Source organism: Lactuca virosa, chromosome 8 (genome assembly GCF_052849685.1).
Source record: "Lactuca virosa cultivar CGN04683 chromosome 8, Lactuca_virosa_CGN04683_v6, whole genome shotgun sequence".
Taxonomy (NCBI): Eukaryota; Viridiplantae; Streptophyta; class Magnoliopsida; order Asterales; family Asteraceae; genus Lactuca; species Lactuca virosa.
Window position 1 is genome coordinate 29,289,098 of NC_136433.1, and position 72,089 is coordinate 29,361,186.

Here is a 72,089-nt window from a genome sequence, read left to right on the forward strand (position 1 = left end):
CATAGTGAAAATACTAATCAAAATAAAGAGTTGTATGTTAGGGGATTATTAGTTAATAAGTCTCATAAAATGACTTGTGAGCATTATACATGTGAACTTAAAAAAAAATTATATATATATATATATATATATATATATATATATATATATATATATACACACACACACCTAACAATGACAAGAACGACAAGAAGTTTGAGCTCTATGATAGAGTTGTGGTGATAACGTGTTATAAAATATGATCAAATTACAAGATAAATTATAGAGTAAAGAAAGGCATGAGAGTGAATAGAACTTTTTTTCCAATACTTGTGATGAAATCATCAACTTTTTAATATATATGGCTCACTATTTATACTATCAAAATAAGATGAAAGATGAGTTATAATATGAATGCACATTAATGTGGTGCATTATTACATTCATAAAACACATTGAAATGGTTGTTACTAATGCTAAATAATGATGGGGAGTTATGGAAGAAATGGAGAATCTAATGGTCATTCACAAACTAATATTTCAAAACAATATATATATATATATATATATATATATATATATATATATATATATATAGAGAGAGAGAGAGAGAGAGAGAGAAAGAGAAAGAGAGAGAGAGGTAGGTTCAAATGTTTCTGACATCTATTGTGTGCTATAATACACCAATAATAGATATTAAATGATTTCCATAATTATATGTATATTGAATGATATCCATAATTATAATTCTTTTTGATTGAAACTAACTAAATATGTCATTAATGTCAGCAATAATATTCTTTCAGAATGAATTCGCATGTAGGTTTTCATGTATAGGTTTGTATTTTGTTTTATGACCAACTCACTCAAAATACAACAAAGTTGTCTGAAACATGGAGAACGGGAGTGGTTTCTAGCAGAATGAGAGTTTATTCTAGAAGAATGAGAGTGTATTCTAACAGAATGAGAGTATATTCTAGTAGAATACACTCTCGTTCTTCATATTTCATGCAACTTTGTTGTATTTTAAATGAGTGGGTCCAGAAACAAAACACGAACTCATACATGAAAACCTAGATGTGAATTCATTCTGAAAAAATGTTATTGCTGACATTAATGACGGATTTATTTTGTTTCCATAAAAAGAGAATTATAATTATGGATATCATTTAATATACATACAATTACGGAAATCATTTAATATCTATCTTTATTTAACTAAATAATTATTTAATTTTACAAAATTCCTATTGGTCCATTCTAGCACACAATAAATGTGAGAAACACATGAACCTAGCCTTATATATATATATATATATATATATATATATATATATATATATATATATATATATATATATTAGTTATATTAGTTATATGTTGGTTAGACCCGAGTTACTTTTCATCATGGAGTGCAGGTGTTGATTTGAAACGATGGAAGTAAAAAAAAATATGTATGCTCTATGTTTATATTTAAGTTGTTGTTTTGACAATATTTTGTGGGTTTGGGGATTTCTTTTTCTATTTAGTGGTTGTTTCAATGTTTTGTGGGTTTGTGAAACAGATGGCTTCAAATTTGAAGGTCTCTCATTCATTGGATTGTTGTGATAATTCTGTAACAACCCCTCTGAACTTCCCAAATCAAAGTTGCAGCTAAAGATTTGTACTTTAATAAAGATAGATCAACCATAAAAAAGCTTCGGTTTGTCGAAAATAAGCCTTAAACTTCAAAAAATGGAACATCTTGTGAGGATGTCAATGTTGTGGGCCACTGATGTTGTGTATGAGAAAATCATAAAAAAAACATTTAGGAACTTGATTTCTTGATCCTCAACTGTTGTTTTCATATAATAATCATAGATGATATGAGCTATATGATTTAATTCACTTAGAATTCAACTAAACATGTCAATCCCTTAGCTAACTTCACCTTCAAGAAACTGTTAACTATAAGAAGAATTAAATTAGATGTGAAAAAATAACTATATTCCTATTGCATACTTCTTTATGAACTTTTCCTCTTAATTTACTTTTCCAAATGAATCACAAATTAGTTCTTGTTAATTCTAGGTTCTTAATCGTTATATTAATGAAGGTCATTCTTACATGTCTTACCTGTTATTGCAGCTTCCAATTATGTTTTCATTGCAACATATTGAAATTACCATCCAATTGTGTTAAATTACATCGATATATATACACACATGACATGACATATTTACATTTAAAGTATTCTGTTTCTTTTAGGGTTTATCTATGCGTATTTTGGGTTCAAATGTTCGAATCACTAATAAACATTACTTGTGAATTTATCTTTGAAACAATTTTAACTCCATATATATGTTTGATTTATCCTTACATCATGATTTTACCATTTAAATGAGATACTCTCAAGTGAAAACCTAACTAAGATAACAGTTATATCTATGCGGGGGATCCATTCCTGTTTAATGACTACTACCCATAATCCTATGACTATCAACTGTGTGTCCCTATGAGAACTGGTTTTGGATGGTGTGCACATAAGTCAATAGATACTTGATGGCATATTGTCGTCTTGTAGCTTGCTTGAGAAGATAGAGCTTTGACTTTGTTCCCAATATCTGATCAACACCAATATCAAGGTCAAAAACCTTCCTTATCTTTACGAATTGAGAATTTATCCAGAAGATGAAGTCTCTATTGGTGTGGAAATCAGTGATCTCCCAAATCTTCGCCTTTTTGGCTGCGATATAAATTTTTGGTGGATTGGATGGAAGCTAGCTTGTCTATTCAAGGCCAAATCATTAATATCATTAGGAAGCAATGTGATGAAATTATCATTAGGTTGTTATCTGATCAAGGATCGCGTATCTTTGTACATGATGATCGAATTCAGATTTCCTTTGCTCGAGAGTTTTACCCTTGGGATGACATATTGGATGTTGGGAAGCTTCCGTTTCAGATGTGCTTCCATCAAGAGATTATCCTTGATGTTCTTCCCACATAGCCTTATCGGTTCGATGGTGACACGTTGCCTAGTCTCTTGTTTCCAATCTCTACTCTCAAGAAAATCATTCTTCGGCTGAATGTGGATATGCCTGTTGATACATCTTTTTTTCTTATGATGAGGGAAGCATTATAGTTATCATAAAAATGCAACCTTCATATTAAAGCAACTAAGTTGCCTTTGGACATCAACATCGATGATCTACGAGCAAGGCTCATGTTTCCTCCTGCTAGGAACGTGCAACAACTCTCGTTTCAGGCGTTTGGGGGATGAATTCATGTGGGAACAATCCCTGTTTTTTGATGCATTCTTTGAGATTTGACAACCCAAGCACATATTTGCAAAGTTGGACTACCAATTCAGTCACAACAATCACTTTTGCAGGCTCATGCTAAGGGAGGTCTTGGTCGTGGACAAGAAGAAAACCAAGATTGGAACCGTGTATTGGCCTCGTTACCTGAAACATGTTCAAACAAGACTCGTGCCTCTAATCTTTCTGCCTTCTCCTCAACTTGCCTCTTTATCAAATCTATTTTCCGAGTCAGTCGAAATAGGCTCCGTCCGCCGTAGCTCGAGTCATCTTTCTTTCTCGCTGCTATTCTCTGGACTCCTCTGTCGCCGAATCGATGATCGTCGTCGTCGTTGGCCCTCTCTTCTTATACAAAGGAACTACCGTTGGCCGCTATTTCTTCTTTCTCCTTCTCCGACAAGCAGTTGTTGTTAGCCGTCATCGTTAGAGCTCTGCCACCTATGGTCGTTGTCTTCATTTATGTTATGTTTTATGTTTTTATTTTTTCCAGTTTAATCGTCCCCTCTCCTCCCGATCAAACTGCGGGGGGGATGTTAGTGATTAGGGTTTAGGCCCAAGCCCTTTAGGCTTTATATTATGTCTCTTATGTATCCCTATTTATATGAGGTTTAACATCACTATTTACCAATCAAGCAATCTATTATATTACACATCATATCACATGTTTGATTTGAAATAGCAACAAACATTCTATCTTTTAATAGTATCAATCGTATTTTGAATATATTTGAATGTGGAATCAAATACGTGGGTATGAGTTATAACAACTAATTAGAAATCACAAGTAATTACAATTTCAACGTCCTAAATTTCTTGAAATCGGAAATCAAAGAGACAAGGACTCTAACTGATGGGGATAATTTTTGAAGTTAGGAGCAATATATTCGTGATTTTGAATTCGGGACAACGCACACCTCTTTGGCTCTTTCCTTGTCTTCGGTTATGTTCAGATTTTGGGCCCAAAGAAATTATATACCCATAAGAGTCAGACCAATGATATGCCCCATAACATGTGGATGCCTTGGTCCATGGCCCAGGTCGTCGTATGTCTGGCCGATCCTGTTCATCCCCCAACCCTCTAAAAGTGAAATCGAGCAGAATAAGCTTATGCTTATTAATGGGGTTCCTTTCAATAGTAAACGGTGCTTGGCAGTTTGGTGTTGATGCGAGTGCGTGAGTTTTGGCTACCATACCCAATAGCCTTAGGGCTTTTTGGGATTGAATTTGAAATAAAAAGTAATTATTTGTGAAAACGCTTATTAATTTATATGTACTGAAATGAAATTTTATAAAAGGTTAGCATTGTTTTTGGTAAAAAGTTCTATTAAGATTGTTTTCATGTTTTTAAATGCCAGAATCCATTTTATAGGGAAGTAATTTGTACACAATAATTTTTCTCTATACACAACAATTTATATTTTATAGAGTTGTACAATATAAAATTTTAAAACACAAATTGTTGTGTATGGAAAAAAACTTTTGTATAAGAATCGGCTTTCATTTTTAAAACATAAATTTTTCAACTTTATATTTTTGGCCTAGTTTTAAGTTTGTTACAAATTTGGTCCGTATTTTTTTATAAATTTCCTAAAAAAGAAAGTTTTTCCTTTTTAAACTTTTTAAACTTTTTTAAACTAACATTACACTTTTTAAGGCTTTTTTTATAATTTTATATGACTTTTACATATTCTTTTTATAGTTTTCTATAATATTTTTACGGTTTTTAAACTTGTGTTACAACTTTTAAAACATTATTTTATACTTTTATATAATTTTTATGATTTTTATGATGTTTTTCACTTACGTATTTTCACGTACAATATTTTCTAAAGCTTTATTAATTTTTATATTAAAAAAATAATGTTAAAAAATACATTAAACGTGAAAAACATAATAAGAAGTCGTAAAATGTTTTTATGACAACATAAAATAATTGTAATACATGTTTAAAAAAACAAAAAGTTTTAAATTTTTGTAAACAATTTTATCAAATTTTTTTACTATAAGATATAAAAACGTTATAAAAATATTGTAAAAAAGTTGTAATACAAGTATAAAAATGTTGTGAAAAGTACAAAATAGCTAAAAAAATCTATAGTTTTTTCAAAGAAAAACTTCAAATATTTTGAAAAAAAATATAAAATAAAGTTAATTGTAAACAAAAAAATTAATCTCAGATCAAATTTGTAAAAAAAAAATTCAACTAAATTCTTAACAAAATTTGAAATACCGACCAATTTTGTAACACATATATAATTGAAAAGTGGCTTGATATATTTGCTATAGTAGGTAATATAATAATAATAAGAGTTCTTTACCTTTTTATCTTATAAATCTATGTATTATCCCTTGTTACTTATAACATCTCATTTCAAGACTTACATGCCTTGCTCAACATTGAGTCTTACATACACTTTCAGGGCTATACAAAACCTAAAACATGTTATCCTAAAACTAATAGACTGCAAATAAATAAGTTATGTTTTTGGACCAAATTTCTTTACATGAGACATCATGCACATTAAGCCTTCACACGGGTCATGTGTCATTAAATGTGGTATTTTTTGAAGTAAAGGTTACACGAGTCATTTGGACTAAGCTAAATCTATATAGTCTAAGTGTAACGACTGAAAAATCGTTACTTTTTAAGAAAAATGATTAACAAAAAATGTATAAGTTATTAGCAAATGATTATTAAAAGAAATTCGTAGTTCGGCCCGTGACGGTTTCATGGATATAAAGACCGTCAAAATCTAAGTTCATACAAGAAAGTTATGGTCGTCGGAAGTTGAGATAGGTAGTACATTATCATTAAAGAAAAGTTAACCAAAGTCAAAAAATATTGGGGCACTACATGACTCGTAGGATGGACTTACACTGTGCATAGGACTAACCGAGTCATTGGCAAGAAGCATGTATGTTTGATTATTTGCTATATTGGCAAGCAACTTATATGTGTATACATTTATTATGAGCTTTGCGGGAAAAGTTGTATGATAAATGTTTTGAGTGTGAATTTGTGCTAAAAGCTTAATGAAATGCTAGATGACATAGATGTCGTAATACGCCTCTATATATAGTAGAGAATGAGAAAAAGAATAAACTATATAAAGAAAGTTTGAAGCTCTATAGAGAGCGTTTGTGAAAGGCATAGATTGCCTTACAAGTTTATAGTGTCAGGCTTTCATGTAGTGGCATGGGTCGGGTGAGGTTCATAGTTGCAGGATTTCATGTAGCGGCATGGATCTGATGAGATTCCAGTTCCAGGATTTCACGTAATGACATGCGTCTGATGAGATTCATAGTTGCAGGTTTTCATGTAGCGGCATGGATTTGATGAGATTTATGGTGTCAGTCTTATGTATAACAACATGGGCTTAATGAGGAAGTAGGGTGTCAGGCAACAAAGAAGGTTCAGTAATACTTTCCACTTACACTATATTTGTTGATATTGTTTGTAACACCGAAAAGTTATAAACTTTGATACTCGTTGAAAAGCTTTTGTAGAAACACATTTTTATCAATATAGAATGGTGTTTAAAAAGTATAGTGTTACACTGAGTAACTACCAACATACATGAAATAACATCAAACTTTGGATGTTGAGTCCAATTTAAGCATTCTACTATACAAAGTCTACCAATCAACCCACACTTGCATTACATCATTTTTAATTAACTTTAATGACCATACATCTAACATGAACTACATATTAGGGTTTCTTGATTAGTTCCACAACGATCCATAACTCATGTTCTAAACACATAATGAAGTTAAATTCTTTGATAACAATGTTTAATATTTATTTATTTCAATTTATATTCGTGTAGCACCCGAGTCGCCATGTATGAAGTTAATGATTCATTCTATTTTAAATCAAGTAAAAAGGTGGTGGAGGACTCGTGAGTACGATGGGCGTACATTTGGTACGCACGGCGTACTCCTTGCATGCGCATCATCAGGTGATCCCCGGCGTATGCTGGGCGTACCCATATGTACGCTGGGTGTACTCAAGTCAGGGGCAAACACTAATTTTTACAGTTTGCACCCTATTTAAAGAACTTATGTCCCTCAAGCCCGTTACCCGCTCAGCCTCCACTGCCCTTTTAGTGTCAATATGGAACCCTAGCCTTCTTGAGTGCATCTTTGAGCTTACCTTGAGTATTTTGATGTTCTTTGGTGGTTTTGAAGAGGAATGAGGTTTGGGAAGAAGCAAATAAGAAGAAGGAGCTTGTAAATCCAGAGGTTATGCACCATTACTAGCCCATTGAAGGTATAAAGTTTGAACCCTGATCATTACAAGCTTAGATATAGGTTTAGGGTAGAATATGGCATCTTTTGGTCCCATATCTTGGTTTCTTGGAGTATGAGAAACTCCAGGCCATTTGAGTTGTCCTTTTGGACCCTTGTAAGTGTTTTGAATCATAAAAATTGGATCTTGGTGTTTAAGACTCAACCATGCAAGTGTTAGTAACCATCCAAGTGAGTTAATGGACTTAATTCATGGTTTGAGCCCCATCCATGCATGCAAAAGCATAAAGTTTGCAACTTTATGGCTTAAGACGTTATTTTGAACTTGGATCTAAGTTTTGGACATAAAGCCTGAATGGATTAAGTCATGGGAATGAGTTTGGTCTGACTGACCAGTACGTTACACGTACTAGGTCAGTGTCCTGACTCTGGACGGTCATCAGCGTACGCTGGGCGTACGAGCCGTGTACGCCACATGTACACAGTCTGTGGGCTTAGATGATTTTTGGGCTCGATTAGTGTTGGGCTTTGGAGTTGTTTATGTTGGGCCTCGAGCCCACCTGTTTTTAGTTGGTTGTTTTTGAGCTTAAGGTCATGTTGGGGGTTCTTGGGCCATATTGGGCATTAGAGACCTTGTAGTTAGGCTTGGATGCCTTTTTGGGCTTTTATGGATTTGGGCCTTAGGGGGAGGGATGCCCATTGAGGCAAGGGTAAAGAAGCCCTTTTTGCCTCAAGTCAAGAATTAGGGTTTGGACCTTTGAATTAGAGTGTGGCCTAATTTCTAATTAGGGTTTTATGCTTGTGCGTTAGGAATAGGTTTTTGCGAGTCATCTACCGAGTGCGATTTGATATCTTCAGTATGAGGTGAGTCTTCCTTTGCAATATCCATGGGTCGAAGGTACCAATGTCGGCCCACTAGTTTATGATGTAGTGTGATGATTGTCTTTGTGACAATTGTCAGTTATGCATGTATTTGCTTGATGACTCTGTGTTTCCTGTTATGATATTATGTGGTAGTAGTAGGGGTGAAATAGACTCGGTATCCGGCCGAAATAGACCAAAGCGAATTGCAAGCACCCATATATTCTTGATAGTATCCGGTTGAAATAGACCGAAGGGTTAGTCAAGCACTCGTATATGCTTGGTAGTATCCGGTTGAAATAGACCGAAGGGGTAGGCAAGCTCCCATAAATGTTTGGTCATATGTTTGTTTAGTATGTGGTATTTTGGGGGAACTCACTAAGCTTCGTGATTACAGTTTCAGTTTATGTTTCAGGTACCTCTAGTTCGAAGGAGAAGGGCCCGTCATGATCGCACCGCATCACCCTATGGTTTCTGCATTTAGAGATTTTGGGAATTTGTACTCTGATAATATGTTACTATGATACTCTTTTGGCTCCTTGATATTAGTGCCGTGTGATTTGAATGAAATTAAAAACAAAATTTTATCTGTATTTTTGGGATGTTACAAGTTGGTATCAGAGCCCTGTATTTTATATGTATTTTTTGGATGTTACAAGGGGTGTGATGTGTGTAATCAGCTGAGCTCAAGTAAGTCTTCCCAAAATACCCATACAAGTTATATGTTTTATGTTATGATATGAGAATTGCATGCTAGATTAGGGGCTAAGGATATGCTCAGAATTGCATGATAGAATGTTAGGAAAGATGCCTTTATGTGCCTATCTGTATGAGCTTTTAGATATGCATGCTAGTATCAGATCAGTTATTTGTTAGAATGGCCTGTATAGGGTATGTTTTGAGTTGAATTGTCTGATGCTCGAATGCTGCATGCTTTGTGCTTTAGGAAATTTTGTTGGCACTAGCTAACTAGTGGATGGATGGTTTGTGATACATATTATTGTGATTGGAAAATTTTAGAAGAATAGGTTTAACTCTATTTCGCAGCTCTTGTTTGAGTCCAACTGTTGTAGTGTGGGACCTGTCATTTGAAGAATTACCTAGTACTAGTAGTATGTAATTGTGTCCATGCAGTAGTTAGGTAGTATTTGTATAAGTTCCTTCTGCGGGTGATAGCAGAGAGGGGTGAGGAAGGGAGTCTTAGGAGTCCATATGAGATGCTTTGGTGTGTAGGACGCCTTATAGTTTGAGGAATGTATCATTTAGGAAGAATGGCTTGGAAGAGTCGGGTAGTCCTTGAGGAGGGTATAAATAGGTGTGGAAGGTAGTATTCGGTCCGTACTACTGAAAGCACAGGGTTTATACCCAAGACCAGGAAGACCACGATGAATCTAGGGAACTCGAGGGTGTGAACCTTTCGTGTGTTTTCTAATCATTTATATGGTTATGTTTCAGTATGGTGGTGATACGTCACGGAGCAGGGGGTTCAGGATCAGGATCTGGTTCGGGCACGGGCACCGAACCGATTGATGAGGGATTACACGAGTTCATTACGTCAGAGATTACTAAAGGCATCCTTGATGCGACCCCGGTGATGTTCGGGTCGATCAAGGAGGGTATCATGGAGCTGATGGAGGATCGCCTTCGGATCTTCAGGGCCGCTTTGGCTGCTAGCCAGTTGAGCGCCCACACACTCTCCTCAAGGATTTAAGGGGATGTAGGGAACCGGATTTCTTCGGGGTGAAGGACCCCATCGCAGCCAGGCGTTAGATAACCGACATTGAGTGTGCTCAGATGAAGAGCTTCTACCCCGAGTGGTCGAAAGTCAGGTTCGCTGCAGGATGTTTGAGGGAGCGAGCCCAAGATTGGTGGGAGGAGGTTGACTATGCTTTCGGAGCCCCGACCATTGAGGCCATGACCTGGACAAATTTTGTGACCCGATTTTGAGCAGAGTTTGCACCGGCTGTTGAGGTGCAGTAGTTACCCAGGGAGTTTCTTGACATGAGGCAGACGACTGAGACTGTGGCGGAGATCACCGCCAAGTTCAGAGAGAGGGCATTGTTGGTACCCCAGTATACAACTGATAAGGAGATGATGAAGACCCGATACCATGATATGTTGAGATCTAACATCACAGAGTTCGTTAGTTTTTCCGCCTGCCCGACTCTGAATGATATGATATCCAGGGCGCGGGAGCGAGAGATTGATCTGGACCACATAGGGAAGAGGAAGGCAGAGCCTGGGAAGACAGTTGGGGTTTCAGCGAAGAAACCCAAGGGTTTCGACTCTAAGTCGAAGGGCCAGCATGGCCAGAGCCGTTGTGGCAAATGCGGCAGGTCGCATGATGGGGTTTGCAGAGCGGGTGGTTCGGGCTGCTACAAGTGCCGCAAGACAGGGCACTTTAGCAAGGATTGTACTTCTGTTATCACCACCACCCAGACATCAGATCTGATTTGCTTTCATTGCAATCAGAAGGGCCACAAGAAGACCAACCGACCGAGTTTAGCGTCAGGAGGACTAGTGGTAGCACCTGCCCCAACGACTCTACGGATTTCTGATGGCCGCCAGGGCAAGGCAGATGCACCTGTTGTGAGGATCTGGGCCTTTCAGCTGACTGCCGAGGAGGCGCGTGCTGCACCAGATGTGGTGACGGGTATGTATTTTATCCTTAACTCTTTATTTATGCTGACTTCTCTGCTAATATTTGTGTGTTTTGTTTTAGGATCGTTCCTTGTGAATGACATCTCTGCATTGATATTATTTGATTCGGGGGCTACCCGATCTTTCGTGTCCCTTGCGCTCAGCAAGAGGTTTGTTGGAGCTCCGAGCGAGCTAGATCATCCATTAGATGTTGAGATTGCGGATGATCGATCTGTCCGAGTATCGAGGGTTCATCGGGATTGCGTTTTAGAGATGTTTAGAGAACGGTATCCGATCGACTTGGTTCCCATTCCTTTGTGCGGGAACAAGGTTATAGTAGGGATAGATTGGCTGAGCCCTAATGGGGCGGTGATTGATTGTGAGCGCCAGATGATACGTGTTCGGACCCTAAGTGTGGGAGAGTTAGTGGTCCATGGAAAGGGCGCTCCGCTATCTTCATCAGGGTAGTTCCGGTTTCGTTGCCTATGTTATGGATACCCGGGAGAAGGGTAAGGCGTCGATTGATGATGTGTCGATTGTGTGGGACTACCCGGATGTGTTTCCAGAGGATTTGCCTGGGATGCCTCCGGAGAGGCAAGTGGAGTTCCGGATTGACTTGGTTCCTGGTGCAGCTCGATAGCCAAAGCACCATATCGGTTAGCTCCACCAGAGATGCAGGAGTTATCTACACAGCTGCAGGAGCTGTTAGACAAGGGATTCATCCAACCGAGTAGCTCGCCGTGGGGTACACCGATCCTGTTTATGAAGAAGAAGGACGGGTCGCATCGGATGTGTATTGACTACCGGGAGCTGAATAAGCTAACGGTGAATAACCATTATCCACTCCCGAGGATTGATGACTTGTTTGACTAGCTTCAGGGTGGGTCTTGGTTTTCCATGATTGATCTACGTTCGGGTTATCATCAGATGGGGGTCAGATAGGATGATGTGTAGAAGACGGCCTTTCGGACTCGTTATGGTCATTACGAGTTCGTGGTGATGCCCTTCGGGCTCACCAATGCTCCGGTCGCGTTCATGGACCTCATGAACCGCGTGTGCCAACCGATGTTGGATCAGTCTATGATTGTATTCATCGATGACATCCTCGTCTATTCCAAGACCCAAAGCAGCATTAGGAGCACTTGCGAGAGGTGATAGAGACCCTGAGGAGGGAGAGATTGTATGTAAAGTTCTCCATGTGTGAGTTCTGGTTGCGCGAGGTGTAGTTTCTGGGGCACCTTGTCAACCATAATGGTATTTTGTTCGATCTGGCCAAGGTGGAGGCTGTGAGGAGGTGGGAGGTTCCGAGGTCTCCATCTGAGATTCGGAGTTTTGTTGGGTTGGCAGGATATTACAAAAGATTCATTTTGGATTTCTCCAAGATAGCGGTTCCCCTGACCCGACTAACGAAGAAGACTGCCACTTTTCGTTGGGGGCCTGAGCAGCAGGCAGCGTTTGAGTGCTTGAGACAGAGATTGTGCGATGCACCGATTCTGACCCTACCAGAGGCTGTTGATGATTTTTTGGTTTATTGTTACGCGTCTATCACGGGATTAGGCGCGATCGTGATGCAGAGGGGTCATGTTATTGCATACGCTTCGAGACAGATGAAGCCTCATGAGGCGAACTATCCGACGCATGATTTGGAGCCGGGGGCTGTGGTTTTCGCTCTCAAGATTTGGCGACATTACCTCTATGAGGTCCGCTGTACTATTTACACTGATCACAAGAGCCTGAGGTACTTGATGGATCAGTCGAATTTGAATATGAGGCAACGTTGGTGGTTGGATGTGGTGAAGGATTATGACTACGAGATCATTTGTCATCCGCGAAAGGCCAATGTGGTGGCCGATGCTCTTAGTCGCAAGGCGGTCGCGACTCCGATCATGGATATTTGTCTGAGGATGACAATGATTACTCTGCTTTTGGAGCAGATTCGAGAGGCACAGATTGAGGCTATGAAGGAAGAGCACCGAAAGAGTGAGGGCATAGTGGGTCAGGTGGATTCCTTTGATTATGATAGCCGAGGGTTATTGACTCTCCATCAGAGAGTATGGGTTCTGTATTGGGGTGGTGTGTGTCAGATTCTGATGGAGTAGGCGCACAAATAGAGATTCTCCGTTCACCCTGGGGCGACGAAGATGTATAGAGATTTTCGTCCTGATTATTGGTGGCCCTACATGAAGCGGGATGTAGCTTGGTACATGGAGAGGTGCTTGACTTGCAGGAAAGTCAAGGGCGAGCATCAACGACCTCACGGCAAGATGCAACCGTTAGATATTCGCGTTCAGAAATGGGGGGAGATTACCATGGACTTCATTTCGAAGTTTCCTAGGACTGCACGTAGAATGGATTCGATTTGGGTCATCGTGGATCGATTGACCTAGAGCGCACATTTTATCTCGATTCGGGAGAGTATCTCTGCGGAGAAGTTGGTTGAGGTATACACCAGGGAGGTCGTAGCACGGCATGGGGTGCCATTTTCTGTGGTTTCTGACAGGGATGTCCGGTTTACTTCCAGATTTTGGAAGTGGTTCCACGACGAGTTGGGTACTCGTCTTCATTTCAGTACGGTTCCACCCGCAGACCAACGGTCAGAGCGAGAGGACTATTCAGACCTTGGAGGATATGCTTCGAGCGTGTGTTTTGGATTTCGGCGGGAGTTGGGATACGTATCTCCCTTTGGCGGAGTTTTCGTATAACAACAGTTATCACACCATCATTGATCGACCTCCTTTTGAAATGCTCTATGGGAGGAAATGCAGGACCCCGATATGCTGGGGCGAGGTCGGTCAGCGAGTCATGGGGAGCACCGAGGTGGTACTCAAGACCACCGAGTTGATTCAGCAGGTTCGTAGCATACTTCAGACAGCTCAGAGTCGGTAGAAAAGCTATGCCGACAAGCGCCGATCAGACCTAGAGTTTAGGGTTGGGGTATGGTTCTCCTGAAGGTGTCACCTTGGAAAGGTGTCATTCGATTCAGGAAGTGGGGCAAGCTGGGCCCCAGGTACATCGGTCCTTTCAGGGTTATAGCCCGGGTGGGCATGGTAGCGTATCCATTGGATCTTCCGGAGGAGCTCAGTCACATTCACGGTACTTTTCATGTCTCCCAGCTGCGGAAATGTTTGGCTGATGATTCCGCAGTGGTTCCATTAGAGGACATTCAGGTGGATGACCACCTGAACTACATTGAGAGACCTGAAGCGATCCTCGACAGGTAGACGAAGACCTTGAGGAACAAGGTAGCTGAGTTGGTTAAGGTGCAGTGGCAGCACCGCAAGGGTTTAGATAGACGTGGGAGCCAGAGGACGAGACGAGGGAGCATTACCCAGAGTTATTTCCGACAGTGGACTTCGAGGACGAAGTCTGATTCAAGTGGGGAAGATTTGTAGCACCCGAGTCGCCAGGTATGAAGTTAATGATTTATTTTATTTTAAATCAAGTAAAAAGGTGGTGGAAGACTCGTGAGTATGTTGGGCAAACATTTGGTACGCACAGCGTACTCCTTGCATACGCATCATCAGGTGATCCCCAGCGTACGCTGGGCGTAATCAAGTAAGGGAAAAACCTAATTTTTAGGGTTTGCACCCTATTTAAATAACTTATGTCCCTTAAGCTCGTTACCCTCTCAGCCTCCACTGCCCTTTTAGTGTCAGTCTTGAACCCTAGCCTTCATGAATGCATCTTTGAGCTTACCTCGAGTATTTTGGTGTTCTTTGGTGGTTTTGAAGAAAAAGGAGGGTTGGGAAGACGCAAAGAAGAAGAAAGAGCTTGTAGATCCAGAGGTTGTGCACCATTTCTAGCCCATTGAAGGTATAAAGTTTGAACCTTGACCATTACAAGCTTAAATTTAGGTTTAGGGTAGAATATGGCATCTTTTGGTCCCATAGCTTGGTTTCTTGGAGTATGAGCAACTCCAGGCCATTTGAAATGTCCTTTTGGACCCTTGGAAGTGTTTTGAGTCATAAAAATCGGATCTTGGTAGTTAAGACTCAACCATGCAAGTGTTAGTAACCATCAAAATGAGTTAATGAACTTAATTCATGGTTTGAGCCCCATCCATGCATGCAAAAGCATAAAGTTTGCAACTTTATGGGTTAAAACGTTATTTTGAACTTGGATCTAAGTTTAGGACGTAAAGGCTGAATGGATTAAGACATGGGAATGAGTTTGGGTTGACTGGCCAGTGTCCCGACTCCGTATGGTCATCAGCGTACCTTGGGCATACGAGCCGTGTACGTCACGCGTACACAGTCTGTGGGCTTAGATGATTTTTGGGATCGATTAGTGTTGGGCTTTGGACTTGTTTAAGTTGGGCCTCGAGCCCACCAGTTTGTACCAGGTCATTTTTGGGCTTAAGGCCATGTTGGGGGTTCTTGGGCCATATTGGGCCTTAGAGGCCTTGTAGTTGGGCTTGGATGCCTTTTTGGGCTTTTATGGATTTGGGCCTTAGGGGGAGGGAGGCCCATTGAGGTAAGGGTAAAGAAACCCTTTTTTCCTAACTTCAAGAATTAGGGTTTGGACCTTTGAACTAGAGTGTGGCCTAATTTCTAATTAGGGTTTTATGTTTGTGCGTTAGGAAGAGGTTTTCGAGAGTCATCCGCCGAGTGCGATTTGATATCTTCAGTCTGAGGTGAGTCTTCCTTTGCAGTATCCATGGTTCGAGGGCACCAATGCCAACCCACTAGTTTATGATGTAGTGTAATGATTGTCTTTGTGACAATTGTCAGTTATGACTGTATTTGCTTGACGACTATGTGTTTCATGTTATGATACTATGTGGTAGTAGTAGGGGTGAAATAGACTGGTATACGGTTGAAATAGACCGAAGGGGATTGCAAGCACCCATATATTCTTGATAGTATCCGGTTGAAAGAGACCGAATGGGTAGGCAAACACCAATATATGCTTGATAGTATCCGGTTGAAATATACCGAAGGGGTAGGCAAGCACCCATATATGCTTGGTAGTATGTTTGTTTAGTATGTGGTATTTTGGGGGAACCCACTAAGCTTCATGCTTACAATTTTAGTTTATGTTTCAGGTACCTCCAGTTCGAAGGGGAAATGCCCGACATGATCACACCGTATCACCCTATGGTTTCCGCATTTAGAGATTTTGGGAATTTGTACTCTGATAATATGTTACTATGATTCTCTTTTGACTACTTGATATTAGTGTCGTGTGATTTGAAAGAAATTATAAACAAAATTTTATCTGTATTTTTGGGTTGTTACAACTTGGGTTAAGCAAAACCAAAAACGAAAAATCGAAATCAAACACAAACTGTCACTTTTGGGTTATGATTTTTTAAATCCGTAAAATTCAGTTTGGGTTCGGTTTGTGTATTAGAAACCGATCCACTAAAACTGAATCGAACCAATTTGAATAAAGTTTTAAAAAATATTATATATATATATATATATATATATATATACATATATATATATATATATATATATATATTATAAATTAAATTTATGTTTTTCATCATAAGTTGTAGCTTGTTCAGGTGGTTAAAACGTTAAGCCTTTATTAGTAATGTCTACAGTTTGAGTCTTCTTCTTGACGTTTTCCTTTTAGTTTACCCGATGGGGGACACATCCCACATTGATGCCCAGATGAAAGCTCCGCCATATTCATCATCTGTAGAACAGGTTACACGTTTCCTTTTCCTCTTAGCTTTTGAGGAGTCCCGCGTCGGCTAATACAACAAACATTTACCCCCTCATCTTATATTTCTCAAGTGGTTGTGAGCAAGTTCAAGGTTTGAGTTTGGATTCGGTTTAAAATAGGAAAAAAAATGTGAAAACTAAGAAACCGAACCGATAGGTTTCGATATGGGTTTAGGTTCGGTCAGGGCCGACCTTACTATGGTTTTAATTAAGCTAGGGCTTAGGGCCCCACTTCTAAAGGTTTAACCCAAGAATTTTATACGTATGCTCCTAGTCCGCTACTCCTTTTGCGGTACGCTACCCACGCCACATTACAAAAATTATATTCATCAGCCAAAACTGATTAATTGAAAGTATCGATTCTTGAATCTTGTTACAAGTGAGCGTCATTTCCTGTTCTTCTTCCTTCTCTTCTCTGAATCTCGATTCTTTAAAATGAAAACTGAACCCTGAAAAATACATTTTATTCTTCATGTCTTCTTCTTTTCCTACTTCCTTCTTTGTTCTTTGATTGAATATTGATTGTCCATCCTCTGAAAAATACCTTCCGATTCTCCATTATTGATTGTTCAAAAGACTCAAAACTTCAAGTCTTCAAGGCTGTCAAGAAGACAATTAGACAAGAAGTCAAGTACTGAATTACTGAAATGGTATATGCAGGTTTCCACTTTCCAGTTTGGAGTAATTGAATTTTCCATTATCTTATTATGTATTAGGGTTAAATAATAGTCTATTTTAGGGTTAATTTTTTTTAAAAAAAAATTATCTACTGTCTAATTATGATTCTCCATTTTTGAGTAATTGAATTTTCCATTACGTGATTATGTATTGTCCTGATTCAGGGTTGTAACGAATTTGGTTGGAATTTGAGTTTTCCATTATCTTCTATTTTCAAGACTGTCAAGAACTAATTGTGTCAAGCAAGAAAAGAAGGTACTTTTGTTTATCTGTAGTTGTCTACTTGTTTTGGTTTTTTACAAATGTATATGTTATGTTAACTATTGTTACATTGTCCGTGTAAAAAGAAGTTTTTTATAAATTAAACTTGTTACAAATTTATTTAAGAACTACAGTGTCATAAGAAATATTAAATGGATTAGTTATTTTGTCAATTAAAAAACATTTAGCAAAAGAAATTTATTATGAAAATTTTATTAACGAATTTGCATTTAAGAATGCTAGAAATATTAACTTTATATCCTAAATATTTTCACAAAAAACATATATATAATAAAAAAAATTTAACCGCAAATAATAAACTTTTTAGTTCATTATTACTGATCCCAAAAGTGGATAAAAGATGAGAATTTATAATAGGGAAAATACCGGGTATAGACATTATTTGGGGTTGAATTTCAAAATATAGACACAAAAAATTGAATTTCCGGGTATAGACATGGATTCCGCGGAGGTAGCTCCGCGTAATCCACTGTAGCTCCGTGGAATGGCAAAATCGTAAATAAATGAGGAAAAAAAACTCAAGATCCATTCCGCGGAGCTACAGTGGATTCCGCGGAGCTCCGCAGAGGTAGCTCCAAGGAATGGATATTCAGAAAGAAAAAAAAAATCTCCTCAAATGATTCTTTTATGTAATGATCTCTAATTAAAAGACCAATTTTTTTCCACCTCACATTCATTCCAAACATTGTAAGGAAAATTCATACTATCATAATCTTTTCTTGAAAATAATTAGTTGGGGGAATGAATATAAACCTCAAAGAATCGATTTGAAAAAAAAAAAAAAACCCTGAAGATCCATTCCTCGGAGCTACCTCCGCGGAGCTCCGCGGAATGGATCTTGAGTTTTTTTTAATGCACTAATTTATTTACGATTTTGCCATTCCGCGGAGCTACAACAGATTCCGCGGAGCTACCTCCGCGGAATGCATGTCTATACTCGAAAATGTCCATTTTCATGTCTAAATTTTGAAAATACCTTCCATTTTTTTTTTTACTATTGTCGGTATTTTCCCTTTATAATATGGGATAATGACTTGATAGGGTAAGATACTTTTTGAAATGTACACATTTAGTCCTTATTAATTTTTTTTTTGTAAAATAAATCCTTATACTTTATTAATATGTACACATTAGGTTCTTTTCACCGGATTCTACATGTTTTGCTGACGTGGAAGGGTTTATTTTACAAAAAAAAAAGAATAAGGACTAAATGTGTACATTTCAAAAAATATCTTACCCTATCAAGTCATTTTCCTTTTCTTTTATTTTGTTGAAATGAAATACCCAGGTGGCATCCACATATCCACAACGAGATTTTTCTAACTTTTATTCATCATGAAAAAGAGGGAGAACCCCGATCTCCGGCGACTCCTTTGTGTGTTCCTACACATCACTGGTAGCAAGGAGGAATGATGACAAAAACAACAAGGTCGAAGGGGGAGGCAGGAGGAAGTAGAGACGGTAGTTGGCGGCGAGGAGCTGCTCTGGTAGCCCCCTCGTCGATTCTTTCTTCTTTTTCTGGCAACATATCTCAAAGATGGAGGCAAAGAGAGACAGATCGGAGAAACACAACAGGTAAAGGGTGTTTGGCTGTTGTTGTTCGACCGGAAGGAAGAGAGACAAGAAAGAGAAGGGTCGCCGCCCTTTTCTTGTTGCTGGAGGATCACCCACCGGTGACTAAGCTAATTAATTGTTATTTAGTGCCACTTGTGCTTCCACATCAGCAAAACCTATAGAGTCCGGTGAAAATGACATAATGTGTACATATTAATAAAGTATAAGAGTTTATTTTACAAAAAAAATAAAATAAAGAATAAATGTGTACAATTCAAAAAATATCTTACTCTATCAAATCATTTTCCCTTGTAATATTAACTATAAATAAATGTGAAAGACCCAAATTTTTTATTCATCCCTACGTTATATGACACATGCAACTTGCTACTGAAACATGTTTAAACTGATAAAATTTTGAAGAAGAAAGAAAATGTGTGTTCCAAAGTTTCAGTTCATTCAAACAAAGGGCCACATCACGGTGGTCGACACTAGCAATTCAAGTTAAAGGTAGTGACAACGGTGGCGTGTCATGACCATGGCCGATGATGGCCACCATGGTGGACGGTGGTGGGTTACATTTACGATTCCAAAAGTCAATAAAGTTAACCAAAACGGTAAAAAGTAAAAACAAATCACGCGGGAATTCATTTACTGCTGGTAGTTGTCGTGCTCAGTTCAGCTTCAGAAGTAGCCGACACTCCTCCGCCTTCTACATCCGTCTTGCTACCATCACCACCACCACCCTTTGATGCATCATACGAAGCATGCAATCCAACAAGAAAGTAGTACACCAGCAACAAACCAGTCCACGCCAAGAACCTCAAAAACGATGCTCCATCAATCGACCCCATGATGAACAAATTAACACCAATACTAGCCGCCGGCAACCATGGAACCATCGGAACTCCCCACAGCTTCGGCTTCCTCGCCTGCTTCATCGTCACCTGCAGTCCCGCCGTCGCCAAAAACCAAACCCCACCCACAATCACATATCCAACCCAACTATTCACATTCAAGAACCACAGAGTCCCGCCACCCACAGCCGAAGCGATAATCAAACTCAAAAACACAATCAGCTTGTTTCTATCGGAATTTGACGTCACTCCGGTGGAATAATATCTTCTCACAATCAACGCGATAGCCACCAGAGAGAAGATAAACAGAGTCGCGATCGAAAGAAGGTTTGCGAGAATATCAAGGCTTGTGAAGAACGCTACTAAACAATTCGCCGCTGTCATGATGATGGTGGCGTTCATCGGCGTTCCACGTTTCTTATGAATCACCGCCAGAATAGGTGGCGCTAGGTGGGTCCGAGCAATATGTGTGAAATACCGAGCTTGCCCTATAAGATTCGACAAAAGAACAGTTGTCATCCCTTTTAAAGCGCCTAAAGCAACTATATATTTCGCCCAATTCATTCCCACAGCCTGAAAAGCCACCGTGAAAGGAGCATCCCTGTCGATTTGATTGTACGGCTGCGCCAGGCATAAAACGGTGGCGAGAAGTGAGTAAATAGTGATGACGATCGTCATAGATCCGACTAACCCGATCGGAATATCCGTACCCGGATTCTTCGTTTCTTCTCCGAGCGTCGCAACACCGTCAAACCCGACGTATGCGAAGAAAAGCACCGATGAAGCTTTTAAAATCCCCCGGACACCGAACGGAGTGAAAGGTTGGAAGTTTGATGTGTTGACTTTTGTGCTCAACGCTACAAGCATGAACAACATTAGAGACATGTAGATTATGGTTGCGATGGAGTTGAATCTCGATGAGCCTTTGATGCTGAATGATGCAAGGAGACAAATGAGAATTGAAACGCCGACTGCTATTGGATCTAAGTGGTTGAATCCCTCTGTTAATGTTGTGACGTTCAAACGGAAATCATTAGGATGATGATTGCATAAAGTTGCAAAATATGAAGTCCAGGAACGTGCGACACTGGCGCCGGAAACTACGTATTCGAATAAGATGTTTCCGGCAGCAATGTAGGCGATGAAGTCACCGAGTTCAACTCTTAGGTAAGCGAATGAACCACCGGCTACCGGAAGTTCGACTGCGAATTCGGTGTAGCAGAGGACAGAGAGTAAAGCGGCGAAACCGGAAATGAGATAAGATAAGAGAAGAGCAGGTCCGGCGAGATCTCTGGCGGCTTCACCACTGAGAACGAAAACTCCGGCGCCCATGACTGCTCCGATGCCGAACCAAATTAGGTCAAACCAGTTTAATGTCTTTCTCATTTCGTTCTGGCTTCGAGCTCGCATGTCATGGAGTTCAAGCTGGTCTGAAGATCGGGAGAGAATACGATCTTTGAGACGTATTTTGGTTTCCAGTAAAGCTTTCCCGTAGTTTGACCAGCTTTGGAATGATTCTTCCGGGAGGAAATCATCTTTCACGCATCCACATGATCGTTTTTTCAGGTTAGTGGTGTTGTTTCGTTGTCCACCATTGCCATCGTCGTTTGCGCTCACCATGTTTGTTCTGAAAAACGAAAATTAGATCTTCATCAAATCAAACGGTTTTCATATCAGATAAACATTACAAACGGAGCAACTTTCACATCTACAATTGACAAATACCAAATTGATACAAAAAGTAAATCGAACATATATTCAACCTAACAACGAAGAGATTGTGCTAAATTGTGTAAGATACCTATTGTTGCAGATTTAACTTATTATTATTATATATATTAAAGTTTGTTCCTACAACTTATTACAACATTGATCCTTCATCTTTATGTTTTTGTTCACAAACAATCATTTTATTTTGGTTTGAATTTTTCATGCCCTCGTCTTTTATTACATATTATTAGTATTTTGTCTTTTGGCAGAAATGGTCCCTCATCATTTTTATTATATATAATAAATTATTATATATATTAAAATTACACGATTGGTCCCTGTGGTTTACCAGATTTAACATTTTTTTTTGGTTTTAAATTAATGTTTTATTTATTAGAAAATACCCACCAAATACCATAAACCCACCCACCATCTGCCATCACCACCACCGCCAAAATTACATAAATGGTCCATATGGTTTAGTCATGGTGACAAATTCAGTCCCTACTACCTGAAAAGACCAAATTACCCTCACATTAACGGACAAAAAACAACCAACATGGTACTTTACTTTACAAAACAATACCTTCCTACCCCGGCAAGGTCGGAGAATCTTTTCTAGTTATTATTATTATTTTTTGAATAAAACTGTTCTTACCAACTGATAATATCGTAGAATCAAAGCGAGAAATTGCATCAAACATTTATGCATTAACAAGTTGTACCAGACAAATCTACACATATCAAATCTCGAAACAGGGTGCAACTTAATTGGTAATCAAAAGTACAGTTGGACATTAATTATTCTGCTATAACAGTTCTTACTTTACTGATATAAGACAATATCAAGGAATTGATTACAGAATATGCATGCGTTAATACACCAAGGAATTAATTACAGAAAAAAGCGCATTAAATATGCATGCATTATACACCTAGGGTTTAAGAACACACTACGAACGAACTCCCTGATTTACCATAAACCCTTACCCATTCTCCCTAAATGCCTTTAAACTGAATAAATCGATCATATAACTGATATATGTACGTTTTCATGATTAATTAATCTGCTTGAAACCAATCGGTTTTCTGCACATGTCGTTCATGCATATGAAACAAAATCGGAACGATGGATTTATAATTTAGATCCGTGTTAAATTACTCAAAATCGAACTTTTACCTGTTTACTGAATCGAGGAGGCTTTAGTCGGCAGCGAATTTGAATGACTGAAAGGATATGAAGTAGAAACTACAAATATAATCATGAAAAGCGTGAAACGAAGTCACCGGAGATGAATCTTTGAGAAACAATGCGTATTAAATAAGAGGCGCATATTGTAGTGCGGCGGAGTAATAAAAAGTAAAATAAAGTTTCGCAGTTTTGTGTTATTTCATTCTTTTCCCCTTAATTCCTTTAATTTTTGAGAGAAGAGAATGTCGTAGACTTCTTTTACATTACTTTGGATTTTTCAATTTGAACTTTCAATAAAGTTAGGCCATAAAATAGGGGAATTTGTTAATACATAATAATAACGTTTATCACCTTAACGATTAAGATTGATTCGGTCAACAGAATGTAAAATTGTAGATTAAGTTCAATTTAAAAATTTATGATATTTATTGTTTCTAACTTGGTTTATCAAAATCTATCCTTAGATTTTTTTTTTAGATTTTTTTTTTGAACAGCCAATTCTATAAAAGGAGGCCCCACTAGCAAGTAGCTAGAAGCAAAACTAGAGCAAATCACTTACACAAATTTAAAGTCTAAAGAAACAAAAACCAAGACAAAATGTAAATAGAACTTAGACCGGAGGGAGTGGTGCCACAAAAACCGCACTCCCTCCTATGCCATGTAGACTCCAACTCATAATTTTTCTCATTTTAACACTTTGAAACCGCATGGTGGGAGTGGGAAAAAGGTAAGGAGAGAGAGAGAGAGAGAGAGAGAGAGAGAGAGAGAGAGAGTGGAGAGTGCAACAAATTTCTACCACACTGTGGCCCAGACCGCACCCAAGGGGCGGTGTTCCGCTGCCACGGTGGAGAGACTGCATTCCCCGCACCACTCCCCCAAGCCTTAGAAACAACTGAATGGGAAGATCAACCACTTGTTCCACCCACAACAACCATCTTTACCTCTGCTTCTAATCCAGAAATGAACTACTAATTTAACATATTCAACACACTTGAGGGGACATGAATTTTTGGGAAAAGATGTGATCATTTCGAAACTTCCACAGTCACCACATTAGTTCATAACTGATTATTCCAAGCCGTTTTTTCGCCTAGAAGTATAGCCAAAAAAGTGAGCCACTCACCCATATTACTGAACATCTGATCTGTTATTCCACACCAGTTTAAGATCTTGTCTGTCACCAATCGAGCAAACGGACAACGAGTAAGAATATGGTCAGCATACTCATATTCATTTATACAAGCGCCACAATATATTGTTTCTACTTCAACACCTCTTGATCTAAGGGCCTGCAGTGATGGAATTTTTGTTTGCGCTGCCCTCCAAAGAAAACAATTTACTTTCAATGGTAGTTCTTTGCATCAAGGAATATACAGTTATCAGATTATTAGTTGTTTTATGAACTATTAGGCTAGTCGTTGTGGTCTCGAAATTGAACTCGGCAACCTCGGCGAACACCAGGCCGAAACCTCGGCATGCCGAGCTCGGCTCGGCAACTCGGCTAGTTCTTACCGATGAGAGAGATTGTTTGGTTTAAAAAATTGAGTCGTTGTCCACCTTTTTCTTACCTTTTTTTTTAATTTTCAAAAAACCCTACACTTTTACCATATATAAACACAACTATTTCTCATATTTTAAACCACTTCATTTTTTCACTCAAACACATCATTTTTGGTCAAAAAATGGCTTCCCCTTCCAACCCAAGACCTCAAAAAAAAAAAAACACCCAAAACCCAAACATCTCACATTCTTCTCCAAACTTTGTTCAAAATCAACGAGATCGGCCTATTTATTCTCCACCAAATTTACACTTTGGTGGTGTATACAACCCATTTCAAGGTCAAACCCAATACAAAAACTGTTGGATTAGGTGTCTAAGCCCATAACTATAATTGATGTGAACTTGATTTGATAGTAGCGTGGTCCTTTTGGGTTGCCTTCACTTTAGCAACTTGACAGGATGACTTATGGAGAGAGAGGTTAATAAATGATTTATTAATATATTACGAGAATAATATATTAATCAGAAATCATATTATTCATTAGTATTTGATCAGAAATTAATTTAGAATTAATTTTGTGATTAAAGTAACTGATTAAAAGAACGGGGACTGTTTTGCAAATCATTGATAGTTGCAAAACTAGGCTGTTAGACTCCTTTAGAATAGAGTGGACGAAAACTATAGGGAGGCCCTATAAAATTCGTCCAAGGCTTCTAGAAGATGAGGTCCATGGACTGCTTAAGGCCTAAGCATGAAATTAGGGTTTCCACCTGAAAACCCTAGTAGCCTCAGCTATTTAAAGACCCCTTCACATAGGGTTTTCGGCCAATGCTTAGAGCATAGAAACCCTAGGTGATTTTCTGCATATTCCGTCCTCTCTCCTCTCATCCTCTTGCTACAAGTGTTTGTGAGCCATTAGAGGTGCAACATTTGAGGCACTATGCTTTCAAGAGTCAAGATCAATCAAGGAATCCTTGTTATTGCTACATAACAAGCAAGGTAATCTTCTTAACCCTTTTATATATAAATTTCGAATTATATATGCTAGATCTAAGGTTATTACTTTGGATTTTCATTTGCATGTTCAATTAGTGAAAAACATAGATCCAAAGTAATTAGGGTTGCATGATCACATAGGATGTTGTTATGCTTAAAAGCCATCAGTGGTATCAAGGCTAGGATGTTTTTCTATTGAATTTGATGTATTTGTGGACTGTCCAAAGCAGAAGCAAAACAGATTCACAATCTGTTTGCAGAACTCGACGAGTTCTATGAGGAACTCGACGAGTTGGGTCGACTCGACGAGTTCATAGCCTGACTCGACGAGTTGACTCGTCAGATGCCTGATTTTTCGATTTTCAGATCTTGTTTGGATTAGGATAATTACCATAATTCGTTTTTAATACCTTAAATTGAATTTTCTGAATGGTAATCTGATTTCCTTATCAAATAAGATTGATTTGGTGAAATTTTAAGATAATGATAAAATTATTTTATTAATTTAATTATTTAAAATTTGATCTAGTAATTTTGAAAAGTTTCAAATTACACCATTTGGTTTCGGAATTTAAAATTTAAATTAAAAGTTTAATTTTTGAAATCTTAAATTCCAGAACCCTATTATTTTAAAAGTTTAAAATACACCCTTATATTATTATAAGATTAAAAGTTTAATTTATATATATGTTTAAGAAAAGTCAGTCTTACCGTTAGTAGGCATCATTCATGAAGCTGGTCTATAAGGGGTGTTTAAGGAAGCGGCCTGTAAAATGACCGCCATTGGGTATCCATTCTTACCCACCGCACTCTTGACTAGTGGAGGGTCGTTAGCCGAACGGGTAGGATATGACATTAATCTCTCATTGATAAGTATAATGATAAATATATAGTAACTAAATGTCTTATAAATTCTCAATCTTAGTCACTTTAGGAAAATGTGAATTTGATGCTAATACATGAAATTGCACATTGCACTTTGTCAAGTCGTTAGTGGAGCGTGTGTGGTTAACTTGGACTAACAAAGGGTGGCAATGGGTAGCTCGTAAATTATCATTGATCAATGGAGCGTGTGTGGTTAACCGGCACATTGATTAAGTGGTAAATGACATCGAGAATACCAAGCTAATTTGCATTGTTATTCACACCTTGTTTGTGATCCTCGGTATCCCAGTCACAAACTTGAAGGGCATAATCGAGATTAAACATGTCATTGAATAGTTCAATGAATCTCAAAGAATCTAGGAATTTCATTTCATTCAAAACCTAATTCATTTAAAATTTCGTTTTCATCGTGGAATCGGTAAATCGTCATTTACCTACTTTCAAATAATTTACAATTAGATTACGGCACCCCTTTTCTGAATTGTGAATTATTGTGTTGGGTCCTAACCTTAATATTTCATTTGGGTGTTATATTAAGGATTTTTCATATCTAATCAAAACTTGTCTTTCTTCTTTTTCAGATGTCTACCTCAAACAACGCTTCCGGTTCCTCCAACAACAACAACAACTCCAACTCTTTCTCGCTCTTGAGCATCTGTGCCAAGGTGACATTCGATGGATCCAATTTTAATGATTGGATTCACAACATCAGAATGGCCTTGCGTTTCGAGGATAAGGAATACGTCCTCGACAAACAGCTGAACGAGATAGACGAAACTAAAGCTACTCCTGCAGAAATAGCTGGGTATAGGTCCCAATGCAAAGATGCTACTAAGGTGTCATGCATTATGGTGGCAACTATGACTCCTGAGCTACAACGGTTTTATGAAGACTATTGGCCTTATGAGATGTGCCAAGACTTGATGGAGAAGTACCATCAAAGAGTGCGTCAAGAAAGGTGTGAGATAGTCAGGTCGTTTATAAGTGCCAAGATGAAGGATGGAGAGTCCATCACGACCCACCTGCAACGCATGTAGAGATATGTGGATCGTTTGCTCAAGCTGAATGTGAACTTCGATGAAGAGCTGGCTATTGACATAGTCCTGCACTCATTACCTCCTTGCTATGATAAGTTCAAAATGACTTATCATCTGAGCACAGAGGAATTCACCTTGAGCAAACTTCAAGGCTTGCTGAGAACTGCTGAAAGTGGATTGAAAGGAAAAGCTGTTGAATCCACTCCTGCTGTTGTTGCTCCAATCCTGGCTATTGGACAAGGAAAAGGGAAAAAGAGGAAAGCTTCATCTAAGCAAAATTGGAAGGGAAAGTCTCATGATGCGTCTTCTAGTAGTGGACCCAAAGGAAAAACCAATTCTGCTCCTCCTGCCTCAGATCCAAAGGATGCAACGTGTTTCTACTGCCAAGACAAGGGGCATTGGAAACGAAGCTGCCCCAAGTACCTGCAGGACATTAAGGATGGCAAGATCAAGCCTTCCTCAGCAAGTATTTACACTATTATGTCTAAAAGTTCATCGCATTCTAATTCTTGGGCCCTTGATACATGATGTGGTTTTCACATTTGCTCTGACTTGTATGGGCTAAGAGAAAGTAGGAATGTGGAGATTGGGAAGATGAATCTGATAATGGGCAATAAGAGATCGTCACCTTTACCAAGATCGACGTTTATTATTTAAAGCTTAGTAGTGGATTATGTTTAGACTTGAATAATTGTTGCTACTCATCAGAATTGACGAGGAATATTATTTCCTTTCATGGTTTGTACAGACAAGGTTTCAGATATTCTTTTGATAATGACAATGGATCTATTAATGCTTATTATAATGGTGTATTTTATTTTAATGCATTACCCTGTGATGGTGTATATGAAACTGTGATGGTTGTAGACAATTTAGGAAATAGTGTGTTACAAATTGATGCGTCTAATGATTTAGACAAATCATGCTTGTGGCATTGTCGTCTTGGACATGTCAACAAGAAGCGCATTGCCTAACTCCAAAAGGATGGAGTGTTGGAATCGTTTGACCTAAAGTCAAATGATACATGCGAATCTTGTTTGTTTGGAAAGATGACTAAACCACCTTTCACTGGTTCTTGTGAAAGAGGTGAAGGATTGTTGGATCTCACACACAGATGTGTGTGGGCCCTTCAGATCCACCACAAGGGATACAAATCGATTTTATGCGACTTTTACTGATGATTATAGTAGATATGGATATATCTACGTAATCAAACACAAGTCAGAAACCTTTGAAAAGTTCAAAGAGTTTAAACATGAAGTCGAAAATCAATTGGGCAGGAAGATCAAGATGCTCAGATCCGATAGGGGTGGTGAGTATCTTAGTATCGAGTTCCACGACTACCTCAAAGGAATGTGAAATTGTTTCATAATTGACACCTCCTAGGACACCACAACTTAATGGTGTGGCTGAGAGGCGTAATCGAACTTTGTTTGACATGGTTCGTTCCATGATGAGTCGAGCTTCGCTACCAATCTCATTCTGGGGGTATGCCTTGGAGACTGCCGCCCATATCCTTAATTTAGTCCCAATAAAGAAGGTTGCCAAAACACCTCATGATATGTGGACAGGAAAGGTTCCCTCGTTGGCACATATCAAGGTTTGGGGTTGTGAGGCTCTCGTTAGACGGGAGACTCATGACAAGCTTGAACCTCGAAGTGAGTGATGTATTTTCATCGGTTACCCACAAAAATCCTTTGGTTACTTGTTCTACAGACCTAGTGAGAACGTGGTCTTCGTAGCACGAAGGGGAGTCTTCCCCGAGAGGGAACTCATATGCGAAAGAGACAGTGGGAGTACAATTGATATTGAAGAAATTCAAGAGTCAAGCGATGAAGGAACCTTTAACACTAGCGATCAACCTGTGGAAGAAATTCATGTTGAACCTATTGACGAGTCATTACCTCTTAGACGTTCCAATCGATTTAGAATAGCACCTGAGTTTTATGGTTTCCATATTACTACAGATGGTGATACGTTTATCAGTGATAGTACACTCGTAAATTTGGATGAGCCTTCTAGCTACAAGGAAGCCATGACGGGCCCTGAGTCTGCTAAATGGCAAGAGGCAATGGACAGCGAGATCCAATCCATGTATGACAATCAAGTTTGGAACTTGGTTGACAATGTACCAGGTCGTAAGACAGTTGGGTGCAAATGGATCTTCAAGAAGAAGACCGACATGGATGGAAAGGTGCACACGTTCAAGGCACGACTGGATGTGAAGGGCTTTACTCAAACCCAAGGGGTTGACTATGATGAGACCTTCTCACCAGTGGCTAAGATCAAATCTATTAGGGTTATGTTAGCCATAGTTGCGTTTCATGATTATGAAATATGACAGATGGATCTCAAAACCACTTTCCTTAACGGGAAGCTGGCTGAAGATGTTTACATGTGTCATCCAGAGGGTTTTGTGGATGCTAAATACCCCAATAGAGTATGTAAGCTTAAGAAATCAATCTATGGATTGAAGCAAGCTTCTCGCAGATGGAATATTTGCTTCGATGAGAAAGTCAAAGAGTTTGGCTTCTCTAGGAGTGAGGATGAGTCTTGTGTATATGTCAAATCTAGTGGGAGTATAGTTAGCTTTCTAGTATTGTATGTTGATGATATACTACTCATAGGAAACGACGTTCCAACCTTGCAGGATGTAAAGTCCTGGCTTGAAAAGTGTTTCGCTATGAAGGATCTAAGAGAGGCTGCTTATATTCTGGGAATAAGGATCTTGAGAAATAGTTGTAGAAGACTAATTGGAATTAGTCAAAGTACTTACTTGGATAAAGTGCTAAAACGTTCTAGCATGGAGAATTCCAAGAAAGGGGAATTGCCTATCCAGAGCAATACCAAGCTGAGTAAGACTCAGAATCCGAGTACCAATGCAGAGTTAGCAGAAATGAGTCGAGCTCCATATGCTTCCGCCGTTGGATCGATCATGTATGCTATGGCATGTACTCACCCTGATGTGGCTTTTGCTTTGAGCATGGTCAATCGATATCAAGGGAACCTGTGTAAAGCTCACTGGATAGCAATTAAGAACATTCTTAAGTATTTGCGAAGGAAAAATGACTAGGTCCTTGTACTTGGTGGCAGTGATAACTTGAGAGTTACTGGTTATAGTGACGCCAGTTTTCAGACAGACCGAGACAACTTCTGTTCTCAGTCTGGTTGGGTGTTTACACTCAATGGAGGAGCAGTAACTTGGCATGTTTTACTTCCTGAATAATTGGATTGTTTATTCTTGTGTTTCAACTTTGCATGTTTTACTTCCGTTCTCAGTCTGGTTGATTGTTTATTCTTGTGTTTCAACTTTGCATGTTTTACTTCCTGAATAATTGGATTGTTCAAATTATCCACAGTCGATCATACTTTGGAAGTAAGTAGTGAATTAAGACTGTCATGAATTGGCTTGTATATTGTCTAAGTGTTTAGACATAGCAATTGTTTGCTGCAACGTTCATGAGTACTCCTGAAATAGGGATTTGAGTATTGGATTAAACCCACACTCATTTGAATTACTTCATGGAATTTATCACGAGTAATTATGAGACCATAATATCGTATAGTCTTTAAACCGATATATATGAGTTGTTGTTTGCGAGTTGGTTGTGCATTGATAATGTGTAAACGCATCAGTAACTTGATGTTATAAAACATATTGTTGTGTACGAATTGATGAGTAAATAGTACAAGCATGTAAGTCAAAGTTTATCTGTTCCTTTTATCCCAAGGGTTAAAAGCAATATCTTGGGCCCCTCGATGATTTTGTGCCGACTTATGTGTCAGGCCCGGTCAGGACTGGATTGATGTGTTCAATTAAGTTCGTTGTCATACAAATCAGAAATCGGGAAACAAACTGTTGGACAATAAGAATGATTATGTTCCATGTCTTTGTCCACATGATATCTTGCAGAACGGAGGATTATATGATCCCTTATCTTAAGGACACACAACTGACTAGGTTAGAGTTCGACAACGGTTTTTGAAAGCTACGATTGCTAATCGAATTTCGAAGTCATACTTGCAAATATAGTTATTAGACTTATTCAAGTGGGAGACTGTTGGATTAGGTGTCTAAGCCCATAACTATAATTGGTGTGAACTTGATTTGATAGTAGCATGGTCCTTTTGGGTTGCCTTCACTTTAGCAACTTGACATGATGACTTATGGAGAGAGAGGTTAATAAATGATTTATTAATATATTATGAGAATAATATATTAATTAGAAATCATATTATTTAATTAGTATTTGATCAGAAATTAATTTGGAATTAATTTTGAGATTAAAGGAACTGATTAAAAGAATGGGGACTGTTTTGCAAATTATTGATAGTTGCAAAAATGGGCTGTTGGACTCCTTTAGAATGGAGTGGATGAAAACTATAGGGAGGCCCTATAGAATTCTTCCAAGGCTTCTAGAAGAGGAGGTCCATGGACTGCTTAAGGCCTAAGCATGAAATTAGGGTTTCCACCTGAAAACCCTAGCAGCCTCAGCTATTTAAAGACCCCTTCACATAGGGTTTTCGGCCAATGCTTAGAGCATAGAAACCCTAGCTGATTTTCTGCATATTCCCTCCTCTCTCCTCTCATCCTCTTGCTACAAGTGTTTGTGAGCCATTAGGAGGTGCAACATTTGAGGCACTAAGCTTTCAAAAGTCAAGATTAATCAAGGAATCCTTGTTATTGCTACATAACAAGCAAGGTAATCTTCTTAACCCTTTTATATATGAATTTCGAATTATATATGCTAGATCTAGGGTTATTACTTTGGATTTTCATTTGCATGTTCAATTAGTGAAAAACTTAGATCCAAAATAACTAGGGTTGCATGATCACATAGGATGTTGTTATGATCAAAACCCATCAAAAACCAACCTCAATTCCAAAACCAACCTCAATTTCAAAGGAAACTCTAATTTTAAAACCAACCACAAATGAATTTCTCATCTCAAATGGACAATGAATTCAATCCTTTTGATGATATTCCCGGCTCGCCAATGAATTTCGAAACCCAAAACCAATTTCCAAGTCAAGCGGAACCCGAAGTCGTCCCCGAAACGGAATCGGATCTGGAAGAGAATCGCCCACAACAAAAAAATGGAAGGGAGGTTCCAAGGCAATGGACATCGGCCGAAGAAACGGCGTTAGCTCGTGCTTGGGTGGATGTTTCTGAAGATCTGGTGATCGGAAACAACCAAGATTGTCCAACTTTCTTCCGGAAAATCACGTGGCGTTTTCTCAACGAGATGAATCTTGGTGATTACCGGAAAAATACCAAGTTTATTCGAAGTGGCGAAATGTTAACAAAGTGGTGACGGAGTTTAACGATGTGTATTCGAGTGTGAAAAAGGAAATGACAAAGTGGTGTAAACAACGAAACCATTTTGCAAAAAGCTCTTGAAATGTACCGGAATCAAAAAGGGATGTCATTCAAATTTCTACATGTTTGGAGCATTGTAAAATTATCAAAAAAATGGCAAGATGTCGGCTCTTCCGAAACTTTTACGAGTGGTTCTGAAACGTCCCAAAAATATGATCCAAAAATTTCATTTTTAATTTAAATAAACGATATTCCCAAAAACATTATCCATACAACCCAAAAGAAAATAAGTATATCATCATCATAACAATCAGAGTAATATCTCAAAAGCAGAATCCATATGGTGTGTGCGATGCAGTCATCCCGAGCTCTTCCCCTTGGAACCAGAAGTACCTGAAACATAAACTGAAAACCGTATGCACAAAACTTAGTGAGTTTCCCCAAACTACCCTATACCATACATAATAAATCACATACTGGGCCCCCGCCCTACATCGGGCTTCGCCCGACATCGGGCTTCCCCCGACATCGGGCCCTGACTGGCATCGAGCCCCACTCGGCTTATAGATCTGTTATTCTCAGGCCTCGCCCACTATGCACGTACAATATATATATATATATATATATATATATATATATATATATATATATATATATATATATCACATAATCATGCTAACACATATAATGATCATAAAACAATAGCATATGTTCCAGTCATCAGGCCTCGCCCGACATCGAGCCTCGCCCGGTATACATAGCAACACATAACACATGCATGGGTCACACAGACTCCTAGCATCCTAGCATAATCAATAAGGGCCGACATTGGTGCCTTAGACCCGCTAAACCCAGTGTGGAAACTCACCTCAACTACTGAATCTCACTACAAAACCCTAGCTGTTGTCCTGACGAATCCCCGAGCTATCAATACAAAATAGCACCCAATAAATACTTGGGTTCCAATCCATAACCATAAGTCCAACAATCCATACTTAGGGTAAAAGGACCATTTTACCCCTCACCTAGTTTGGCACAAGGATAAGGCCCAAACTTAATGTCTAAAACGCCCAAATCCAAATAATCAACCAAAGCCCACTTATGGCCCAATTTTCCAAATTGGGCCCAAACCCCTTTATGGGCCTTACCCTCAAGCCCAATAAATTTTCCTAGTCCAAACTCTTAGCCTAAAAGCTTGATTCCAGGTGGCCCACTAAGGCCCAAAGCAACAAAGTCCAAAGAAATGACCCAACCGAGGCCCAAAAGCTGTGAAGCCCAACAAACTGAGTACGCTGGGCGTACTCAGTTGTACGCTAAGCTCTTAATGCTTAAGTCCAAAGGTCCAAACCACAGATCTGAGCCCAACAAGTGTCTAGAACCATAAAGTCACTGACTTGGTGACTTTGCATTCCCCAAAAGGTCCCAACTTCGAAATTTAGCATTCTACTTCCATTAAATGAACTCAAACTCATGCATGGGGGATTCTAAGCCCTAAAGGTGTCAACTTTATGAATCTAGGACCATATAAACACCAAGAGTGGCAACTCTAAGCTCGTGGAGTGGTATCAAACCACTAGATCTTATCCATGGGACCAAGAAGGTGCTAAAATTTAAACAAGGAAGCTCTAAGCTTCTAAAGAACAAGATAAAAGCTTTATACCTCAAACAAGCTAGAAATGGAGCAGATAATCCAGATCCACAAGCTCTTCCTTGATCCACCACCTTGCACCAATCTTCTACTTCTTGAAAATGGATCAAAATACACCAAAATGGACACTATAAGCTCAAAATGCAAGAAAGAGGCTTAGGGTTTCGAGTATAGGGCTAGGAGGATAGAGGTGACTGAGAAATGAGGGTTTCATGGTACATAATGATGTTTATATAGTGTCTAACCCCGAGAATTAGGGTTTCTAAATGACCCACGTACGCCCCGCGTACATACACGTACACCAAGTGTACGTGCCCGGAGTCCCGATCCCGCCTCGCATGGGTACGCTAAGCGTACCATGTGGTACGCCCTACATACTCGCTTTACAGCTTGTACGCCAAGTGTACCATGTGGTACGCCCCGCGTACAACACAAGGACTAAAATGGACTAATTAAATTATACAAGGGCAAAAGAGAAACTTACCAGGATTCAAGTGTTACAGGTTCTTCAAAAAGAACCAAAACATCTGAAACGATACATAGTCAATCGTCTAATGCACATATTGGGATTGACCTCAATGAAGAGGAGCCTATTAAGGTTCCAAGAGCCACTCGTCTCATGGGAAGAGACCGAGCCAAGCGAAAGGGAAAAGCGGCGACAACTAGTTCCGGCGACATCGATCAACTAACAACAAAAATGGACAATTGAAGTCGTCCTTGGAGCAATACTTGGAACTTGCACAAGAGAAAGAAAAAAACCCATGTCATGTCCATCGTAACGAGACCCACAATCGAGTTATCCAGACGCGAACGGGAAATGGCGATAAAAGTCAAAGAGGAGCTTGCAAAAAAAATATAACATCTAGCTTTCGCTTTTTTAATTTTCATGGTTTTGTTTTTTGTTTTTTTTTTGTTTTTTTTTTTACATTTCTAGGTTTGTAATTTGAATTTCCATGTTTTTTTAGTGTGTTGTATTTTTATTTTATGTTGAATGAAATTTAAGTTTAAAAAAAATATGTTTGAATATTTATTTCTATATTAATTAAAAAAAATAGCATGACAAGTGTGGCAACCCGTGCCATTCAAATGACAAGTTTTGGCTAACGTGTGACAAATCTGACGTGACGCTTACGTGGACCGTGACAAATGTAACACCATACCCACTAGCCTTAGGTGGTAATGGTAGCTTACAGGGAGTGGCACATCATCATCCCTCGACATAGATGAGGTGGGTCGGCATACACCGCCTCTTAGGTAAAACAAGTTCAATGTTTGAATGTATAAAAAAATACTATTAGCTAAATAAGAATACAAAATAAAATATAAATAAAATATGTTGTCATTATCACTTATTAACCCTGGTTATAAAAGGTTTATAAGATTTTGATTGTCGTATCTGTGCAATTTATGTAACAGTTAAATTAAAAAATTAAACTTCTTATATTTTGTTTGTTAATATATAATATTAAATATTATTAGTCTCTATTAATAATTTTAATAATTTTTTTTAATTGAGTGAGTTGAGTGGGTTCAAAAAGATAAGATTTCCGTGTGTTGTGGGTTCGAAAAGATGAAGAAAAATAAAAGAGAAAAAGTGATGTGGCAATGGGTTCGGTGGGTTGGGAGGGAACGACTCCCTTCTCTCTTATATACATCGTGCACAAACTAATAAAACTTGTTAATGATAGCAACAAAATCATGTAGATGATGCTACAACTTCTTATATACATCGTGCACAAACTAATAAAACTTGTTAATGACCGAGGTGATATATATATCTTGTTTCTTAGGTTTTTTCCTTATTGTAGGTGTTTGGTGATGAGATAACAAAATAATTTGTTGTAGCTTATAAATTAGTTTTTTGATAAATAAACTAGGGAAGAGGCTGTGCGTTGCACATGTTGGATTTTTTTTAAATGTTTGGAGGAAAAATTAGTTTTCAAGTTCAACATATTTATAGCACTGCCACAAGAATAATTATATATCAAAAAGTGTTACTAAGCCTCATAAATCCCCAAAGTACTCCAACATGTGCTTCATATATGAATATTGGTTTGAAACAAAGTATTTGTCAACAACATTTATGAATGATAGATTCGTTAACTTTTGCATGAAATTAAATGAAAAGATCGAGCTATATCTTTCTAGCAACCATAGACTGGTATTTTTCCCTTTAGCTTCTCAATTATCTGCATTTAGGAAATTTGCAATATAAAAGGGATGTTAACTTCTTATTATTATTATTTATACTTGTATGTATGAGGGTCATAAAACTAATTTTTGAAATCATAACTTAAAAAGTATGTACAGTTTTCAGTCGCTTCAGCCACCAGCACAAGATTGCTTTGGTCCTTGGCCCTCTTTATGAGATTACAAAACCCAATCTAAATAGTGGAATCAAAATCAATTTTTATTTCCTTTTTATATTTTTTATATATTATTAACAAAAGTTAAAAAAAAAAATACCCATACCATTGATCCTACAAGGTTGTAGTTGATTGGTATAATGGAATCACAATCAACACATGATGAAAAGAAGTTGATGGAAAGCAATGAATCTGAGAGGTCATGTGAAGTGGTAGTGCCATTTGTAATTAACATGAGAGATAAAGAACCGATATCTTCATTCTTCACCTTTGATATTGATGATAAAATTTCTATCTGAAAATCTTCATTGTCATTAAAAATAGAAGCTGTTAAAGCATCTATCTGTGCAAGACTTTCTAAGTTTAATAAATGCATTAGATTTAAAAGAGCCCTTAACTGATCTGTTACTGTTGTAGATTGAGGAAGTAAGTTATTAAGTGATTCCAATGTTGAAAATGGTTCGACATTCTATTTGCAACCACAGACAAAATTAGGGAACTGGGGTAATTCCGTAATGCAGTAATTTTAAACATGAAAGGTTAAAATAAAATTTACACACCTCTTAATGTGGTTTTTCAAACGAAGATTGCCAATTATCATTGATATTTCCAGAAATTTGGTTGACACAAAAAGGTTGTTCATCAGTTCTTTACCACAACTCGGGTGCATGTACAAAACTCAGGAACAATTTCGTCCAAAATTAAGCATCTACAACATCAACCGGAAATTTTGTCCATAATTGTCATCACAAACCAAAGAAGAGGCATGAACTAAAGGCAAAAACCAGAAAAATAACTCCTAAACTCAAACTTACCAAAAATCCATTATTTAAAAACCTCAATTGCAAAGAAATGGAAGCCAAAATATACCTACTCTCAGTCTTCACCTACCCATTCCAAAAACTGCACCCAAACCCAACATTAAGCCTCAAAAGGTTTTATAAAAAAAATCTATAAAAAACCAGAAAACCACATCAAAAATAAATAAATTTGAAAATAACCAAGTTATACAATCATTTATAGTTAGAAAGATTTGTGTAGATCAGTACCTTCTTCTTCACTTGTGCGTGTTCTTGAAGCAAAGTGAGTGGATTTGTAGAGACTGCAGTTGAAGATCCTATACCAGTCTACCTTCCTCAACATCCGACTGTATATACCTTTTTTTACTGCAAAAGATACAACCAAACAAACATGGAGTAAGACTTATAAAGTGGTTCACAATTTAAGCGCTTGCAAAACATAAATAAATCATGAAGAATTTCAAGAGTTACTGAAGCAATATCACCATAAAATATGGATTTTTTGGTTTAAAAATCATGACTGGAAAGTTCAAAAACCCGACACGAAATCTGGAATATTAGAAAAATATAGAAAAGATTGATAAATTTCTATTTCCATAAGCTTTTTTGTTCCATTTGGATACATTTCAACAACATATAGTTCGCTTTCTTCCCCATATTCATCTAACTGTAGTTGGAAATAGACTTTATGGCTACATTAACATATGTGCATACATCCCTAAATAATAGAATAAAAAAAAAGATAATTCTCTCCTATTCTTCCTATGCCATCCACAGATGCACAAAAAAATAGAAACATAAGCCAATAGTCAACATATCTTTTTAACTCGATTAAAACTTCTAAACCGCAACTCATTTCAAGAAAAAGAAAGAATAAAATTATGTTGTAGTTTATCTGTAGCCTACCTGATAAAACAAATAAAATGTACTTCAGCAACCCTGTCCATCTAGCATAATAAACTGGACCTGAAAAATTCATATATGTATCATCCATCAATGTCATGAATGGCTAATTGCAGAAAAAAGTAGAGGCAAAAATGAATTTGAAATAACATCATAATCATTATATATAACTACACATATCTTTTTTACTGATTTGAAAACTTCATAAGTCTAAATACAAATAGCAACTAATACACATACATATCCACCCATACACAAATAAACATGTATATACACCTATACAGATACACAACATTATCAAAATCGATAATAGAAATACAACATTATCAACGACACTGGGTTGCAGAGAGTGTAATTTACCTCTCAGATTCGATAATAGAAACACATTCAATGGTTCACCCAAATGCCAGTGAAGTTGAATGATCTAACATTATCAAAATCGATAGTCGAATGTGAATTTGGATTGAGAGAGTCGACGACCTTCACCATATCTTTATTTTCTGATTTATTGAGAGCGAGATGAAGGCAGCCTCGATCTCCCTTCTCTCTCTTCCTGGGCGATATTTGTTTTCTTTCCATTCTCAGTTTAGCCCTAGCAAACACACACAAATGACATGAGAAGATAAATCGTCACTGAATTTTTGAAGCAATCGAGTTTGGAAGACAGATAGATAGAATTAGAAACAATCAAATCATACCTCACGATTGAAGACCTGAGCAGCGAAATTGAACAACAATGAATGGAATATAGAAGAGTGACTTTTAGGGGTTCAATTATAGATACGAAGCGAGGATCAGGGCATTAAATCAATTCAACATACACTTCAAAACAATCGTGTAGCGATGGATGGAATGACCATCTATGAAGTCGGTGGCGAGCAAGTGGAGAATGTGTGGAAGTACGATAACATCGGTGGAAGCATCGAGAGAAAGATAGATAAGAAGCCGATAATCAGATAAAAAAAAAAGTACGATAACGACGGTGGAAAAACGGAGTCTCTGGTGGGAATTAGAGGATTGTGGGTGCAAAAGAGATTAGCCGCTGAAGAAAGCGGTGAAGGAAACGTGGAAGGATAAGGAGCGGAGTAGGTGGGAATCACAAGAACATAACACGAAGCACCGAGTTTTGTTTATTGAGGAGGTGGATCAATCTGGCGGTGGATTATAGAACAAGAATAATCGAGAAGACGATCAATGAGCCAACCGAGTTATGATTCGAGTTCTGAGTCAGTTCTGAGTTATGAACAGTACCTACTCGGGTACTGTTCATAAGGAACAAACTTTTAATATATATATAAATATAAATAGAGATAACTTATTAATAAAATAATTTATCACTTGTAAGCTAAAAACTAACATGCTAAACAAAACCTTAGTTTCGTGTACATCACCTGAAACTTGTTTGTAAACTTTTAGTTCAACGAATTGCAATTGAGAATTTTAAAGGCTATAGTGTATTCAATTTTTTAGTGATATATATATATATATATATATATATATATATATATATATATATATATATATATATATATATATATATATATATATATATATATATATATATATTGTTGAGATCGGTTGAGAACTCAAAGTTTCCCGAGAACCCGAGAACTAAAAGTGGAGCGTTGGATCAAAAGTAATTCGTTAAGGACATGATCGTAATCTTACCAATCTCATTTAATGTTTAATTTTTTTGTGTTATTTAATATATTAATATAAATGTCTAAAAATTTACATCATAAATCAAAATTTCAGATTTTTTTAAAAATAGTATTTTTCCTTTTTTTTAAATGCAGATTTTTTAATTTTTCATAGAAAACATGTATTTTTGAAAAAAAAAATTGAAAAAAATATTTTTTTTAAAAAACTGATTTTTTTTTTCAAAAAAACTGCAATTTTTTTTAAAGAAAACTGCATTTTTTTCAAAAAAAAAACTGCAATTTTTTAAAAGAAAACTGCAATTTTTTTTTTAAAAAAAACTGCAAGTTTTTTAAAGAAAATTACATTTTTTCAAAAGAAACTGCATTAAAAAAAACTGCATTTAAAAAAAAGATAAAGTTTTAGGTGCATATATGCATATTTTTTCAAATGCATATATTCATATTTTTTATACTATAATATTCGTAAGAAAATCATAAAAAAAACTCATTTTATTTACCAATCTATAAACACAATAGAATAAGTATTTTATTCGATACAAAAAAATATTAAAAACAAAAAAATGTACAACATTTCAAAGCGTTTTTATGTCTTCGTGTCAATATTTCCATATTTTTCTTCAATTTATCATTTTCACCTCTTCAATATTGACCACAATTTCTTCCAAATCTACAAGAAAAAAAAATGATTGATGCAAAAACACACACAAAAATACATATGTGATTAACATATGAATCACAGGCGATTCACGTATGAATTACATGTGATGTATATGTGAATTACATGTGAATCTCATGTAATTCATATGCGAATTACATGTGAATCACATGTAATTCATATGTGAATTATATGTGAATCACATGTGATTTACATGTGAATCACATGTAATTCATATGTGAATTACATGTGAATCAAATGTAATTCATATGTAAATTACATATAATTCATATGTGAATTACATGTGATTTATATGTGAATCACATGATTAAAACTAGGTAATTTTGTGAACTTTTATTGAAACTAGGGAAAAGCTTACTTTACAGCCTGATTTGGTGTATCCAGTTTTTAGGTTCATGATTTGCAATGTTCATGCTCAAATTCATTCCATCTTGTGGTAATACACTCATTCCAGGTGAATCTTCCGCCATTGCCCTTGAAAACACATTAGATAAAAACACTAGTTGTTTCGAGTTATTCAGATTCAATCTAAAAAGAGTTAGTACTTTAACAAATCTAAGTTCTTCACAATATCTCATAGAATTTACAAGCACATTAGTCAATCATAGAAACTAATTGAATAGATCATACCAAATGGAATGGATAGAGAGTATAACCATAGCTACTTAAAATTGACATATTACATACCACAACACAGTCAAGTCAAGCTCCTCCATCTGTCCATAAAGCCAATGAAGAAACAATAAGATGCTGTTTTTTTACTAAATATAAATCTCAATGGAAAACAAAAAGAGATGCATACCCTGAAGACTCATCAAATACATAATCGTTTTCTGTAGATCCAATACTTGCAAGTGAAAACAGAATTGAGGGGCAATAACGTGGGAGAAAACATACCTTGTTAGAATCAAACCATTTGAAAATCCCTTTCAAGAAGTCAACATCTTCACTCTTCAATTCAACACTCTACAATAACACAAAGCAGTAATTGTTCATACGGGAATTCTAAGTTAACTAATTAATTTTTTTAATTTAGCCAATAATTTCCAGCTATAAGTCTGTTGTTCTTGTGTACTGTATGATTTGTATCTCATGTCTTTAAATTTTGTGCTAAGTCCTATAAGTTTCCTGTTCCGGCTTTGTGATTAATTCATATATAATTTTATATGATGATAGGGCGAGGATACTGCATGGGTTGATGTGGAGCTCAGTTGCCCAAATCCATCTGAGAATGACTGGGTTGGAGTTTTTTCACCTGCAAATTTCAAGTAATGTTCTTATGTTACACACCTGCATATTATCTTGCAGCATTTGCATCTTCATATAAAAAAATAATAATTATATTAACCATGTGAATATGTCAGTGCATCAGATTATAAACATAATCGTTTTCTATAGATTCAATATATTTCAGAGAGCTACGAATGAAATGACAGTTGTGCAAATTAATAGCTTATTTTGTTAAGTATGAGTATCATAGTGTTTCACCATCAGATCAAATACAACCACCATTTATTATAAATTCAGTGAGTATACCAGATGATTTCATCATCTCAAAAAAGAATCATTGATTAAAAATGTATATGAAATTGCAATATAAAGCCACAGATCTCCTCAATTCAGGTTAACGTAATTAGAATTCATTGAATCTTTGTCCTTAAGGCAATAAGTTTGTGCAAATTCTGGTTTCTCATATTCATATTTGATTTGATTCGACAAAACTTATGTTTATTCAAGGTCATTACAATTTCAAATCAATGATTCGGTTCCTATTTTCCTTTAAACTCAAATTCATCAAAAAAAAACACATCATCAACATATTTCAACGATCAGATTAACCGTTAACAATTTAAAGAAGTTCGTTCTCATTCTAAAAAGAAACAGGTAGTGACAAGTAACATGAATGACATGCATACATCTAGCGATCTGAAGAAGGAATCGAACTGTTTTTTAATTTACATCTTTGAAAAATACTTTTAGTGGACAGGGGAGAACGAAGACTTACGCGTGAATTAGATCAGGATCTATGGAACGATGTCGATCTGTTGATTTATGTATTCGTTGTCGATGATTAGAGACTGACAATTATGGATTAGAAGTCGTTGTTGGTCATCTGATTGGAAAATCATCCGGAAATAGAAGCGATAGTTTCATAGCCAGCAATGTCCGTTGTCAGAGGAAAGACTTGTCGTAACAATGGAAATATCGGTTCGTTGAAGGTGGTGAAGGAGATTCGAGCATATACTAGATATGTTGATCTGTGGAACGACGCCGATTTGTTGATTCACTGATTAGTTATCGATGATTTGAAGATTAGGTATTGTGGATTGGAAGACGCCGTAACTCAGAACAAATTCCACATCACAACCATCCGACTTTCTTTTTCTTCATCTTCGTTCACATGTTGATCGGAAAATCTGCAACAATGGCAATCGATAGAGGCAGGAGGAACCGAGGAAGGCGATGAATATGTGAGGCGTAGATATTTGGGGGTGACATAGAATTTATGTGCGTGAGAGAGATAAATTTAGATAATCAGTATTTTATTCCAAATATATTTTACCCAGATTACCCTCACATCCTTCAATTTTAAACACAAAAACCCATCAGATTTGAGTGTATTTACATATTATGCCACAAATCATCTAAGCCGTCCAAATAATTGATCCAACGTTCCACTTTTAGTTCTCGGGTTCTCGGGAAATTATGAGTTCTCAAATGATCCTCTCTCTCTCTCTCTCTCTCTCTCTCTATATATATATATATATATATATATATATATATATATATATATATATATATATATATATATATATATATATATATATATATATATATATAGAGAGAGAGAGAGAGAGAGAGTTAGGTTCTATAGAAAACAAAAAACCCTAAAAATCATAAAAATACATAAAAATACATAAAAAAATACTTAGAGATCACAAAATTTTTTTTTAATAAATAATCGCAGCTTTTTCTTAAAATTCGCTGAAAAAAAATCAATTTTTTTTTGTAAGTTTTTTTTTTCTCAAATTTTTTTTCAGCGAATTTGTATAGAAAGCTGCGATTTTTTCAAAAAAACAATTAATTTTTTTTTGTGATCTCTAAGTATTTTTTTTATGTATTTTTAGGGTTTTTTTTTTCCAAATAACCCTTCCCTATATATATATATATATATATATATATATATATATATATATATATATATATATATATATATATATATATATATATATTACCCCTCAAAAACAGAAAGTGGGAAGACATCAACAAAAATACTTTCTTTTTTAAACTACCATTCAAGATGCTTATATAATTACATAGATGCATATATTTTTATTCCTTTTTAGATGTCATAATGTTGGAATATTTTTATTGATATATAATTGAGGGGTAATATATATATATATATATATATATATATATATATATATATATATATATATATATATATATATATATATATATATATATATATTACCCCTCAAAAACAGAAAGTGGGAAGACATCAACAAAAATACTTTCTTTTTTAAACTACCATTCAAGATGCTTATATAATTACATAGATGCATATATTTTTATTCCTTTTTAGATGTCATAATGTTGGAATATTTTTATTGATCGGGTTTGAGGACCATCTTTTTAATAATTATTTTAATGTTGTTATACATATGTGATATTAGGTTAGTAATTATGTCAATATGGCATAAACGGTACCTCATTTTTTTCTTAATATTACTTGATGAAAGTAATATATATATATATATATATATATATATATATATATATATATATATATATATATATATATATATATATATATATGCGCGCGGTATGTAAAGTTTATCTTTAATATCTCTTAGGACGGAATGAGTGTTTCTCTTCCAATCCACTGTCAGCTTCATATCAGTTTTTCTTTTTTTTCATCCCACAACACATGCAAATTGTATATTTTTCAACCTACTCAATTAAAAACATACAAAACAACATATGGTACAAGTAAAGAAACACAATGTACTGTTAGAATCTTGGGTGTTTCAACTGCTTCGGATTTACTGAGAGTCGTGATACATTTTCATATTAAAATATTTTGATGGTACAATCGAAATTCAACCGGATAAAACTTAATGGTTTTTGAACAAAGAATGTGGAATTTATGATTCTATGTGTACCAAAAAACGAATAACCAGCAAATCGGGAAAATAACCCCCTTTGTTGAAATTAGCCAAAACTATTATATAGCAGTTACAAAACCACTTCATAACTGCTATAAATTTGGGTCTAAATACAAGGTAAAAAACTGGGTTGATACTATGTAGTTAACGGTGAGCAGAAACCGAACTGAAACTATAAAAAAACCGAAAAAACCGTATAAACTAAAACCAATAAATCGAAACCACAATGAAAACCAATGGTGAGGTTTTCTTGTTTTTAAAAACCTCAAACTTACGGTGCGGTGCGGTGCGATTTTAGTTTTAAAAAACCGCAAAAAAACGAAACGCACCACATATATTATCCACACCTAAAATCGAAGAAATAACCGCGCCTCACGTTTTTATATACAATTTTTTATTAATTATTAATATATTAAATATTAAAAAATAAAATATAAAAGAAGTGAAAGTTTCGAGCCTTTGAGCGGAACTTCTCAATTCATTGTTTTCTTCATGTTTAACTTTTTTCCCTAGTCACCTTCACACTCCTATTGAACGCTGAACTGAAGCATCGAATTCTGACCTACAACAACCGCACCATCTCTGGCTACGAGTCTGCGACACCATTTTTTACGTCCACACTCACTTCTATGCCTTTGGCTCTCACGTCTCATCCTCTTCGGCTACAATGCACACGTTTCCGCCTCCGACTCTCATAAACTATGACTCTAGCTCTCACATCTCTAGCTCCGACACTTCTCTAGCGGCTACTCTGTTAAATGTAAGTTCCAATTTCAGATGATACTTCTGCCATTAAAGTTCCTATATTCAGTTGATATTGTAGAATTCATGATTTCAGATGATACACTTAGTCTCTTGTAGCCACTGTAAAGCTCATATTGTTCATTTGTTTGTCTTTGATGGATTCATAGAATGTGTGTGGTGTAACTCCATTTATACCATGGCAACTTAGAATATGTGTAGTTTATATTATAGAGTTCTTGTCTACTGATGTATATGTCAAGTTGTCAACTATTTTTGCTACATGGCCATTAATTTATCTCTTTGAAGTTTATTTGCTTTGTGGTAGTTTATCTGTAACAGATCAGATGCAATGTCATTGTTTGTGTTTCTTTTTTCTCTTTGTAGTCTGCTGATATACATGTCACTACTTGTGTTTATTTGTTTAACTTGTGTTTATTTGGTAAAAAGGTATTAGCTTGTGGTAGTAGAAAGAATTGTACTTGCTCATTACTCAATCATCTTACCAATGCATGTAAGACCTCACACTCTATAAAAAATTGATTTAAAGAAACAAACGACTTTAAGCTTTAAGCTGAAAGGTACAAAGGTGAATAGGTCTTTGGCTAAGCATTCCTTTATCCAAGAGAGGTGTAGATTATTTAACGTCCACAGATTCGGCCTAGTCAATTAAAATAGAATAAGCAATAAAAATGATTTTTTGATAGAAGATTATTTATGATAAATAATCTTAATCAAAGTTATATTATATGTGACAAGGATTTTGTACATATAAAGAACTCTGAAATCCGACTTTGTATGAAGAAGTTATGCTTCTTCGAAGTTTCGCGATTAAACCGACATGATTATGCGTGTCATAAAAAGTGAATTATAGATAGGTTACTTATAAGCCTAATTAATCTAAATGAAAGTCATAGTAATCATAAAACCGAGAGCGAACATATAGAGAAGGTCTAAATCTGACTTCGTATGAGGAAGTTATGATTTTTTCGAAGTTTCAGCGCAACAGTGCAGATACAGAAATCGAAATTCAAATCGGTTGATTGTTAACCGAAACAATCTAAAAAATAATTGAAGGTCTCATGAATATGAGCATGTCGATATAAAGACAGTCGATAACAGATTTCGTATGATGGAGATATGAATTTCACACGGACTTTAACAGTCAAAACCGATATAAATATCGATTTTTGTTAGAGCAAGAATTAGCTATTATTAAGACCTTAATGAAAGTTGTAGAACTCGTCGAGAGGATTCCGAGGATATAAAGATCGTCAAAAACGAAGCTTGTATGCAAAAGTTATGGTCGTCCAAAGATATGAGAAAATTTACATGCGATGATGACGTGGCAACACCGGAGTGCGCCACGTGGCCTGGTCGGAGAGCCGAATCGTTTGGGAGAGATGGTGACGTGACACCATGAAAATTGGACACGTGACACCACAGTTTGACAACACATGGCTGCTTCTAGAAGAAGTAGGGGTAGACAAATTTGTGTGTGACATGTGTCAGAAAGCGAAGAAACCAGAGAGGCTTGAGGGTGTGGCGTGCCTCTTAGCCATGCGCGGCTCGTGCTCCCTGCAGTATAAATAGAACCTAGTTATTCTTCATTTTCACACCAAATTCCACTACTTTTATCTATGAGATACCATTCTTTCTATAGTCTGAATTTGTGGGATTCCTTGGAATATTTAGCAAGGTTTTGAGGTGTCTAGGTGTCTAGAAAATAGAAGCTTTTGGTTCTAGAGTTTTGTCTGTGCAATTTCCCGGTTTTCGCTAAAATCCTTGTAAGTTAAGCTACATCTATTTTATTCCAAGTGTAACTTATATTTATGTTCATAGTCGTTATTATGAACCTATAAATAAGATTTTCAAGTGATTCCAAGTCATTATACTGATTGATCTACTTACGGGAATGATGTCTAGGCTGGATTTAGTGAGGTGTTTAAAGTGGGATTCCCAAAAGTAAACTTTGTATACCAAACAGACCTACCTCCGATATCATCCTACCTGGTTGTTTCTTACTTGATAGATCTTGATGTAGACATTGGGATCAATGTGGAATCTAGATTATCATTAGTTGCCATGAACATTAGACTAAGACTTAGTATTAATCATACTTGGGTCTCGTCAAAAGAAAAATTGAGGTGTTAGATAAAGCGCTGCCGAAATCACTAGTCATCCACTTGTATCAAGTGAGTGCATAGTTACTTTCTGCTTACACATAAATACAAGTATTCTAAATGCTTAAATGTTATTTGTGCTATTTAGCTGTGTTTAAAATATATGTACAACATGATCGAATAATATATATATAATTTATCATACTCAAAATATGATTGGGTAGTGAAGGGTTATGTGAAATAATAGAGGAAAGACGGTGATAGGTTAGAAAAGGGCTGAGTAAAATGATAAATGAGAGGCTAAGATAAGTTAGTAAAGGGCTATACGAAATAATGAGTTGTGACCTGCTGTGCTGTAACCGAAGTACCTTCGTACTGTTGTGCTCAACCAAAGTACTATTATGCCGTTGTGCCTAATTATCCAGGAAAATATTAGTTAGTAAAATGTTATGCAAAATAATGAGTTGTGACCTGCTATGTTGTGACAAAGTACCATCGTACTGCCGTGTTTACCCAAATACTATCATACTATTATGTTGTGCCCAAAGAACTATTGTACTGTCATGCCTAGATGTTTAAGGAATATTAGATGACAACTGCTGCTGATAAAAGATCATTTAGGAAAGATCCCTCGAGATCATTAACTAAGGATTAGGAAGTGAGGATACCGGGAATAGGTAACTGGGTTATTTGTTTGCTGAAAAATATATAAATAAAGATTATAATATTGTGGGTTTAAAACTCTATTTACTCACCAGGTTTCCCAACCTGATCCACTCAGTTTCTTTTTATCATAGGTACCGATACGAAGGTATATGATGTTTGGATCTGATGAGAGATTAAAGGAATGTAGGCTATTAGATTTTGTGAGGCCAGTAATATTTACATTTATGCTTATGTTTCTTGTATCGGTTATGACATCCCAAGTTTTAATAAAACAATGAAAAATATTTCTTCGGAAATACTTTTGATGGGACAAATTACGCAAAATAAAGAATGCTCTGTTTTAAAATAAATATAAATAAAAGGTTTTTTCTGACCATGAAAATGGGGATGTCATAGTTGTATTCAGAGCATTAGTTTAAGTGAACTAGGAATTTTTTGGATTTCTAGACTTAAACTTAGAATGCTAAACAATGATCTTGAGGTGTGTGTCCATATTATTTTAGGTAGTATACCTGAGTTGACACAATCACTAGCTTACTTTAGGATAAGATGCCTGATTTGTTGTTATGTGCTAAATGATTTATAGCATGCTTTAAGTTGCCTAAAATTGCTATTACTTGATTAGGTCTAAGGTCTGTTACCGACCTTGATTAGGAAGTTTTATGTGTACAGGCTTCTAAACGTTTAATTACCGTATTAGAACTGACATATAACTTTTCGGAAGTGGTAAAGAGGATTATGCGTTTAAAACATAACTAAAACCTTCTCTATCATAATATACTCGTGATTCCGATACACTGAACAATAGTTTGGTGTATAGAACGTCATGCTGATAACTCGTAGCGAGATGGGAAATGGAAACGAAAACTAGCAGCCCGAGCCTCGGCGAGTGATCAAGTGTTCACCAGAAGTTGTGCCAATAGCTGAACCAGTCACGATGGTAGGAGTCCAAGCCATGATCCGAGTTATGCTAGCTGAGCAAATGGATCAGAATAGACAACTACTCCAAGGAAATAGGAGAGAAGTCACTGCACCAATGAATGAACTGGTTTTGAATGAGGGTCAGTCCGAAGAGGGAAACTACATTCGGACTGTGGAACAAGCTGAATCGCGATGGGTTAGAAGTAACAACCTTGACAAATAGGTTGAGAGGAATAGATGCAATTACACAGAATTCATGGCTTCCAAACCACCAAGTCTTTCTGTAAGCCAAAAACCAGTGGAAGTTATGGATTAGATCTCCGAGATGGAGATGGTGTTTGAACGTTGTGATTATAGTGACCGACGGAAGACCATCCTAGCGGTCATACAACTGAAAATTAGAGTGTTGAGCTGGTGGAAGCTATTGGCTGATACTATGCTAAAGGGAGAAGACATTAAGATGTCTTGGGAGAACTTCCTTGAGGAGTTAAAGATGCAATACTGCGCCGAGCAAGATCTTCTGGAGATCAACAATGAATTTCAGAACCTGAAGAAAGGAAAGATGAGTGTTAGCGAGTATGCTGCAGCTTTCACTGAAAAGTTAAAACTAGTTCCTAACTTGGTTCCTACCAAACTTTCCAGAGTAAACAAGTTTGTTATTGGACTACCAGCGGACAATGGGCCAACAGTGAAGCTAGCAACTACTTTGAAAGCAGCCATCTGATCAGTTAGGAATATGGAAACCCAAATAAAAGAAAAGGATATGGAGAAAGCGGAAACTAGCGAGAAAAAGAAGTTTGAGGGATCTTTAAGGTCCAGTAAGAAGAGTAGATTTTCAAAGTCCGAACCCAACGATGTAACATCATGTGTCGAGAGGTTTCTTATTTCAGGATTGTAGACAATAAAAGGATCAAGTAAAGGCCTTGGGCTTCAGTGGAATAACATTTAGACCCTATTGGAGGTTAATAATATTGGTTAAGTGATCCAAACCCTTGGTTTGTGTTTTAGAGTCAAAGGGTAAATTGAAAAAGTGACGTTTCAGACTTCTTTCATGAATTAAGGATTTTAATTAGGTATGTTCTAATTCAAAACTAATTGGATAAAATTTTAGGGCTCTTCAATACCCTTTCGTGCATATAAAGAACGCCGAAAACGAAGTTGAAACGAAGAAGTTACGACTGTTTGAAGTTGAAGTGGAAATTGGGGTTTTGTCCCACGTAGGGCGTAGGAAAGTTACGCATGGTGTAACTAAAATTCACAGGGCGTAACTTGATGAATTACAAACGCAGGTTTAATAACCTACGCATGGCGTAGGTTATGTTACACAGGGCGTAATCGTGACAGATCAAAACCCCAATTCTTCGGTTTTGAGCCCTATTTAAGAGCTCTAACATATAGGAAACCCTCTCATTACCAGCCTCCATCACCTAATATCATTCCTTGAGAAACCATAGCATCCTCTCACTTGTTTTTCACCTTGGCATCATTTATGAGCTGATTTTACCATTGGAAAGTGGAATCTTGAAGAACAAGGTTGTGGCAAAGTGTAAAGAAGAAGTGTCCAAGTATGGATCCAACAAGGTTACTTCATTCCTAGACCATTGTGAGTAAAAATCTTCAAACTTTCTCATTGGTTTCATATATCTTGTTAATTGTCATATTTGTCACTTTTTGGTCCGTTGAGCTTGTGTTTTGGGAGTTGAGGCAACTGCAACACCTTTTGAGATATATGGAACACTCTTGGGACTTACTAGACTTAAAGTTGTGCTCTGGTGTTTGTTCATTAAGCCATGCAAGTTGTGTTAGAGATTTTAGGCCATTTTAGTGCATAAAGTTTATATCGTGGAAGTGTGTGACCTTGTTATGGATAGAGTTGGAAATTTTATCCACCTAAACATCATATTGATTTAGATCTGAAGGTTAGAGACTTGGAATTAATGGATTAAGTTGAGAAAGATGCATTTTTTGGTCCCTTTGACACTTAAAGACTAGATCTTGGTTGTTTGGACCATCCTAATGGATAAAGTTGGAAACTTTATCCATTATGGAGCTATTAGGAACCATATTTGAGCTTTGAGTGAAATGTCTTAATATATTAAGTGCTAAAAATGAAGTTTGTCAAGGGACGTCGTACACGGGGCGTAATATGGGTTACGCCCAATATAGCCTGATTCTAGCCCATTTTCTGGATAGGACTCTACGCGCTGCGTAGAGTAAGACGTACGTCGTGCATATGTCAACTAAAGGTTGACCATTGACTTTTTGACCAGTTTGACTTTTGGTTAACTATGAGGGGTTGAGGACTTAGAAGGGAAAAATGGTCTTTTTCCTAAATTAGGATTTATCTTGGTATTTGGACTTGCTGAGTTGGGGATTTACATTATGTAACGCCCAGTTCCTGGTACGTATTTAATTTATTAAATGTCTTTTATAAAGAGCTACTCGGCGAGTAGTAGCCCTAACTCGTCGAGTAGATGCCATGATGGACGCGGGTTTTAAGTGATCTACTCGGCGAGTCCACGCCTGGACTCGACGAGTAGGCCAGTCTGGAGGAAACCCTAATCCTTAGGGTTTGTACCCTATTTAAACGTCCTTATAGCCCCCATCCCAGCCTCCAGCACCCTTAGAGCATTCCCCCTCGAAACCCTAGCCTCCATTGGTGAGCTTGAGTGATTCCTTCTTGATTTTGAGTGTTTTGCTGTATTCTTGGAAGGGTAGAAGTGAAGGAAAGAGTGAAGGTGCAAAGGAGAAGAAGGAGATCCAGAAGCTAGCTTCCATTTGCTACTTCATCAGGTAATAAAGTCTCTACATTGTTCATTTTCCTAGTAGATCTTCATATATGCTTGTTTAAGCCACTTTTGGGACATTCAAGGTCCAAACTCGAGATTTGAGCTCTCCTTAGGATGGAGGCTATAGATCTGGTCATCATTGAGCTCCAGGAGCTCAAAGTAGCCGCCTTTATGCAAAGCAAGGCCTTGTTCCAAACGAGGTGAGTTCTCCTTCAGTAGGAACGGGTCTACGGCACCAAGGCCGGCCCATAGTATGATATGATAGTAGTTGAGTGTGGGCGGGGCCCGTATCCTATCTTAGCAGAGTGTGGGCGAGGCCCGTATCTCATAGTAGTAGTTGATTATGATGTATGAACACTAGATTAGATTTACATGTCGTCTGTGTGATACTTGTATGTTGGTTTTAGTAGTTGAGTGTGGGCGAGGCCCGTATCTCATCATAGCCGAGGGTGGGCGAGGCCCGTATCTCGAAGTAGCTGAGCATGGGCGAGGCCCGTACCTCAGAGATAATGGAGTGTGGGCGAGGCTCGTATCTCCTAGACAGTGGAGTGTGGGCGAGGCCCGTATCTCCTAGATAGCGGAGTGTGGGCGGGGCCCGTATCTCCCAGTTAGCAGAGTATGGGCGAGGCCCGTATCTCCATGAGTGTGGGCGAGGCCCGTATCTCCTAGTTGCATGTTATGTGTAGATGGTATGTGGTAGATTGGGGAGACTCACTAAGCTTTGTGCTTACGATTTTCAGTTTTGGTTTCAGGTACTTCCACTGGCACTGGGAAGGGCTCGGGATGATCGCATGGCACACACCACAGACTTCAGCCTGGGAGTTAGACTCTGATATTTGGATATGAGATTTTGATTTGAGACAGACACTATGATGTTTTATGATACACGATTACGATTTTACTTATGATTATGGATGGTTGATGGTTTTAATAATGTTTTAAAAACGAAACTTTTGGGTTGTATTTTTGGGACATTTCAAGTTGGTATCAGAGCCTTGGTTTGAGGGATTCAGCCACACTTTCGGGTATGACTGGACTCAAACTAAGGAAATGGTGAAAGATTTTCAAAAGAAAAATGTTTTCGAAAGAATTTTTGAAAAAGAAACTTAAAAATAAAAGAGTTTTGAGAAAAGGAAAAGGGTGTGGTGCATGCGATCAGCCGAGCTCAAGTAAGTACTCCCAAATTACCCATACAAGTTTATGTTATAATTATCAATTCCAGTTTCAGTAGAATAGCATGCTAGAATAGGACTAAGGATCTAGGAGGATGCCTTATGTGGCTGTTATATGTGTTTCAGCTTATTGAGAATTGCATGCTAGTATTGAGTAGACAACAGTAGGATATCATGTTTAGGTTATGCCTGATAGTATGAGCTTAGCATTGTATGCTAGTACAGTTTCTCGTTATGAGGATAGAAGTGCTTGAGTAGTTTCCTGTGTCCGAATGCTGCTTGCTTCGTGCTTTGTAGGACTCGGAGTGATGGGAGTTAGCCATTAGGTGAATACGTCACGTCACATGTGATCAGGGTTGAATAATCTCAGAGTGATGGATTTGGCCCTATTGCGCAGCTCTTGTCTGAGTCTAACCGTTGTAGGGACGAGACTTTTACTCGAAGGATTATCTGAGCCTCGTCACATGTGATGGTATTCAGGTGATGGCTAATTGGCATTACAAGGAGGCCTTCAGCAGCTGAGGACTGGTTTGGGTGGAGTCAGAGATTTCCCTAGGGCAAGCCTAGGATGAGAGTAGCATAGATCAGTAGCAGTAGAAGTGACTTGGTGGAGTCGAGGCAGTACTTGAGGAAAGTACAGATAGATGTGGAAGGTAGTATGGGCCCGTACTACTGAAAGCAGAGGATCGGTACTTGAATCGAGGAAGGCTGAGATGAGACCAGGAAACTTGTAGTAGTAGCGATCCCTCGAGATATATCAGTGTTTCTGACGTTGTCATGATGTGTTTTCAGAATGGTGGTTTTACGCCCTAGGCCAGCAGTCGGCAGTTCAGGAGCCGGCGAGGGATCAGGATCAGGCTCGGGGGTCGAGCATCTAGATGAGCAGACCAGGGAGTTCCTCTCTTCAGAGGTTACTCGCACCATACTTGAGCAGACTCCTGTGATCTTCGGTTCGATCAAGGAGGGTATGTTAGAGCTGATGGACGAGAGGTTGAGCACCTTCCGTGCTGAGGTGGCGGCCATGATGGGGTCGTGCACACTCACCTTCAGGGAGTTCCGGGCTTGTGGAGCTCCAGATTACCATGGGGCGCGGGATCCCATTGCGAGTACCAGGTGGTTGGCAGATGTCGCCAATGCGTTCCGCATCAGCAGATGTCCCGAGGGGGACAAGGTCAGACTAACATCCTGTCTTCTGAAGGACAAGGCACGAGATTGGTGGGAGGAGATCGGGCATGTCATCGGGGATGACACAGCGATTGATGCGATGACTTGGGCTGATTTTACTACCAGGTTCAGAGCCGAGTTTGCACCGGTTATTGAGGTGCAGTAGTTAGCCAGGGAGTTTCAGGATCTCACCCAGACTACAGAGACAGTGGCGGAGATTACCGCCAAGTTCAGGGAGAGGGCTCTTCTCGTTCCTCAGTATGCAGCTGATGAGGAAATGAAGAAGGCCCGTTATCATGAGATGTTGCTGAGTGATATCCGCCAGTTTGTGAGTCGGTCCAGCTGTAAAACGCTGGATGACATGATTGCGAGGGCTCGTGAGAGGGAGATTGATCTTAAGATGGAGAGAAAGAGGAAACCAGAGGTATTGTCTGGTTCAGATGGTTCGGGCAAAAGGCCCAAGACAGATTCCCGAGGGAAGGGCCAGCAGGGCCGAGGCCGCTGCGGCAAGTGTGGTAGGTCACACGATGGGGCGTGCAGGGTAGGGAGTTCGGGCTGCTTCAAATGCGGCCGATCAGGACATATGAGCAGGGATTGTACTGCTACTTCTACTGTTACTACCACGTCACTTTCTGATCTGATTTGATTTCAGTGCAATCAGAGGGGCTGTTGGGTCAAAAATATGGTTTATACTTTGCTTTTCTAGGCAATTGTATTTTTCTGTAATATTTTATGAGTTTACGGTCAGGTTTACGGCCAGGTGGATGTTTACGGCCGTAAACCCTGTTTACGGCCCAATGGGTGTTTACGATCGTAAACCTATTTACGGCCGTAAACCCATTTACGACCCATGTTTCTCATGTATATATATATAGGGGTGAGGGGTGTGAGGAATAGATTGATGAACAGAGAAGGAGTGTACAGAATAGAGAGAAGAGAGGAGTTTTAGTGTGTGTAAGTGTGTGAATCTTGTGTAAGGGAACTTCATTCTAATCAATACATTCAAGATTCATCATCTTCTTCTTTTCCTTCTCTTCTATTTGATCTGACATCATCCAATTGATTGGGATTCCGCACCATCAATTGGATCTGATTGATACACAAGCAGATTAGGGACTTACAATTGGTATCAGAGCTTGGATTGTATCAGTCAATTTTGTCAGATCTGGAGCTTATTTGATCTTATTTTTGAAGGATTCCAGCGTTTTTGGATAGATCTCTAAAAATTAAGGGGGGTTTGTTCTTCGCGTTTTTCATAAAAATGGGTTTTTGATCGAGTTTTGGAGCAAAAAGGGGCAAAAATCGTTGTTTTTGGTCGTAACCAGCGAGGGGGTGGCGGCGTTTACGGCCAGCAGCTAGGGTTTCCGAGTTTACGGCCGACCGAGGTTTACGGTCCGAGGTCTCGCGGGTTTACGGTCCGACGTTTATGGCTCAGCAGTTTGCAGCTCGGTCTCGACGTTTACGGCCAGCAGCTAGAGTTTCCGAGTTTACGGCCGACCGAGGTTTACGGTCCGAGGTCTCGCGGGTTTACGGTCCGACGTTTATGGCTCAGCAGTTTGCAGCTCGGTCTCGCACGTTTCCTGCTTCTGAGTTCTCGGCCTCGCACCTCGCACTTCGCACGTGTTCGGTCTCGTTCAGCAGTCTCGTTCAACAACCCTCTTCCTCGCACGCGCATCTGAAAAAAATAGGAAGCGACTCGCAGGTGCCAGGAATCAAACTCGGGTGCTTCACCTCATCATTCCAGCGCCCTTGCCATCTGATCCAACTTGCTGGATGTTCTTTTCCTCCCGAATTTAATTCATAAACACTCCCTTTCGCACCTAATTTCGAAAATTTGTCACTTTTAACCCCAAAATCAATTTCCTTTTATTTAAAATTCAATTTTCAACCCAAAATTTTAATTTTTAATTTTTGACTTTTAATTTTGACTTTTTACTTAAAATTTTGACTTTGACTTTTAAAGTTTGACCTTTGACTTTAAACTTTGACTTTCTCGTTTAATCTTCAAAATTTCAAATTTAGCTTTTCGGTTTGACTTTTCAAGTTTGACTTTTGAGTTTGACTCTTTAAATTTGACTTTTAAGGTTGACTTTTGAGTTTTTAGTCAAATAATTTAAAAAAAAACAAAACAAAAACAAAAACAAAAAAATGAGTTCCGAATCCATTCCGGTAAATAAAATTTCATGTACTCCAGCTTGTGATACTACGATTAAATTTCTTCGGGAACAAATTGATTTATTAAAAAGAGAAGTTGAGGACCTGAGATATGAAGGATATCAACTCAGGAAAGGACATAAACCCCTTAAGGCCCAATTAGAAACAAAAATAAAGGACTTTAAGAGAATTCAGACAGAATACAGTGAAAAATGTGAACTTTATGATTATATTAAGAGACAGAATGATGAGTTAATTACTGAGCTTGATACATTAAAGAGACAATTTGAAACTGCAAATTTTGATTTTAAAAGGTTTGATGTATCAAGCGACGTAGTTGCCAACATGATTGACCATTGCCTGCAGTTCAAACGAAACCAGCAAAAGGGTTTAGGATACGATAATGTACCTCCTCCTTTTAATCATACATATCAGTATCAACCTTTGTCAAAAGAGGAGATTGCCAACGAACCATTCATGGTTTATGGCAAGCCATCTGGTTTTGTTTCAGGAGGATTTATTAATGTTGAAAGTACTAACGTTTCTACTTCCCCTGCAGATCAATCCTTAGATCAGTCAAAGCACAAAGTTGAAGGATCTGTTTCTGATAACAAAACTGAGCCTGAACCTGATGTTTCTGTTTCCAATGAAAAACCTTCTGTTTCTCATATTAAAGTTGATGATACATCTTATGATGCTTTTGATGCTTTTGCATCGGATCATGTTGAGTTAAATTTTTTTGACATATTTGATTATTTGTTTGAAAATACTGATGTTCCTGTTTCTAGCACATCTACTTCATGTGCAGGTAAAGTAGCAGAGGATGAGAACAAGGAGAACACCACTGAACAAACCAACATCTCCTTGAGCTCTGAATCTGTTGCTTCGAACTCAGCTGCTTCTGATCAACCTGCTGTTGAGAAATACAGGCCACCAATTCCAGCGAAACAGAGTGCCTGTTGTAATTGTGCTTGTGGGAACAATAAGAGACAAGGCAAGGACACGCCACCAGGGGCAGGAAGAAACAATTTCCCAGTGAAGAAAAAGACTTGCTTTCACTGTGGAACACCTGGACACATTGCTAGACATTGTCCAAATCGCGCATACGTTCCCTACTATGCACAAGGGTGGCAGAACGCGCCAAGAGGGAGATACTTCAAAAGAAACCCCTCAAGGTCACGTTCAGACCATGGTGACTGGAACGCGCAGAAGGCCAATAATCAAACCCACAAGTCCAAGAATCCGAATCCCAAGGGCAAGAAGGGAATGTCGGCCAAGAAGCCCAATCCAAGAGATGCTCCAGTGAAACAAAGACCGGTTAGGTCAAAGTCATCTCAACGGCCGACATCAAGATCCAAAGCAAGTACCGAGCCACCCATCAGACCGAAAAAGAAATGGGTTAAACCCAACTACAAATGGGTTCCAAAGGCTCACTCTCCCAAATCTTCTAATGATTATAATATTTCTTCATCTTCTGTTTGTGATAAACAGGATATGTCATGGGAGATAGTACCGTGCAAGGATGAAAAAGGTCAACCCAGTTTCAAAATGGACTGGGTTCTAAAGACCAACTGATCCCGCTCTGTGTCGGAGCAGCTATGGAGGCATATCATCATACTTCGGTTTGTTGGTAGTGGCTGTTCCAGGCACATGATAGGAGGCATCTCTCAACTGTACAACACTCAGAACATTGTTTGAGAGTATGTGTCCTTTGCGGGAAGGGAAGAAAGGAAGGGATCACTCATGGGGTTAGTGCTTAACGATGTGAAGAATTTTTGGATCTGTTCTGAGATTACGCGTGCTGTTCTCAGACCTTCTGGATGCAAATTCAATCGGTGACTTACGGTTTGAGTTTTCTTCTCTATACTCCTGAGTTTTTCTTAAGCTGATTCGCTTTAAAGACTAATTTTTGTTTTAGGATAGTTTAAATTTGCGCATTTACTTTCGTTTCTCTCCTATGCACAAATTTAGGGGGAGAAATAAAAACTAAACAAAAATTAGAAAATTTAAAAAAAAAAATCCAAAAACATTAGAAATTCAGAAAATCCAAAAATATGTTGGTTATGGAATGTTCTTGCAGGTGATGTGATGGGAAGTGATATAGTCATGTGATAACAGGCATTCTGAATCTGTGTAAGGGACTGAATCTGAATTGTCTAGGCTCTGTGCTCGATGCGCTGGTAGGCACGAAAGATTAAAATGGACTTGACTAGGCATTAATGAACTTAAGGAATCTAGAGACTTGAAAAATATTGACCTAGATAGATCCATTTAGCCTGACAATACGACGCTCAGATAGGTTGAGCAGGGAGATATACATGATAATCCACCGGTCACACTAAAATAATCTGTATCTAGAACCGTGGTTTAACTCTTCCTCGATGTACGGACTTTGTCCTTAATTCCGGTATTGATGGGGCGACTGGGGAATTCCGATAAAGTAGGTCTGTAGGAAATTGTTTTACTTGCTTTCTTTCTGTTAGTCATATGTTTCCTCCTCTGCGTGATTGAAATACATCCGACCTGGACTGCAACATATGCAACTCTATTTCTATGCATCTTCTATCTATGCAATTCTTCCTGTCTGTTAGTCATATGTTGTCTCCTTTGCGTGATTGAAATACATCCGACCTGGTACACAACATATGCACCATTCTACTTCTCAATCCCTCTAAATCTGGTTAGTCATATGTTTCACCCTCTGCGAGATTGGAAGAGATCCGACCTGGGTGTATAGCATATGCACTCTAAATCTGACTTCTCTTATAATAATTGTCTGCTCACCTAAAGTAAGGAGTACTTTGGAAGTTCTTGATTATTGGGGTATATCAGGAAGCGGGAAACATGTTCTAGTACATTTAAAATTGAACAATCACTAGGTTGTCTGTAGATCTCGCTGCTCAATTTAGGTGGACAACAATATCTTTGGTCGTCGTCAACTAAATGGTCCTTAAGGAATATTATCTAGGATGTTAGGATCACATTGTCTTGTCACTTATAGTATGTCCTAATTTTGTCACAATCTCTTGTGTTTAAGTGGACCACAATATCAGTGATTGACCAGATCTATTCATGAAGGGAGAGGTACTGATAAACGGATAAAGGTTGTCTAAAAACTTTGATCCCAAATCACTCTTAAAGTTAGATATCATTTTTATTTTTGTTAAATTTGTTCATAGTTTTCTTCTAATTTAAATATCAGGGGAGAATTAAAAATTTTAAAAACCAAACAAAAATCAAAAAAATTATTAAAAAATCCAAAAATAGTGTTATTTATGTTTTTTTTCTTTTTCAGAATATATGAAAAACCCAAAAATATTGTGTGCTAAATTTTCTTTTAGTTTTGTTTTGTCTTGAAAAGTGAATTCAGGTATAGATGAAACTGATGGAGTTTGTGTCGAAGATTTCTGAGCCAAGGCTTCATCCGTGATCATCGAAGAATTCTCATTCGAAGGAGCAAGAAATGAAGATTATTCTTTCAACTTTCAATCTTTCAACTCCAGAAGCAAGGTGAAACTGCACTTGAAGATTAGGTGACAGATTGCATTGAAGCCTCATCAATCAGTCTGCTGCTATCTTGAACCTGCTGAAGTGATCCAGAAGATTTGTTCTCTCTGATGTTCTCTCTGAAGATTCTCAAACTGAAAGCGCTATCTTTCAAGAATCAGTACAAGAAGCCTCCTCACCCAATGTGCGTTCAATGTCAAATTCTGAAGAAAAGCCCAACTGCTCAAGATGAAGCCATTCATTGAAGATTCATCAAGTTCATCTTGAAGTCGTGAAGAATTTGAAGATTAATGCTGAAGCCAAGCTCCCAATGAAGATTAACAAGAAAAGTCAGCTACTTTTTAGGGGGAGCTTGTTGGGTCATTTAAGAAAAGAAAAGAAAGCTATAAACCAAGGGGGAGATTGTTGGGTAAAAAATATGGTTTATACTTTGCTTTTCTAGGCAATTGTATTTTTCTGTAATATTTTATGAGTTTACGGTCAGGTTTACGGTCAGGTGGGTGTTTACGGCCGTAAACAGGTTTACGGCCGTAAACCCCTGTTTACGGCCCAATGGGTGTTTACGACCGTAAACCCATCTACGACCCATGTTTCTCATGTATATATATAGTGGTGAGGGGTGTGAGGAACAGATTGATGAACAGAGAAGGAGTGTACGGAATAGAGAGAAGAGAGGAGTTTTAATGTGTGTAAGTGTGTGAATCTTGTGTAAGGGAACTTCATTATAATCAATACATTCAAGATTCATCATCTTCTTCTTCTCCTTCTCTTCTATTTGATCTGACATCATCCAATTGATTGGGATTCCGCACCATCAATTGGATCTGATTGATACACAAGCAGATTAGGGACTTATAGGGGCCATAAGAGGTCCCAGTGTCCGAGCTTAGCAGCAGCAGGGAAGGTGGCGGCACCTGCCCCTGCTACATTGAGGATTACAGACGGTCGTCAGGGTCGGACAGAGGCGCCAGTGGCGAAGAGCAGAGCCTTTCAGCTGACGGCAGAGGAGGTGCGAGCGACTCCTGATGTGGTGATGGGTATGTATTCTCCTCTTATCTCTGTTTTTGATATAGTTGTTTCTCATGATTATGTGTCTGTGTATAGGGTCGTTCTTAGTGAACGACATTTCAGCTACAATATTGTTTGACTCGGGGGCTACCCGATCATTTGTCTCGCTTGCGCTTAGCAAGCGGTTTAGCAGAGCTCCAGGGGAGCTGGATTGCCTGCTCGAGGTTGATATAGCTGATGACAGGACCGTCAGGGTCGCGAGGGTACATAGGGGGTGTTCGCTGCAGTTATTTGATGAGCAGTTTTTAGTAGATCTGGTTCCTATTCCCCTGCGAGGGAATAAGGTTATAGTGGGTATGGATTGGCTGAGCCCCAATGGGGCAGTGATTGATTGTGAACTGCAGTTAGTGAGGGTTCGCACTCCCAGTGGGGGAGAGTTGGTGATTCGGGGCGAGAGGCCACAGCGCGGACCAATTCTTTGTTCAGCAGCGAGAGCAAGGCGCTACGTTCAGCAGGGTTGCGCAGGATACATCGCCTATGTTATAGATGCCCGGGAGAAGGGTAAGGCGTCAGTTGACGATGTACCAGTAGTGCGAGAGTATCCGGACGTATTCCCCGAGGACTTACCTGGGATACCTCCGGAAAGACAGGTTGAGTTTCGGATTGACCTGGTTCCGGGTGCGGCTCCGATAGCCAAGGCACTATATCGGCTGGCTCCTCCAGAGATGCAGGAGTTGTCTACGCAACTGCAGGAGCTGCTAGACAAGGGTTTCATCAGGCCGAGTAGTTCACCATGGGGAGCCCCGATCCTGTTCGTGAGGAAGAAGGATGGGTCGCACCGTATGTGGATAGATTATCGGGAGCTGAACAAGGTAACGGTGAAGAACCGTTACCCACTCCCGAGGATAGACGATTTGTTTGACCAGCTTCAGGGAGCATCTTGGTTCTCCAATATTGATCTACGGTCAGGATATCACCAGATGCGAGTCAGGGATGAGGATGTCACGAAGACCGCTTTCAGGACCCGCTATGGTCATTATGAGTTTGTGGTGATGCCGTTCGGGCTCACCAATGCTCCAGCCGCGTTCATGGATCTCATGAACCACGTATGCAGACCGATGCTGGATCGGTCAGTGATAGTGTTCATCGATGACATCTTGGTTTATTCCAAGACTCAGGAGCAGCATGAAGAGCACCTGAGAGAGGTGCTAGAGACGCTGAGGAGGGAGAGACTTTTCGCAAAGTTCTCCAAGTGCGAGTTCTGGTTGCGAGAGGTGCAGTTCCTTAGGCACCTCGTCAACCAGAAATGCATACTAGTAGATCCGGCCAAGATAGAGGCCGTGATGCAGTGGGAGGTCCCGAGGTCTCCAACTGAGATTCGGAGCTTCCTAGGATTAGCAGGGTACTATAGGAGATTCATTCAGGATTTATCCAAGATAGCAGTTCCACTCACCCGACTGACCAAGAAGTCGGTGGTGTTCCGCTGGGGGCCTGAGCAGCAGGCAACATTTGAGACCCTCAGACAGAGATTGTGCGAGGCGCCAATCCTTACCCTGCCAGAGGGAGTAGAGGATTTTGTAGTTTACTGTGATGCTTCGATCACAGGTATGGGAGCAGTGTTGATGCATCGAGGGCATGTGATAGCTTATGCCTCCAGACAGTTGAAGCCTCACAAGGCTAACTATCCGACACACGATTTAGAGCTGGGGGTAGTGGTGTTTGCCCTCAAGATTTGGCGACATTACCTCTATGGGGTTTGTTGTACCATTTACACGGATCACAAGAGTTTGAGGTACCTCATGGATCAGCCAAATCTGAACATGAGGCAGCGCCGATGGTTAGACGTGGTAAAGGATTACGACTGTGAGATCCTTTATCATCCAGGAAAGGCCAACGTGGTGGCTGATGCCCTGAGCCGCAAGGCGGTAGCAGCCCCGATCAGGAATATATGTCTGAGGATGACAGTGATTACTCCATTGTTGGAGCAGATTAGAGAGGCACAGGTCGAGGGCTTGAAGGAGGAGAGGCAGAAGTGTGAGAGGATTGTGGGCCGGGTAGCTTCTTTCGATTATGACAGTCGAGGGTTGTTGACCCTTCATGGGAGGGTCTGGGTGCCGTACTGGGGAGGAGTACGACAGGTGTTGATGGATGAGGCCCACAAGTCTCGGTTCTCCATCCATCCAGGGGCGACGAAGATGTACAGAGATCTTCGACCCGATTATTGGTGGCACTGCATGAAGCGGGACGTAGCTTGGTATGTGGAGAGATGCCTGACCTGCAGGAAGGTCAAGGCGGAGCATCAGAAACCCCACAGCAAGATGCAGCCGTTAGACATACCCGTATGGAAATGGGAGGATATCACTATGGATTTCGTCACTAAGCTTCCCAGGACCACACGTGGAGTTGATTCGATTTGGGTCATAGTGGATCGGCTGACCAAGAGCGCGCATTTCATACCGATTCAGGAGAGCATATCGGCCGAGAAGCTAGCCGATATTTATGTGCGCGAGGTAGTGGCACGACATGGAGTGCCTATATCAGTAGTATCAGATCGAGACGTCCGGATCACTTCCAGGTTTTGGAAGCGGTTTCATGACGAGATGGGGACTCGTCTTCACTTCAGCACTGCTTTCCACCCTCAGACGGACGGGCAGAGCGAGAGGACGATTCAGACTCTCGAGGACATGCTGCGGGCATGTGTTCTAGATTTTGGTGGCAGTTGGGATACGTATCTTCCATTAGCGGAATTTTCATATAACAACAGCTACCACGCCATTATTGACCGCCCTCCTTTCGAGATGCTTTACGGGAGGAAGTGTAGGACCCCGATTTGTTGGGGCGAGGTCGGTCAGAGGGTTATCGGGAGCACTGAGGTGGTGCTCAAGACCACAGAGTTGATCCAACAGGTCCGTAGCAGACTGCTCAGAGTCGGCAGAAGAGTTACGCCGACAGGAGGCGTTCGGACTTGGAGTTTCAGGTGGGCGATATGGTCCTCTTGAAAGTGTCACCCTGGAAGGGTGTTATTAGATTTCAGAAGAGGGGCAAGCTGGGTCCCAGATTCATTGGTCCGTTTAGGGTTTTGGCCCGGGTGGGTCGGGTTGCTTATCAGTTAGATCTTCCAGCAGAGCTCAGCCAGATCCACAGCACGTTCCATGTTTCTCAGTTGCGGAAGTGCTTAGTCGATGATTCAGCAGTGGTACCCCTGGAGAGCATTCAGGTTGACGATAGCCTGAACTATATCGAGAGACCAGTGGCGATTCTAGATCGCAAGGTGAAAAAGCTGAGAAGCAAGTCAGTAGAGTTAGTTAAGGTGCAGTGGCAGCACCACAAGGGTTCGGAGTGGACGTGGGAGCCCGAGGAAGAGATGAGGGAGCACTACCCAGAGTTGTTTCCAGAGACAGCAGACTTCGAGGACGAAGTCTAAGATAAGTGAGAGAGAATTGTAACGCCCAGTTCCTGGTACGTATTTAATTTATTAAATGTCTTTTATAAAGAGCTACTCGGCGAGTAGCATCCCTAACTCGTCGAGTAGATGCCAGGATGGACGCGGGTTTTAAGTGATCTACTCGGCGAGTCCACGCCTGGACTCGACGAGTAGGTCAGTCTGGAGGAAACCCTAATCCTTAGGGTTTGTACCCTATTTAAACATCCTTATAGCCCCCATCCCAGCCTCCAGCACCCTTAGAGCATTCCCCCTCGAAACCCTAGCCTCCATTGGTGAGCTTGAGTGATTCCTTCTTGATTTTGAGTGTTTTGGTGTATTCTTGGAAGGGTAGAAGTGAAGGAAAGAGTGAAGGTGCAAAGGAGAAGAAGGAGATCCAGAAGCTAGCTTCCATTTGCTACTTCATCTGGTAATAAAGTCTCTACCTTGTTCATTTTCCTAGTAGATCTTCATATATGCTTGTTTAAGCCACTTTTGGGACATTCAAGGTCCAAACTCGAGATTTGAGCTCTCCTTAGGATGGAGACTATAGATCTGGTCATCATTGAGCTCCAGGAGCTCAAAGTAGCTGCCTTTATGCAAAGCAAGGCCTTGTTCCAAACGAGGTGAGTTCTCCTTCAGTAGGAACGGGTCTACGGCACCAAGGCCGGCCCGTAGTATGATATGATAGTAGTTGAGTGTGGGCGGGGCCCGTATCCTATCTTAGCAGAGTGTGGGCGAGGCCCGTATCTCATAGTAGTAGTTGATTATGACGTATGAACAGTAGATTAGATTTACATGTCGTCTGTGTGATACTTGTATGTTGGTTTTAGTAGTTGAGTGTGGGCGAGGCCCGTATCTCATCATAGCCGAGGGTGGGCGAGGCCCGTATCTCGAAGTAGCTGAGCATGGGCGAGGCCCGTACCTCAGAGATAATGGAGTGTGGGCGAGGCCTATATCTCCTAGACAGTGGAGTGTGGGCGAGGACCGTATCTCCTAGATAGCGGAGTGTGGGCGGGGCCCGTATCTCCCAGTTAGCGGAGTATGGGCGAGGCCCGTATCTTCATGAGTGTGGGCGAGGCCCGTATCTTCACGAGTGTGGGCGAGGCCCGTATCTCCTAGTTGCATGCTATGTGTAGATGGTATGTGGTAGATTGGGGAGACTCACTAAGCTTTGTGCTTACGGTTTTCAGTTTTGGTTTCAGGTACTTCCACTGGCACTGGGAAGGGCTCGGGATGATCGCATGGCACACACCACAGACTTCAGCCTGGGAGTTAGACTCTGATATTTGGATATGAGATTTTGATTTGAGACAGACACTATGATGTTTTATGATACACGATTACGATTTTACTTATGATTCTGGATGGTTGATGGTTTTAATAATGTTTTAAAAACGAAACTTTTGGGTTGTATTTTTAGGATGTTTCACATTAGTTGCTAATTAGGGTTTGGTTTGTGGATATGTTTAGTGGGAGTGATTTCAGCACCGGCAGCTCATGTGTGAGATCTATTCGTTTACCGATTGAGGTGAGTCCTCTCATTATACTTACATGTGTGGTAGTATGTGTTCATGCTGACCAACTGGGTCTTACTTGATATTTGTTGTTATGTGCTATCCGAAGTTGCTGATAACTCTCGAGCGTGCTATTAGCATACTGAGACTGTTGATAGTCACCAGGGTTGCTGATAACCCATCGGTTGTGCTGTGAGCCCAATGAGACTACTGATAGTCTCCAGGGTTGCTGATTACCCATTGGGCGTGCTGTTAGCCCATTGGGAATGTTGATAATCCCCAGGGTTACTGGTAACCCATAGTTGTTTATTTTATGTTGTGTTGTATGTGATATTTTGAGGAACTCACTAAGCTTTGTGCTTACGGTTTGTGGTTTATGTTTGGATCTGATGAGAGATTAAAGGAAATGTAGGCTAGTAGATGTTGTAAGGCCAATAATATTTACGTTTATGCTTATGTTTCTTATATCAGTTATGAAATCCCAAGTTTTAATAAAACAATGAAAAACATTTCTTTGGAAATACTTTTTTATGGGACAAATTCTGCAAAATAAAGAATGCTCTGTTTTAAAATAAGCATAAATAAAAGGTCTTTTCTGACCGTTAAAATAGAGATGTTACAAATTATCCCTTGCCAAAATGTGCATAAAAAATCATCCTTTTAGTATTATCGATGACGAGGATTTTAAGGAGTTTGTGTAGGAATCGAATCCTCGGTTTAAGATCATATCTAGATTGACCGTTGCTCGATATTGTTTATCAATTTGTGAACAAGATGTGGAAAAAATCAAAGAAATGATGAAAGGCCAAACAGTGTGTCTAACTACTGACAATTGGTCATCAATTGAAAACATCAACTATATGTGCCTTACAGCACATTAGATCGACGATGAATGGGTTTTACAAAGCAAGATCCTATTTTTTTCCATATAGAGAATCAAAGGGGTGACACCATTGGGATCCTTGTTTATTATTGTATATACAAGTGGGGGATTAATATTGTGTTTAGTATCATAGTGGATAACACGTCTTCAAACGATGGGGCTATAAGATATTTGAAGAGGATGTTGAAGGGACCAAATGATATATTAGATTGTAAATATTTGAACCTATGTTGTTTTGCACATATCATCAATCTTGGAAATACTTTTTTATGGGACAAATTCTGCAAAATAAAGAATGCTCTGTTTTAAAATAAGCATAAATAAAAGGTCTTTTCTGACCGTTAAAATAGAGATGTTACAAATTATCCCTTGCCAAAGCATGCATAAAAAATCATCATTTTAGTATTATCGATGACGAGGATTTTAAGGAGTTTGTGTGGGAATCGAATCCTCGGTTTAAGATCATATCTAGATTGACCGTTGCTCGATATTGTTTATCAATTTGTGAACAAGATGTGGAAAAAATCAAAGAAATGATGAAAGGCCAAACAGTGTGTCTAACTACTGACAATTGGTCATCAATTGAAAACATCAACTATATGTGCCTTACAACACATTGGATCGACGATGAATGGGTTTTACAAAGCAAGATCCTAATTTTTTTCCATATAGAGAATCAAAGGGGTGACACCATTGGGATCCTTGTTTATTATTGTATATACAAGTGGGGGATTAATATTGTGTTTAGTATCACAGTGGATAGCACGTCTTCAAACGATGGGGCTATAAGATATTTGAAGAGGATGTTGAAGGGACCAAATGATATATTAGATTGTAAATATTTGAACCTATGTTGTTTTGTACATATCATCAATCTTCTTGTTATAGATGGTTTGGAAGAGCAATTTGATTCTATTACTAGAATTCAAAATGTAGTGACATACGTACGATCATCACAAACTCAGTATAAAATATTTGAAGACTGTATTGCTCGGGTTGAAATAAAGTGCAAACAAAATATAAGGACCCGAACTTTTCTACATCTAACTAACTAGGGAATTATCAGAGTTATCTACTAAAATGCGGAAGTCTTTAAACTCATAACATTTTACATCCCAGGGTTAATTTTGGGTTTAAAGTAAAACATAAATAAAAATTAAAGCGACAAAGAAAATACAAAGAAATAAATTTATTCTTCTACTCTAATTCCTTGTACTCCTATCTTATCACGTATCACGGTTGATAACTACACCTGCAAAACATGAAAATATCGACAACTTCAGACCATATGTTTGGTGAGTTATATTCTATATGTTTTCATGTTATCATACTCTTCATTCTATTCTCATGTCTTTACATACTTTAACACTCTGTTCTCTTTTTTCTCATACTCTGATCTATTCTCATTCTTTATCATTTGATCTATCTGTGACATCCCCAAATTTCTCGGCCAGAAAAGACCGATTTAGTTTATGCTTTTAAATTAAAATCAGAGTAATCTTTTAAAAGATGTTGCGAAATTTGTCCCCAAAACAAAATATGATAAAATTTATCAAATCTTTTCTTAAAGAAATATATTTTCCATTTCATAACAAAACCTCGGGATGTCATGTTCCGATACAGACCAAAAGCATAAACAGTATATTATAAGTCTTACAACAGTTATTTACAACTACTGACCTATAATCCAAAATCCCTCGTCATCGTCCAACTATGCTCTTGTTCCACTACCTGTAATAATATAAAAAGCTGAGTGGGTCAGGCTTGGGAGCCTGGTGAGCATATAGGGTTTTCATCCCACAATAAATAAATTTATTAATTTCATCATCCAACAATAAATTTATTAATTATGTTCAAACATCAAACAATCAACCCAATTTCCCACCACCATTATCTCCTTTACTCTTAAGGATCCACCCTAAGAAATCAGCTATTCCTCGTTCATTCATTCCTAAGGATTAACCTAAGAAATAAGCACGAAGTCCATATTTGCCTATGGCGCAGCTGCCAATGTTATTTATTAGACGCAACTACCAACAACATCATTTATTCTCTAATTGGTTATTTATTAGGCGCAACTGCCAACAACATCATTTATTATCTAATTGGCACAGCTGCCAATGTTGTTTATTAGGCACAGCTGCCAACAACATCATTTAGGCACAACTGCCAGAATTATGACGTTCTCTATTAGGCGCAGCTGCCAATATTATCCTTTAGGCGCAGCTGCCAGGATTATGACATTCTTTATTAGGCGCAACTGCCGATATTATCCTTTAGGCGCATCTACCAGGATTATGATGTTCTCTATTAGGCGCAGTTGCCGATATTATCCTTTAGACGCAACTGCCAGGATATTTAGAGTGCATCTGGAAACACGTAACTCAAAAACACCTACGGGTTATGGCGCAACTGCCAATATTCATATATATCATCTTTCATCCCTCATTATTTATCTACCCATGTTCTACCAAACATATTCGTAGATATAAAATACATATACAATTTAAATCATTTAAAACATGTATAAATCATTCATCCAGCATAGATATCAGGAACACAAATAATATGCACACATAGCACGTAATTTATATTAAATACTTCATATCTATCTGTAAGATGAAAGTAACTATGCACTCACTTGATAAGACGACGATTGGACAACACTTCGTCCCTTAAAACAATATTCTTCGATGAAACCGGGATGTTTTTTGAAAAACCGGGCTTCACGCGGGCAGAGTTTCGGCTCAAAACACTCTTTTTTTCGGGAACTTCGGGCTTTCTTCGGGTGCTAGGGGCGTTCCCGAGGCTTCGGGGTGTTTTAAGATGGCTAGAGAGGGTATTGAGAGTGAAAGAGAGTGTGAATTAGCAACCATTCCCGGATACCCTCGATTTCTATTTATAGGGTGAAAATTCGACATTCACATCGTGAACCGTAACTGTTCACGTCGTGACTTTGATCCTGGTCACCTCCTAGGCTTGCCGTGTGTCTTCTAGGCTCGAAACGTGTCGTTCACTGAGTTCACGTCGTGAATTTCTATGTTCACGTTGTGAGTTCAGTCAGACCTCGAAGTTTGTGTTCCGAACTTCAGAAATTCATATCTTTCGCATACGAACTCCGTTTTTGACGTTCTTTATATCCACGCGTAGGTGAAATTATGCTCTACAACTTTCGTTTAGACTATGTCGGCTAATTTTGACTTCATTTTTAATATTATATTTTTAACGGGTCGGGACAGGAAAAGTCCGTTAAAAATTCATAACTTCCTCATCCGACGTCCGTTTTCGTCTGTCTTTTTACCGTTGCACTAATATCGACGAGATCTTCGATTATCGTTTAGATTGTTTCGGCTAAAAATCACTCAATCTAAATTTCGAGTTTTGGGCTGCATACTGATATGTCGAAACTTAAAAAAATCATAACTTCCTCATACGAAGTCAGATTTAGGCGTTCTTTTTATGCACGCTCTCGGTTTAACGAACTCTACGACTTTCGTTTAGATCACTAAGGCTAAAAATCGTTCTATCGTAAATTCACTATTTACGTCACGCAGTGTCGTACCGGTTCTGTCGCGAAACTTCGACAGGTCATAACTTCTTCGTTATAACTCGGATTTCGGCATTCTTTATATATCCGAAATCCTTGTCACGACCACTAAAACTTCCTTCATAGATATCGACTTTATCTAATATTAATTTTCGACGCTTATTTTTATTCTTAATCATAATAATTAAGTTTAAAGCACATAATTCATTCTTATTACTTCAAAACGAGTTCCAATGGTTGACCTAGACTATTATATCATCATTCATGCTTATCCCAGAAACACGGGCGTTGCACTATCTCTTCTACTCTTTCTCATATCTTCTAGTCATATCTATCTATTCTTATGCTTTCTCCTCCTTTCTCATCACATCTATTTCTTCTCATGCGTTCTCATCTTTTCTCACACTCATCTCATGCTATATCTTCTTATAATTTTTACATATTTCATACTCCTCTTACTCTATCTTTCTTCTTTTCCCACGCTCTTGTATTATCTCATTTGTGTTTGTTCTTTTCATACTCTATGCATGCCCTTCTCATACTCTTACTCTAATCTTCTCACATCTCTGACTCTTGGCATGCCTTCCTTATATTCTTCTTACATTCTATCTCTCTATTATCATATTCTCTTTCTATATCCTTCTATTCTCTTTTAGAACCAAAGGTTCATCCTCATATGACAACTTCATCTATCATATACGGGGCAACATACATCTAACTTTACCAGGAATGCTCATCTAGACTTAGCCCCCTCATATTGATCCCTTAAGGACCCGTTAAAATTCTTCTCCTCTTGAATCCCTCACGGATTCCTTACTTTTAATTTCTTGTGGGTTATATCTAAGTTCTTAAAAGAACTCTCTTATCTTGTTCCACTCATTGAACCTTTCTCAATCTTATTTAACCACACATATTGTAACGTCCCAAAAGTTAAGGCCAAAAATTTTCGATTTCAAATTAATAAAACTATTATCAAAACATCATCATAAAACCATCGTGGAACAAAGTGTATCAACTACATTATAAAACATCAGAGTAATCATAAAATGCGGAACAAGGTGGTGTGTGCACTGCAATCATCCCGGGCTCTTCTCCTTCGAACCAGAAATACCTAAAAACATAAATTGAAAACCGTAAGCACAAAGCTTAGTGAGTTCCCCAAAATACTACATACCATACATAATAAACATATAATGGGCCCCGCCCGGCATCGAACCCCGCTCGGTATACCGATCTGTCAGTCATCGGGCCTCGCCCGGTATGCATATAAACATATAAACAGACAAACACATAGCAAATGCAATAATCACAAAGATAATAGCATACAAAATGGTCATCGGGCCACGCCCGATATCAAACCCCGCTCGGTAAGCATACAAGCACATAACACATGCAAGAGTCACGCAGACATCTAGCATCTAAACATAACAAACCATGGGCCGAAATTGGTGCCTTCGACCCGCTAAACACAGTGATGAAACTCATCTCTATCTGGCTGAAATACGCAAATGAATCTCTGCCTGCTGGTCCG

The 72,089-nt window shown here is 38.5% G+C and overlaps 1 protein-coding gene, 1 long non-coding RNA gene and 1 pseudogene across 13 annotated transcripts; all 3 read right to left on the minus strand.

Moving 5' to 3' along the window:
• Nucleotides 1-19,617: 19,617 nt before the first annotated feature.
• On the minus strand, nt 19,618-23,115 carry LOC145134187 (cationic amino acid transporter 1 pseudogene; annotated as a pseudogene). Of its 3 annotated transcripts, none has more exons than XR_013718977.1 (2): nt 22,967-23,099; nt 19,618-21,703 (listed from the first exon to the last, which is right to left on the minus strand). The product of XR_013718977.1 is annotated as a cationic amino acid transporter 1 pseudogene, transcript variant X1 (transcript). The 3 variants fall into 3 exon arrangements; XR_013718978.1 differs by lacking the exon at nt 22,967-23,099 and adding an exon at nt 21,840-21,873; XR_013718979.1 differs by lacking the exon at nt 19,618-21,703 and adding an exon at nt 22,200-22,297 and having other exon boundaries at nt 22,967-23,115.
• Nucleotides 23,116-36,387: 13,272 nt separating this feature from the next.
• On the minus strand, nt 36,388-39,592 carry LOC145129060 (protein BREAST CANCER SUSCEPTIBILITY 2 homolog A-like). 8 transcript variants are annotated; one of them, XM_079063819.1, is made up of 9 exons: nt 39,135-39,592; nt 38,797-39,028; nt 38,440-38,499; nt 37,783-37,899; nt 37,549-37,636; nt 37,294-37,442; nt 36,840-37,202; nt 36,676-36,751; nt 36,388-36,556 (listed from the first exon to the last, which is right to left on the minus strand). In XM_079063819.1, exons 7-9 carry the CDS (start codon nt 37,107-37,109, stop codon nt 36,549-36,551), a joined length of 354 nt encoding a protein of 117 aa, XP_078919945.1. In that variant the 5' UTR covers nt 37,110-37,202; nt 37,294-37,442; nt 37,549-37,636; nt 37,783-37,899; nt 38,440-38,499; nt 38,797-39,028; nt 39,135-39,592; the 3' UTR covers nt 36,388-36,548. The 8 variants fall into 8 exon arrangements, 1 of the variants encoding a protein (XP_078919945.1); XR_013717268.1 differs by lacking the exon at nt 36,388-36,556 and having other exon boundaries at nt 36,600-36,751; nt 36,840-37,028; nt 37,132-37,202; XR_013717265.1 differs by lacking the exon at nt 36,388-36,556 and having other exon boundaries at nt 36,601-36,751; nt 36,840-37,036; nt 37,132-37,202.
• Nucleotides 39,593-40,674: 1,082 nt separating this feature from the next.
• Nucleotides 40,675-43,264, minus strand: LOC145134955 (uncharacterized). 2 transcript variants are annotated; one of them, XR_013719440.1, is made up of 5 exons: nt 42,779-43,264; nt 41,671-42,028; nt 41,461-41,489; nt 41,132-41,247; nt 40,675-40,764 (listed from the first exon to the last, which is right to left on the minus strand). It is a non-coding gene; the product is annotated as an uncharacterized LOC145134955 (long non-coding RNA). The 2 variants fall into 2 exon arrangements; XR_013719439.1 differs by lacking the exons at nt 41,671-42,028; nt 42,779-43,264 and adding an exon at nt 41,576-41,659.
• Nucleotides 43,265-72,089: the final 28,825 nt, after the last annotated feature.

Coding starts and splice junctions, on each gene's coding strand:
- LOC145129060 (XM_079063819.1), bottom strand. CDS start 37,109: ATGCATTTATTAAACTTAGAAAGTCTTGCACAGATAGATGCTTTAACA. Junction 36,752..36,839: donor ACAACCTTGTAGGATCAATG/GTATGGGTATTT, acceptor TCCACTATTTAG/ATTGGGTTTTGTAATCTCAT.